At 39.4% G+C, this 72,089-nt stretch overlaps 1 protein-coding gene across 1 annotated transcript; it reads left to right on the forward strand.

Annotated features, from left to right (window-relative positions):
* Positions 1 to 34,245: 34,245 nt before the first annotated feature.
* LOC107805811 (ethylene-responsive transcription factor ERF098-like) lies at positions 34,246 to 34,971 on the forward strand. The gene has a single exon (XM_016629893.2). The coding sequence runs from the start codon at positions 34,344 to 34,346 to the stop codon at positions 34,839 to 34,841; it is 498 nt and encodes a 165-aa protein (XP_016485379.1). The 5' UTR covers positions 34,246 to 34,343; the 3' UTR covers positions 34,842 to 34,971.
* Positions 34,972 to 72,089: the final 37,118 nt, after the last annotated feature.

Consider the following 72,089-nt stretch of genomic DNA (forward strand, 5'->3'; position numbering starts at 1 on the left):
AACTTTGGTCCTGGTTAGCAGTTACTCCCTATTCAGCAGGTTTTGGTGAGCCCTACTCAATTCCGGGCCTAATATCATTTGATGTTGTACTTTGTGTTTTGAGATATAGCCGGGGCCTTATTGTCGGTATTTCCATATTACTCTTGTGTTGTACTTAGACTCTCCGTAGACAGGTTGTGGATGGTGTTTGATGTGGGGAATTGAACTAAAAATTTTTGTATTTGGCAAACATGTTTTTCAGTATATCTATAAACTTGTAATATTTTGAAAATTATGAATGAAGTTGCTAATGGAAATGATATGGGAGATGCTAATAAAATCTTTTCAATGTTTGATTAATGGAGTGCATCTCCTCTTTATTCATGGATAAGTTTGGGTAGAAAAAAATCTAACATGCTTGCTCGGCCGGGTTCACTCGATTGAGCGCCGGTCGCGCTCTCGATTTCATGGCGTGACAGATCAACATGCAGGATGTCGCCCCCTGCCAAGGGCATAAGCTCGATGGTCTTAGGAAAGCCTGCAAAAAAGAATAGAAGCAATGAGGACATAGTGTTGAAAAAGAAAGTCTAGTGCTACTTACTCGAAGAGAGGAATCTTACCATGAGAACGGGCCTCCCAGTGATCCTTCAAGAGCTCGCGCCACGAGTGTTTGACATAAGACATCTGCGAACAAATGCCTCTGATCCACTCTCTGGGTCGAGGAATGGTGTTTGGGACTCGAGCGAGGGCTGCACCACAGCAAACACCGATGAGAAAAGGAAAGATAAAACATAAAATCAACCTTTTAAAGGAGTTATACTTACGTGATATGATCCACTTCTCGAGGAACGGCCTCCACTCGGCAGGTATCAGGTCGGCGATCCTCACCCGGATAATGTGTCCTTGCCAAACTCGATCCCGGTCCTCGTTGATACTTGAAAATGGAGCTTTGTTGGCCCAGCGTAAAAGCTTTATCTATCCCTCTCGTAAGATTCGGGGACTGTACAAGCGGGGTAGATGATCGACGGTGAACGTACATGAATCTATTTTGTTCACAAAGAATAGGAGGAGGATCATATCCTCCATAACGATGGGTGGATTTGGCCGAGGCATACAACATACCTCCTGCAAAAGTCCAAGATGACCGGGTCGACCAGTCCCAATGTAAAGGGATAAGTGTAAACACTCAGATGTCCCTCAACATAGGTAGTGATGTCATCATCGGGTCCGGGAATCACTACATCTTTATCCGCCCAGCCGCAGTCTTTTCGAACTACAGGAAGAATGACCTCAGTGATAGAACAAATGTATCGTGAAACTGCCTCGTATCGGCCTTGAACCGAAGAGGGCTTTTCGACCATGAAGTCATCATTAACCTAACACCCCCCTCCCCCGAGGAGGAACATTTTCAAGGGTGCTCGGCTGTCGGTTTATTAGTGGTCATGCCCGGAGCAGACCTCTCGAGGACGACCACATCGGTGGCGGTCTTCTCAACGTTAGTGGTCGACTGCGTAGAAGAAGGAGCATCATTCTGGGGAACGGTCTTGGAAGTCTTTGTCATTTTTATCTAGATAAAAAGGTTTGAAGATATGAAGGATAATGAGGAAATAAAGGGTGAGAACTTATAAAGAAATCAAGAACACTAGCTTAAGTGAAGGATAAAAGAAAGGTTGCAATTTGAAGAACGAAGGTAAGAATATTGAAGAAAAAAGGAAGGCGGTGATATCTTGAATGATAGAAGGTAGAAGCTTGGTCAAAAGTAAAAAATGAATGAAAGAAAGGGTATTTATAGGGGCTTCGCGCTGTTTCGCATCCAGAAGCGGCCTGCCGACGGCTAACACGCGTTGGGGGTCATTATGATATGACTGACGGGACGTTTCGATTTTTTTGTCGTTTTGTGTCGCAACATGTTGAAGATGAGATCGAAGAACTCATGTCGTTCCTCGTCGTTTACGTAAAACTTATTCTCCGAGAAACGAGGGGACTATCTGTATACGGGTGAAATCGGACCCGTGAGAAGACCCAGTTTCCGATAAAATAAATCGAGTAAGGGACGTGATGACGAGGAGCCGGAATCGAGGTAAGAGACTCATTGAGATAGGTTCCGGGAGCACGATGCCAGCCCTCAAGAATATCGGGATTGTGACCCCGGTATCAGTCCAAATCTTAAAAAATTTCGGAGAGCATTATCGGGCAGCCGAACATGATTAATAAGAAGTTGTGATATCTGTGACCGGCCGCGTATCGCGGCGTGGATCTCGGCACGTACCGGCGGAAATCCGGCGATTAGTTAAACGGAAGATTTTTTTACCTTTTATGGAATTGTACCTAGAGTAGGACTCCCCTACTATATAAAAGAGAATTTGATTATTCATTGATGACATTGTAACACGCATACCAAGTCAATATACTATTATTTTTCTGTTATTCAATGCTCTTACGTTTGTTGATAAGTGTTTCATTATTATAAGCCCGGGATCGAAGACGGATACCTCATTAAGGCTACCCTCGAGTCTAGAATCACCCCCCTTATTTTCAAGCGGTTTGATAATTTATTACATCTTTTATCTGTCTTTTCTAGCAATCTTTACCGTTTGTATTGAATAAATCCACGTAATCTTAAAATCAGTTACAATATTAATTGTTATCCGTTTTTTTATAGTAAACAAGGCCAAAATTGGAACTGCAGTAATGTAAATTTGTTTTAGTTGATCAGGCATTATTGAGTCATCCCTCTCCCCTATGCATTTTATATACCACCAAAAATATTATGCGGGAACCTCTTGTTGCTCTTTCCAGCACGGAATTTTTTGCTGTTTTCTTTTAAATCAGAATTTGATTGCTCATTTTTTCTGAAAATACTAAATAAATCCTATCAATTTCAACTTGTATCTTTGGTAATTTTACTGTTCAACTAAACCAGAGGCGCATGTAATTTGATGGCCTAAACTCAAACCTAATAAGAAGTCTTAAAACTTATTTAATGACAGTCAAATATATTAGTTAGACAAAAGACTTACTTTCTAACCCATAGATTAATCAAACAAGAGTACAAGACAACGAGAAATAACTGATTTAGAGAAATTCAATTGAAATTAGAAAGCAAAATTATCATTGTTAGGAAAAAGGCAAATGCACGTAGAAAAGGAAAACTCAAAATCATGTACATGCTGATTAATAAGAGATAAATTTAAGGGTATTTTTTTTAAAAAAAGTTTTTACCTTAAAACAAGAATAGTTCACTCTTATGTTTGGTCCAAGGCGGCTGTTTTTTGTGGTCCAGTTAGAAAAAGCCAAAAGTCATTTCACGCAGAGGCGAAACTAGAATTTAAAGTGTATGGATTCGGACTCTAATCGTTTTAAATTAATGAGTTCTAAATTAATAATTTATACATATTTAATAGATTTGTTTAGACAGAAATAACATTCGAATCAAAGCTACTGAGTTCGGCAAAACCCGCTCCCGGTACTCTAGCTCCGCCCTTGACCCCACGAGCCTCAAATAATCAGCAGGGGATCATAGAAAGTTTACATTCTTGAAAACTCTTTACAACTTTCAAATTTGCTGCGCTTCCAGGCAACTAGTGTAATAGTTATCTCCTTTTTAGCTTTTTAATTTATCACAGTTTTAGGTTTGTGAATTGAGCACATGTACCAAATTTTGTGGTACACTCAATCACAATGCTGCCCTCTAATTTTGAACAAGGAATTCATAGTTGATTAGTCTAAAAGGAGAGGAATTCAGCTTGTTTTGCCTCTTTCAGCTTGTTTTGCCTCTTTGTTTACACTGTTTCTGAATTTTGGCTTAGTTTTAATATTATTATTATAAAGTATGTAATTTGGTGATAATAAACCACGACATTCTTATGGGAAGCTTGAGGTTGCATAATTAAGAAACAAGTGGAGCAATGTAAAATATAGTAGTAGTTAGTAACTGTTTCTAGTTTTAAAATTTTAGGGACCATTTTGATTCTATGGAGAACAAGAAATGACTAGATTCAGGCCTTCATTTCTGTGTGTGTTTGTTTGTGTATATGTCAAATCGAATTCCCATTAATAAAATGCTCTATCTAGGGATACAAGTAGGTCTTGAACACTGAATAAAGCATACACAAAGACAACAGGTCTATTTCAGCCAAATTTGTTCGCTTTTAAATTTAAAAGAAAAATAGAACCCCTTGAATTTTTATTTCTCGTTATAGTGCACCAATTCCTCAATCACACATTCCACTAAAGTTCCTAATAACTTGGTGAAGAATAATTCTTTCTATTTATTAATAAGCTGTAGTTATACCTCAATTCCAAACTAGTTAAAGTCAGTATTCAATTGTATGAATTTTCTCTAATATAAACGCTTAAGTGGAAAAGATAGAAGAATAGTAGAATAATTTTACCATCCCAGCTAGGGGTACTCTACATGAACCGGGTTGGTTCAGTTTTTATCAAACTAAAATCAAACTAACTATATTTGTTTGGATTTGTTCGGTTTTGTCGGGCTTTTCGAGTCTTTTTGTTACATGCATATTATTTCAATCTTACTTTGTTAAAGTTATAGATAAAGTTTTGGTAAGTGAATATATGTTCAGTAAAAATTAAAAAAATTGATAAACATATGATCTATTAAAATATTCTTATGGGAGAATTTTTTAGTAATACATAGTAATTTTCTTAGTCGTCTAACAATATTTTTTTCATTGATGTACGCTTTCAAGGTTAATCGAATTTAATAATTAAACATAAAAATTACTATGATACCTAAATAACGATATTTATATTTAATTTTAAATTATCAAAATATCATTTCAAATTCGAAAAAGATATAAAAAATTTTGACATATGAATATGGATGAATAAAGAGATGATTGACACATTTTAATAACACTTGATAAGAAAGTGATACAACACATTATTTAAGGTAAATAAAAATGAATGCATTTTATAGTCGCTTAAATATTACATCCCATGAGAGGATCCCAAATATTTCTAGACATTATTTTTTATAGAAAATTCTATTAAAAAAAATCTTAAAAGTATATATAAAAATTATATATTTAAATGTCGGTTTGGTTCGGGTTTTTTTGACTCAATACCAAACAAAATCAGATTTTCAATCGGTTTGGTTTGATCTTTCTGGTGGATATCCTTAATTCTCTTATCTCTTGAACCTAAGCCTTCGTAATTCGGAATTTTTTTCGAATTTAGGGTTTATTCATTTTTGGTTTGATGCGATTTTCCGGTTTGGTTTGAACACAACTAATCGCAGCTATACATGACTCTTTTAACCTCATTTGGTCTTAGTCACAAGTAGGGGTGTACAAAGGAAACCGACAAACTACTCCAAACCGATAATCCGAGTTAAACCGAGAAAAAAAACTCGACTATGATTTGGTGTTAGGAAAAAATTGACCATAATTGATTTGGTTTGATTTTAACTAAAAAAAGTCAAACTGAAACCCAACCAAACCCGACATTACATGTATACAAGTTTTAAAAATATTTTAGACATAAAAATAATAATTATGATATAATTATAAATATTTTTTAAACTTTTTCATAGTTTTCTCTTTTAATGTATTATTTCAAATTTGGACTTAGAACTTTTGAATGATCAAATACGTTTTATAGCCCATAAAAGTTAGTAACTCAAATAAAGCTCAAAGCAAAATTAAATCGATACTAATGCTAACAAAAAATATTCAATTCAATACTAGGAATGATAATAGTATTGGATATTTATTTTTTTAGTTTTGCATTAATTTAGATAGTGAAAACGCATAACTTACTTTTAATATTATTTAGTCATGTAATTAATACTTAGTAATTATTAGTCGTACTTATTTTAGCATGACTTAGTACTTTTATATTATGTTTATTTTTATTATGGCTTATTAATTAACAATATTTATTTTATGCGATTTGTTGAGTATTTTAGTATAATCATGACTCATCTCACATTATTTTGTATTATTTTATTGGGTAACATCTTATATAGTTTTATCCTACTAGGACCTAAGAAATATTAGAGCATAAATGATATATTTTATGCTATGAAGATTTTATCGGAAAAACCCTAAAAAAATCGAGATTGAAAAAGCCGACTTTTGTTGGTTTGGTTTGGTTTATAGATTTAAAAATTCGAAACAATTGATTTGGTTTGATAATTGAAAAACCCGAACCAACCCGGCCTATGTACACCCTACTCACAAGAAGTATGTCTTGGTCCTCCAAATTGACCTGTACCAAATTCAGTCTTAGAGATCAGAAAGTTCAAAGTTTAAGTCTATTAATTAGAGAACAGAAAATGAAACCATGGAATCTTCCATAGATATAACTTGGATAAATTCTAAGATGAGTAAATTAAATAGGCAGTTGCCTCGTGCGCAATATCCAAGTATGAATAGTTTATCAGTTAATTATCTGGAATGAGACAATGGCTAGCTAGTTCATTGACCTTACTATAGCCGTTAGTAGCCTTTGCATAAATCACAATCACTTAAAAGCTAAGTCATAAGGTTCATGGTATTTGGTCACACAATGTCATTACTTAGTTGCCTACTTCCTAATTAGATTAAACCCTACTTGCTTTTATTACAACGACTTTCTACAATCTAGTACGTACTTCACCTTAATTAATTAACTTCACTCTTAGTCCGTTCTCCGTTGGGCCAAATCCAAAGGATAAAAGTTTGCTCTTGCTCATATATATGTTTCCCCATTTGCCGCCGCCGGATTCGTAAAAATACCATAGGCTAGCCAATTTTCGGATCGGTAATTGAAAAATAGTCAGTGTTTGTAAAGTCGTTGAAAAATAGCCACTATTTTGTTGCAACACGAAAAGTTTCAGCATAATATACTGGAGATTGATGCACTTGTGTGTGAACTTCCAGCATATTATGCTGGAACTCCAGCACACGGAAAGTTCCAGGATAATATACTGGAGATTGGAGCACTTATGTATAAACTTCAGCATATTATGCTGGACCACTATATTATGCTGGAACTCCAGTATATTATGCTGGAAGTTCACATGTAAAAAATTCGAACTCCAGTATATTATTGTATACGGTCGAAATAGATTTCGGCCTTCGCTCATCCGATCGAGTTCGAACGATGATCATCGAAGTAAGATCCCGAAGGTGGAACAAACTAACCTCGAACCCGGGGGGCGATCCGTGTCGAGTTCGATATCATTATCAAGCTCAAATCCAAATCGAACCATGATGCAGAGTAGATCTATCATGCTTATAATCCAGAGACCAACCAACATTGACCTCGAATCAATTCGAGAGCTCGAGCCAGGATCGGGCTTGAACCAAGATCAAGAGCTCGAGTCGAGATCGAGCTCAAACCAAAATCGAGGGCTCTAAGCAAAATCGAGCTCGCAGACAAAAGCCGTTGCAATCCCACTAGAGAGAATCTTGGCAGAAATTGTGGAAAAGCTGACTTATCATGGGTCTCCTACTGAATGTTTATTTTATTATGCTTAGAGCCAAATCCCTCCACTATAAAAGGGCTTGGTTACCATTTCTGTAGGACAAGTTTTTCCTTAGGCTTACATTGGAATAAAAACGCTATATTCTTCTACACTAAAGAATCGTTCTTTCAGATTTCTTAAATTGATTCTATTTGTTGAGTCCTAAAATTTATTTTTCCTTACAACCTTATCTACTTCGCATTCTCTGCAATCCATATTTACATTTCTATTTATCCTTACAATTTGTATTAAGTTACGCCATATATCCTCGGAACTACGTATAAATTCAACTCTATCCATTTTTCGGGTAAACAATTATGCTGGAATATTTTCCGGATTTTGAACAGTGTTTTCGTTCAGATTTATCTTTACATGAAAAGTAGCTAAATTTCGATTACTTTTGAAACTGTGGCTATTTTTCAATTACCACTTATAAATCTGGCTATTTTTGAATTTCACCCGCCAGATTCTGCAGCTTAGCCCACTGGTGTATACTAAAAGGAAATACGGATTCACTGTTTAAATTAGTACTCCCCTCGCCCTTCATAATTTTTTATTTTTTAAAAAAAAAATTACTCATTTTAGATCAAATTTGAAAAGTTAGAAAATTAATTATTATAGATCGAAGGGAGTGAATGCGTAAGTATGATCACAGTTATAATTACTTTTTAACTATTGGTACAAACCTATTATAAATACGTTTGCCAAAGAATATTTGAAGGAAAGTGAAGGTCACGTTGGAGATAGAATGTGCTCAAAATTGATGATGTACAGAAAATGTGAATTGAGGGCCATAGATGGTGAAATTAAAGTGGAAATGGTGCATGAACCACTCGAGTTATTTTCGTTCAAATTCATATGCCAATTATTGTGATTATTTGTATGTAAAACATGTTAAATTGATCAGGAGTTCTAGAAGTTTCATTAATTTGTTAAAATACATTGTATATATTCTAACTTAATCAATTGAATTACCTCATCTAAAAATAGTGTTTTTTGTTTTTCATTTTAGAAAAATAATCCTAATAAATTTCTGAACTGTGTGAAATGGTTCATCCATGACATCTGTTAATTGTTCCGCTCAAATTAGTCCTTTCCATTACTCAACAGGTCTATATTCCACTTATTATTAACAAACAAAAAATTATTAGAGACTAATTCGACTAATTAGCACTACAATCACCCGTGTTAAAATGTTTATTCAATTTTTAGTGTTAAGCATTCCATTGTAGTCTCTAATCATAATATCTTACTAATTTCCGCAAAAAGTAAAAAAAAAAAGTGAAAAGAAAAAGGTAAATAAAAGTCAGTTTGGAACAATACATACTTGTTTGATGAATGAACCATTTAGTAAAGTGACAAACCTCTTTCCCCTTTATTTAGTGTTTGTAACATATTCTCCAATGTGTATTAGCCAGTATCTTTTTTCTTGGACCAATCAATCGCATGTAAATATTTTGACGATGAGTGATGGTAAACTTGAAACCAGACCATTACCAGCTCCAACACTGTATAAAATTATATGACTACCAATATATCAAGCTAATTACTTTATTTGATATTGTAAATACTTACTCTATAATACTATTATCAGTACAAGAACGTAAACTCATTTTTAATTTTGCTCCGCAGCTCCTATAAATGATGATAAAACGCTAAAGTATAAATTTCCTCTGTTTCAATTTAAGTGAATATATTTTTTTTTTAATCCGTGCCAAAAAGAATGATTCATTTCCCTATTTGGAAATAATTTACCTTTATGCAATGATTTATATCCACATAAAATATATGTGCCTCATTTTACACCACAAGTTCAAAGATCTTTTTTTTTTTAAACTCCGTGCTCAATCAAATGAGTTCACGTAAATAAAAACGAAGGGATTATAATTAAGCTGATGAAATTGGTACTGGTTTTCAAAGAGAATAAAGCAAAGCGTTTGAAAGTCTAGGGAGAATTCAGAGAAGTTTGGTCAAAAGTTTGATGAAGACTTTTCAAGCAGCATGAACTAATTAATTGAAGTGTCTATAAGTCTATTTTTGGAGTATATATTTTACTGCTACTTTCCAATATCCAGTACGGACATTTATACTATTTTTAGTTGGGTGGGGTTAAAATTTTGTTATTGGTCTGCACGGTTGTCTAGTGGATCACCAATTTTGGCTCACATGCATGCACACTCCCCAAAGGTTAATTATATAAACCTCCCCTTTAAATTTTTATTTTTGTCCGATTTCCTCTTTGGCTCTTTCCATGTAACATTTGGACTAGATTGACAAAAAGTTTTAAATCGCCTTTGATAGAGAGAAGAAACGCTGAAGTCATCCATTAGTAAATTGCACGAAGTTATGAATCTTATGAGTTCGAAATTATAATTTTTTTAAATTATTGAATTTTAAATTAATAATTTTTATATATTTAATAAATTTTTTTAATACAAATACAAATTTTGAATAGAAGCTCCAACCTGATAAAATGAAAAGGGGTCCTCTATTATATACTTAACCTATATAATTGTACGTAGCAGGCCAGATTATCGGAGTGGGTCAATAAAATTGTTATAATGAGCGGACTTCTATTTTTAACGGAAAAGGGCCAAAAAATATCCTTGAACTATTTGAAATACCTCAAAAATATCCTCCACTTATTTTGGTACCAAAAATATTTCTGTCGTCTATATGTTGGACCACAAATACCCTTAATCCGTTATTCTTGACATTGAAGGTGACATGGAAGTCTAACTAGGTTAGATTTGCTTACATGGCCATCCACCTAATTAATCCAGCATGGCAAAATTATTTTTTCGAAATTTTTAAAAAAATACAAAATCAACACTTATTCCGAAAAAAGTAAAAAATTTCCAGAAATATTATTTATTTCAAAATTTTTTATTAAAATACAAAATCAACACTTATTCCGAAAAAAGTAAAATATTTCCGGAAAAATTATTTTTTTCGAAAATTTTAATTAAAATACAAAATCAACACTTATTCCGAAAAAAATAAAAAAATTCCGAAAAAAATATTTATTTTAAATTTTTTTATTAAAATACAAAATCAAAACACTTATTCCGAAAAAAGTAAAAAATTTCCGGAAAAATTATTTATTTCGGAAATTTTTATTAAAATACAAAATCAACACTTATTCCGAAAAAAGTAAAATATTTTCGGAAAAATTATTTATTTCGGAAATTTTTATTAAAATACAAAATCAACACTTATTCCGAAAAAAGTAAAAAATTTCCAGAAAAAATATATTTTTCGGAAAATTATTTTACTTTTTTCGGAATAAGTGTTGATTTTGTATTTTTTTTAAAAACCGAAAAAATAAGTTTTCCGAAAAAATGATTTTGTCATGATGGATTGCTTATATGGATAGTCATGTAAGCAAATCTAACCCAGTTGGACTGCCATGTCACATTCAATGGCAAGACTAACGAATTAAGGGCATTTGTGATCCAAAATATAGACGGCAGAGGTATTTTTGGTACCAAAAATAAACGGAGGACATTTTTGAGCTATTTCAAATAGTTCAAGGTCATTTTTGGCCCTTTTCCGATTTTTTAAACATTGGCTTCAAAGAATTATCACATTAGATAAAGTGTAGAGTGTGTAGAGTGACTTTTTTTGTTACAAGATTAAAAAAAAGGGTGACTTTCTTGTTTAATTTCAATTAGTTGAGTGACATATCCGTAAAATAAGGAAAAGTAACTTTCTTACACATTTTTTCACTAGCTGAGCAACCGTATGAGAAATTAACTCCAATTAAATAAGAAAAATAAATTGGATAGGTTGGTCTATAATTCGTTATTGGCTCAACCATTTTAAGATGTTCTAAGTTAACAAAATTATTCGACCATTTAACATTCTAGTTTATCTTTAAATTGTTCATCTTGCAAATAAAACATCGTGTAGGTGCTAACGCGATAAATAGTATTTTCGTCGAATAGAGGAGTATATGCAATTAGCTTTATTACTCGGTGTTTTAGATATTCCTTTATCCAGGTCAATGTTGATATACATGTATACACGGGTAAACCGAACTCGATATTTGATGGAGCTTCCGAACCCCCTGATTAGGCCAGGGTAAAAATATCTATGATCGGGTGAAGTCGAGCTCGAAGATCGATCTAACGCCCCACACGATCAGCTAAAGATCGAAACATGATAATTAAGATCGAACCCAAAGCATTGTCAAAATTAGCCATCGAAACCATCACAATAGCCCTCGAGTTTACCGAAGGCGTAACTGGTCCTGTTTTCAACGACCTCGAAGAAAGCTTTGCCAACTCATCCGACAGGGGTCCGTAATTCTCGCCATTAACCAGTCATTATAGCAGAAATCACAGAATGACTCAAAAAGGGAACCAATGGTCACCAAATCAAGGACTTTTTCCTTTTACAGAACAATAAAATAATACCTTAAAAGGTAGATCTCCCATAATATATAAAGAGGACTTGACAATTCATTAGACACATTGTAACATACACTCATAAGCAATACATTACCGTTATTCTTATTTCTTTGCTATCTTGGTGTCAATCAAAGTGAACTCAATTCAAGGGTGGCTTGCATTCTTAAGTTGAAATCATCCTACAGATCGGCAGCTCGAAACACACAAAACAATGAAGAAGACAGGATCAGCCTACAGATAATCTTCGAAATGCTACAAGCTCAACAGGTGGCGATAGCTCAGTTACAGAGCCAAAGTCAGGCGCCGAGCAGGGTTGAACCCGATCCGCACCGTGAAGTCACCCGTAGAAATGAACCGGTCGTAGTAAGGTCAAATGAACACGAATCGGGTACTAACCCCGAGATTATAAAGATGCTCGAGGAGCTAACAAAGCAGATAGAATCAGGGAAAAAGAAAATCGAAGCGAACAATAAAAAGGTTGAAACCTACAGTTCCAGGGTAGATCAAATCCCAGGAGCACCTCCGATCTTGAAAGGACTAGATTCCAGGAAGTTCGTGCAAAAACCTTTTCCTCCGAGCGCGGCTCCGAAGCCGATCACCAAGAAATTCCGTATGCCCAAAATACCTAAGTATAACAGAACGACCGATCCAAACGAGCATGTAACCTCTTACACATGTGCCATAAAAGGGAACGACTTGGAAGACGACGAGATCGAGTCTGTTCTACTGAAATAATTTGGGAAGACCTTGTCAAAAGGAGCTATGATATGGTATCACAACTTACCTCCTAATTCTATTAACTCATTTGCTATGCTTGCAGATTCTTTCGTAAAGGCACATGTTGGTGCCATTAAGGTCGAAACCAGGAAATCAGACCTTTTCAAAGTCAAACAAAAGGATAACGAGATGCTCAGGAAATTCGTGTCCCGTTTTCAAATATAACTAATAGATCTGCCTCTAGTCGCTGATGATTGGGCTATTCAAGCTTTCACTCAGGGACTCAATATTCGATGCACGGTGGCTTCACAGCAACTGAAGCAGAATCTGATAGAATACCCTGCCGTTACCAGGGCCGATGTACATAATCAGTATCAATCGAAAATCAGAGTTGAAGATGCCAACTCGGGGCCCCTTCGAAGTCTGTTTATCCTGTCAGAACCCTTGATAGAGTCAAGAGAGACATCGATCGTGAACTAAGATCAAACAGGGATTGATATCTGCCGTATAATGAAGATCGGGGGAGCAGTGGGTCCGGGCGGAACCCCATAAGAAACGAAAGGAGAAATGACCAAGGTCGAAGCAACCGGGGGATCATGACTAAAAACAACTTCGACAGGTCCATCGGGCCTAAGGAAGCGTCGAGGCTATCGAAATAAAACTTTAATGTCGATTATGCCACCATCATATCAGCTATCGGGCGCATCAAGGATACCAAATGGCCTCGACCTCTACAATCCGATCCAGCTTAAAGGGATCCTAACCTGATGTGCAAATATCATGGAACTCACGGTCATAGAGCGGGAGATTGTCGATAATTGAGAGAATAAGTAGCCCGACTATTCAACAATGGGCACCTTCCAGAATTTATGAGCGACCGGGCCAAAAATCATTTCAAGAATAGGGATTCTAACAAACAGACAGAACAACACGTCATTAATATGATCATCGGTGGAGTCGATATCCCACAAGGGCCAATGTTGAAACACACCAAACTATCCATCATTAGGGAGAAACGAACTCGAGACTACATACTGGAAGGAATTTTATCTTTCAGCGATGAGGATTCGGAAGGGATCGTACAGCCTCACAATGATGCACTGGTAATATCTGTACTCGTAAAAATAACTCGAATTAAACACGTGTTGATTGATCCAGGTAGCTCGGCCAACATCATTCTGTCGACGGTCATGGAACAACTAGGTTTACAAGACAAAATCGTGCTTGCAGTCCGAGTTCTAAACGGGTTAAACATGGCATGTGAAACCACCAGGGGGAGATAACGTTACCGGTCAACACCACCGGAACCATACGAGAGGCTAAGTTTTATGTGATCGAAGGAGACATGAGGTACAATGCCCTTCTCGGAAGGCCATGGATCAACAACATGAGGGAAATGCCCTCAACTCTTCACCAAGTGTTAAAATTCCCGACTCTAGAAGGAACCAAAATAGTGTACGGGGAACAACCAACCACAAGGGAAATGTTCGCAATCGATGAGGTGATCTTAACGTCCATACCTAAGGGTATTGATCTGATGATCAAATACGAGGCCAAATAGCAATCACCAATACTAACCTCGACAGAATCGGAAGGATGTGGGATATACGAGGGTGACAACTACGGAGTCTCCAGGTCATTCATAACCCCCGATGATTACGACGCTATAAAGTCAACGGTTGAGAAACTGGAGCAAGTCATAATAAGCGAACACTTGCCCGATTAAAAGGTATACCTAGGCATGGGGTTAAATCCCGAGCTCAGGAAAAAACTTATTCAGTTTCTTATAGCTGACAAAGATTGTTTTGCTTGGTCCCACCTCGATATGACAGGGATACCATCGGAAATAACCACTCACAAGCTAAGCTTGGATCCAAAGTTTCATCCGGTCAAGCAGAAGAGGAGACCCCAGTCCGAGGTCAAACATGCTTTCATCAAGGACGGGGTATCTAAACTACTTAAAATAGGGTCCATTTGGGAGGTTAAATATCCGGATTGGTTAGCAAACGCAGTGGTAGTCCCTAAAAAGGGGGACAAATTAAGAATGTGCGTAGATTATAAGGATTTGAACAAAGCGTGTCCCAAGGACTCTTTCCATTTTCCCAACATTGATCGTATGATCGATGCCACAGCCGGCCACGAGACCCTCAGTTTTCTCGATGCCTATTTTGGGTACAACCAGATACGGATGGACTCGAATGATCAGGAAAATACTTCCTTTATCACTAAGTACGACACATACTGCTATAATGTAATGCCATTTGGGTTAAAACAATGCCGGTGCCACTTATCAATGCCTACTAAACCGGATGTTTAAGGAAAAATGGGAAAATCGATGGAGGTTTACACTGATGATATTTTGGTTAAGTCCCTGCGAGCAGAGGACCATTTAAAATATTTGCAGGAAATTTTCAGCATATTGAAGAAGTACAATATGAAGTTGAACCCGGAAAAATGTACGTTCGAAGTCGGATCAGGTAAATTCCTCAGGTTCTTGGTATCCAACCGAGGAATCGAGACCAACCCCGACAAAATTAAATCCATCAAAGATATCACGGTTGTGGATAACATAAGGGTCGTGCAAAGGCTAACCGGGCGCATAGCCGCCCTCGGGCGATTTTTTTCGAGGTCGTTCGATAAAAGCCACCGATTATTCGCACTATTAAAAAAGAAGAATAACTTTTCATGGACTTCGGAATGCCAACGAGCTTTGGAGGAGCTAAAGAGGTACTTACCGAGTCCGCCGCTGCTTCACACACCAAAGACAGACGAACAACTATACTTGTACTTAGCGATCTCGGAAATAGCGGTAAGTGGAGTCCTAGTTCGGGAAGAACAATGTATGCAATTTCTGATTTATTATGTTAGTAGGACCTTAGGTGAAGCTGAAACTAGGTACCCTCACCTAGAAAAACTGGCGCTCGCCTTGCTAAGCGCCTCCAGGAAACTAAAACCATACTTCCAATGTCATCCAATATGTGTCGTAACAACTTACCCATTAAGGAACATTATGCATAAGCCGGAACTCTCGGGCCGATTGGCCAAATGGGCCGTGGAAGTAAGTGGTTACGATATTGAGTACCGACCCCGGACATCCATTAAATCCCAAATTTTGGCAGACTTCGTGGCCGACTTTACGCCGACATTAATACCCCAGGTCGAAAGAGAGCTATTGATTAACTCAGGAACTTCCTTGGGAATTTGGACCCTCTTTACGGATGACGCCTCAAATGCAAAAGGGTCCGAACTTGGCATCGTACTAAAGCCACCAACAATATAATTAGGTAATCTTTTAAGACTGTGAAATTGACTAACAACGAGGCCGAATATGAGGCCATGATTGCAGGCCTTGAATTAGCCAAAAGCTTGGGGGCAGAGGTGATCAAAGTGAAGTGCGACTCGCTCCCTGTGGTAAACCAAGCTAATGGGACATATGAGGTCAGGGAAGAACGAATGCAGAAATACTTGGACAAGTTATAGGTGACATTACATCGGTTCAAAGAATGAACTTTGTAACATGTTCGATGCCCTCGCTAACTTGGGATCGTCGGTCGAAGACAACGAGATAAACTCGGGAGAAGTTGTACAGCTTATGAGATCGGTGGTGGAAGAAGGCCACGTCGAGATCAACTCAACGAGCATAACTTGGGACTGGAGGAATAAGTGCGTGGAATATCTTAGGACCGGAAAACTGCCCTCGGACCCAAAAGAATCGAGGGCCCTACGTACGAAGGCAGCTCGATTTAGTTTGTCAGAGGATGGAACCTTAGTCAGAAGAACGTTTGATGGCCCGATCGCGATATGTTTGGGACCGGGTGATACTGAATATGTTTTGAGGGAAATCCATGAATGTACCTGTGGAAATCATTCGAGGGCCGAATCACTGGTTCAAAAAATAATAAGAGCCGGTTACTACTTGATCGACATGGAAAAAGATGCAAAGGAGTTCGTTCGAAAATGTGATGGATTCCAAAGTCATGCTCCGATGATTCATCGAGCAGGAGAGCCGCTACATTCTGTCTTGTCACCATGGTCGTTCATTAAATGGGGGATGGACATCGTTAGTCCCCTTCCACGGGCACCCGGTAAGGCTCAATTTATTTTATTTATGAGTGACTATTTTTCTAAATAGGTGGAAGCACAGGCATATGAAAAGGTTAGAGAAAAAGAAGTCATTAATTTTATCTGGGACCACATCATATGTCGATTCGGAATACCGGCCGAGATTGTGTGCGACAACGGGAAATAGTTTATTGGCAGCAAAGTAAGCAAGTTTCTCGAAGACCATAAGATCAAAATGATCTTATCCACTCCTTACCACCTTAGTGGGAACGGACAAGCAGAATCCACCAATAAAATCATAATCCAAAACCTCAGAAAGAGGTTGATCGACGCCAAATGAAAATGGAAGAAAATTCTACCTGAGGTCCTATGGGCGTACCTTACAACCTCGAAGTCCAGGGGCCACCCTGTTTTCTTTGGTTTATGGCACCAAAGCTTTAATATCAGTCGAGATCGGAGAACCAAGCATCAGATTCTGATATGCAACAAAGGAATCGAATGATGAGGCTGAGTACGGGCCTGGAGCTATTAGATGAAAGGCGTGAAGCCGTCCTTGTCTGGCTGGCCGCCCAAAAATAGCCGATCGAAAGATATTACAATCGAAGGGCCAATATTCGACACTTCAATACAGGGGACTTGGCACTAAGAAAAGTTGCACTGAGCACCCGAAACCCGAACAAAGGGAAATTAGGGCCAAATTAGGAAGGACCGTGCCAAATTATCGAGATCACCGAAAAAGGGTCCTACAAGCTCAGAACAATGAACGGCGAGCAATTACCGAACAACTGGAATATAACTCATTTAAAGAGATATTATTGCTAAGGTATGGCCCCGATTATTTCTTTTTGACATTTCAAACTAACACTAGCAGGTAACCAACAAGGGATGATACGAGATCCTAGGTCTGAAAGCTTGCGTTGCACTCTTTTTTCCTTGAACCGACTTTGTCCCAATTGGGTTTTACGACAAGGTTTTTAACGAGGCAACAAGTAAATCATGCTAACATAGAATTGAAGGCCGGCTACGAACCGGTGACAATAATCACAACAACATTCGAGGCCACTCTTCATTAAGCCCCGAACACTAGGGTGCAATACTCTCGGATATCGACTTTAACAAGGAAAGAAAATTTGTGATTGGAAGGTCTCGATAAATAGGATTTATTATAAGGGCCAAACGGTCAAATGAATTGTGCCCACACAGACCGCTCGAGCCCTGACACAAAACATATATACATATACAACTATTGTGCACAAGAATATAAAAGAAGATTCTTCCTTACACATAAACATCTTGTCCTTTAAAATATTTCTTGCATCCTTCAAGGAATTTCCTAAAGCTATCAAGCCCAAGGGCCACCTTAATCTGAGTTCGAACATTCACTCTCACTCGGGGACTGCCATTTTGGCATTGGGCGAATTAAAAGGCTAAGTCCATTTTGAGTTAATAATATTCGAGGGCACAAAGCTTATTTGGCGTTGCCCGAATTAAAAGGCCAATGCCATTCTGGGTTAACGAAACCTTAGGGCACAAAGCTTATTTGGCATTGTTCGAATTAAGAGGCTAAGGCCATTCCGGGTTAACGAAACCCCAGGGCACAAAGCTTATTTGACGTTGCCCGAATTAAAAGGCTAAGGTCATTCCGAGTTAATAACACTCAAGGGCACAAAGCTTATTTGGCGTTGCCCAAATTTAAAGGATAAGTCCATTCCGAGTTAACGAAACCCGAGGGCACAAAGCTTATTTCGCATTGCCCGAATTAAAAGGCTAAGGCCATTCCGAGTTAGCGAAACCCGAGGGCACAAAGCTTATTTGGCATTGCCCGAATTAAAAGGCTAAGGCCATTCCGAGTTAACAAAACCCGAGGGAACAAAGCTTATTTGGCATTGCCTGAATTAAAAGGCTAAGGCCATTCCGGGTTAACGAAACCCGAGGGCACAAAGCTTATTTGGCATTACCCGAATTAAAAGGCTAAGGCCATTCCGGATTAACGAAACCCGAGGGCATAAAGCTTATTTGGCATTGTCCGAATTAAAAAGCTAAGGCCGTTCCGGGTTAATAAAGACCGAGGGAATGAAGCTTATTTGGCATTGCACGAACTAAAGGTTAAGGCCATTTATGGGCTAACAAAACCCGAGGTTACAAAAGCTTACAAGAACCTGAGAAAAACTCACTCTCAGCGAGTCATATTATAAAAAATATGAGTATCCGGGAAGAGTTCCCGGACATACAAGATCCTACGATGCCCTAGAGATAATGAAATCAAAGGCAAAACGTGTTCGAATGTTACTATTTAATGCTAAGGTATTTCAATCCTTGCAAAAACATAAAAAGAAAAGCAAATAAAGAACTCGAGAAATATCAAAAAACAGAGAACTTGTATTCACAAAGTGTTATTTTTACAAAGGACGAATGGCCTCAACAAAATAATAGTACAAAAACACCTAAAAAGATCCTAAACGACCTAATCTTCATCGGGGGCCACGTCATTACCTACGAGGCCTTCGCCACCATCAGACTCATCCGACTTTTTAGACCCATCAAAATCTTCCTCGGGATAAGCCAGCTTCCTGGCCTTGGCTTGGTATATCTTGGCGTTTTCGATTTGAACCTATACATCAAAATTTTGAGCATGGACTCCCTCGAGGGTCTCCCTTCGGGATTGCCACCTCGCATAATTCATCATGTTTCTTTCTTGGTCCTGAATAGCCTCAGCGTCAGCTTTATGTTGGGCCACCTTATCATCGGCCTCGGCCCTGACCACAACGACCTCTGACTGGGCCGCCTCAAGCTCCTTGGCCAGATTCTCTTGAACAGAGATAGCCGAGTTCAGCTGAGACTGAAGCCCCTCGATCTTTTTGGCCTGCACCGAATTTTTCTTCTTTGCAGCCTGAAGCTGAACCTCAGCCGAAGCCAACTGAGCCCAAACAGTCTCCTTCTCCGAGCCCAGGCGATCCATGTTCTTCTTCCATTATTCGGCCTCGGCTTTGACCGTATCCACCTCCCCCCGGAGCTGCTTGATCTGATCAAGATTATTTTGAACATGCGGGTTCAGATCGTTAGCCATTGTGCCAGAATTTTCATGACTAACTTCTAAAACTCTTCTTACCTGCTCTACCAAGTCGGCATGCTCCTTCGGAGCCATTTCTAGCTCAGCCTGGGATTTATCACTAAGAAGCTTGTAAGCTTCCTTCTTCACAGTAAGCTCCCGAGTCTCGACCTCGTGACGCATGAGCTCTTCCCGTGTCACGACCCAACTTAACCCTCCGTACGGTGTCGTGATGGCACCTAGTCTTTACGACTAGGTAAGCCTAATATTACGAAAAATATAAAGAAAATACAACATCTTAAAGATAAACAACATATTATGAATAGCCAAGAGAAGTACCACTCGGCATATATAAAAGAATTTTTCCAAGACCCGGAATATCACTAAGTCACAAGCTGCTAAAATCTATGTAGCTCTATACAAAAGTCTGAAGATAATAAAGAAAGTCTATAGGTGAGGGAGTAGAAGGGGACTCCGAAGATCTGTGGACGCAAGCAGAAGTACCTTGAAGTTTCATAGAATCAGCAGCACGCACTAACCCCAAGGCTGATAGCTCGTACCTGGATCTTCACACGAAAACATGTGCAGGAAAGAGCATAAGTACACCACAATGGTACCCGGTAAGTGCCAAGCCTAACCTCGGTCGAGTAGTGACGAGGTTAGGTCAAGGCCCTACCGGAGTAAATATAATAAATTAAACAGTAAAAGATATAAGCAAAATTTACGGTAACACAATTAAAAAAATTCTCAAAAATTTACCAGTTAAGGGAGCCCTTGGCGCAGAACAAAGTAAACACAATGGGGAATCTCCCGGGATACCGTTCCGTAGTTCCGAATGAATATGCAGTACATGGGGATCTCCTAAAATACGTCTGTAGTCCCAAAGTATATATACAGTGCTGGGGGATCTCCCGGAATACGTCCGTGGTCCCAAAGTAAATATGCAGTGCTGGGGGATCTCCCGGAATACGTCCGTAGTCCCAAAGTAAATATACAGGACAGGGGGATCTCCCGAAATATGTCTATAGTCCCAAAGTAAATATGCAAGATAGGGGGATCTCCCGGAATACGTCCGTAGTCCCAATTTAAATATACAACGCAAGATGAAATGGCAAGTATGGCATCGAGTTATACAGTTTATACTGAACACACACAAGGAAAATAGGGATTTAACTAAGCATGGCGCACAGAATGTCAAATAGGCAGTTAAAATACGTAAGCATGATTTTCTAGCCTAAACTAAACAATTAAGCATATTAGTGCAATTTAATAAGAGGAACAATATATGATTAAAAAAAGGATAAACGGGATTTTTGCAATAGCAGCCCGTATACGTACTCGTCACCTCACGTACACGGCGCTCACACACCAAGTAATATCGAAATATCATAAGGGGAAAGCCCCCAACACAAGGTTAGGCAAGCCACTTACCTCGAACCGCTCAAATATCCTCGATAATACGTTCTTGCCACGAGTATCCGACTCCAAATGGCCCGAATCTATTCAAATAAATTGCATAATGTAAATATAATTATAAGTAACTAATTTAGCTAATTAATTCGAAGCTAAAGCGTGAAATTAGAAAAAATACCCAACAGGTCACCCCGGGCCCCCGTCTCGGTATCGGGTAAAAATTATAAATTATGAACACCCATTCACTCACGAGTTCACTCGAACAAAAATCATCTAAAACCGACGTCAAATTCCCATTCAAATCTCAGATTTTCAATTGGGGAACCTTTTTCCCCCATTTCTAAACTTTTACCCTCAAATTCCTTAATTAGACTAGGAAAACAGCAATAGATTATTGTGTTATGATCAAAATAGAGTTAGAATTCGTTGCCCCAATAGTTCTCCTTCAAAATCCCTCGAAAAATCGTCTCCCACTGAGCTCCAAATCAAATTTTGTGTTATGAAATTTCAAACCCTTGAAATCCCCTTTTCTGCCCAGCGATTTCCGCATCTGCGCTCATGGGGCCGCATCTGCGGTATCGCACCTGCGGAAATATCAACGCAGGTGCAGAAGTCACTTATTGGGCAGGGTCCACATCTACGACCCCTGGGCCGCATCTGCGGTTCCGCTTCTGCGGACGACCAGCCGCACCTGCGAGCCCAGCATGCCCTGTCCAATTCCGCATCTGCAAACTCCCAAGCGCACCTGCAAGTCCGCACCTGCGGACTCTCATCCGCAGGTGCGAAACACCAGAACCAGCAATGCACCAGATTTTCCTAAGTCCAAATTTCTTCCCGTTAAGCATCCGAAACACACCCGAGGCCCTCGGGACCTCAACCAAACATACCAACCACTCCTAAAACACTATAAGAACTTAATCGAGCCTTCAAACCACATCGAACAACACCAAAACCCTGAAATTAAGCACAGATTCAAGCCTAAGAAATTAAAATTTTTCAAATTCTACAAACGACGCCGAACCACATCAAATCTAGTCTGAATGACCTCAAATTTTACACACAGGTCACAAATGACATTACGAACCTACAACCACTTTTGGAATTCCATTCCGAGCTCGATATCAAAATTTCCACTATCGGCCGAAATTGCCGAAAAACTAACTTTCGCCAATTCAAGTCTAAATCTACTACAGACCTCCAAAACACATTCCGCACGTGCTCCTAACCCCAAAATTACTCAACGGAGCTAACAGAGTCGACAGAATTCCATTCCGAATCCGTCTTCACCCAGTTCCGACTACGCTCCAAACTTTAAGGCTTAAACTCACAACTAGGGACTAAATGTCCCAAAACTCTCTGAATTCCATAACCAATTACTCCGTCAAGTCCCAAAAGCAGAAACAAATATGGGGAAAGCAGATAATAGGGGATCAGGGCTCAAATTCTCAAAACGACCGGCCGGGTCGTTACATCTTCCCCCTCTTAAAATAATCGTTCGTCCTCGAATGAGTATAAAGACATACCTGAAACTGTGAAAAGATGAGGGTAGTGGCTGCGCATATCCTGCTCGGTCTCCCAAGTCGCTTCCTCGACCGGCTGACCCCTCCACTGGACCTTTACTAAAGCAATATTCTTTGACCTCAGCTTTTTGACCTGCCTGTCCAAAATGGCTATTGGCTCCTCAACATAAGATAGATCTTTGTCCAACTGGACTAAGCTGAAATCCAATACATGATTCGGATCAAAGTGATACTTCCGGAGCATAGAAACGTGAAATACCGGATGAACTCCTGCTAGGCTGGGAGGCAAGGCAAGCTCATAAGCAACCTCCCCAACGCGCAGCAATATCTCAAAAGGACCAATGAACCTCGGGCTCAGCTTGCCCTTATTTCCGAACCTCATGACGCCCTTCATAGGCGATACCCGAAGCAAGACCCGCTCACCAACCATAAATGCCAAATCACGAACCTTACGGTCTGTATAACTCTTCTGCCTGGACTGGGCTGTGCAAAGTCTCTCCTGAATCACCTTCACCTTATCCAGGGCATCCTGGACCAAATTTGTACCCAACAATCGGGCCTCGCCCGGCTCAAACCATCCTACTGGAGACCGACACCGCCTACCATACAAAACCTCATACGGTGCCATCTGAATGCTGGACTGGTAACTGTTGTTGTAGGCAAACTCTGCAAGTGGCAAGTATTGGTCCCATGACCCTCCGAACTCCATCACACAGGCACAGAGCATATCCTCAAGAATCTAAACCGTGCGCTCGGACTGCCCGTTCGTCTGAGGGTGAAAGGTTGTGCTCAACTCCACCCTAGTACCCAATTCCTGCTGTACGGCTCTCCAAAATCGTGATGTGAACTGTGTACCTCTGTCTGAAATGATGGATACTGGAATATCATGAAGGCGGACAATCTCTCTGATATAAATCTCAGCCAATCTCTCAAAAGAGTAAGTGGTCAACACTGGAATAAAATGAGCTGACTTGGTCAGCTGATCCACGATCACCCAACTAGCATCAAATTTTCTCAAAGTCTAAGGAAGTCCAACAACAAAGTCCATGGTGATCCGCTCCCACTTCCACTATGGGATCTCTAACTTCTGAAGTAATCCACCCGGTCTCTGATGCTCATATTTAACCTGCTGACAGTTGAGACACTTGGCCACAAACCCAACTATATCCTTCTTCATCCTCCTCCACCAGTAGTGCTGTCTCAAATCCTGATACATCTTCGCGGCACTGGGAGGAATGGAGTATCGCGAGCTGTGGGCCTCCTCGAGAATCAACTCCCGAAGCCCATCTACATTGGGCACACAGATCCGGCCCTGCATCCTCATCACACCATCATCACCAATAGTCACATCTCTGGCATCACCTCGCCGAACCCTGTCTTGAAGGACTAGAAGATGAGGATCATCATACTGGCACTCCCTAATACGATCATAAAGAGAAGACCGAGCAACCACACAAGCTAATACCCAGCTAGGCTATGAAATATCCAATCTCACGAACTGTTGGCTAAGGCCTGAACATCCAAGGCTAAGGGCCTCTCAGCTGCCGGAAGATATGCCAAACTCCCCAAACTCTCTGCCCGGCGACTCAAGGCGTCGGCCACTACATTGGCCTTCCCCGGGTGGTATAATATAGTGATATCATAGTCTTTAAGTAGCTCCAACCACCTCCGCTGACGCAAATTAAGATCCTTCTGCCTGGACAAGTACTGCAAACTCCGGTGGTCAGTGTAAATCTCACAGGGAACACCATACAAATAATGATGCCAGATCTTCAGGGCGTGAACAATAGCTGCTAACTCGAGATCATGAACTGGATAATTCTTCTCAAGCACCTTCAACTGTCTAGATGCATAGGCAATCACCCTACCATCCTGCATCAATACCGCTCCAAGGCATATCCTCGAGGCATCACAATAGACAGTGTAGGACCCCGAACTTGTAGGCAATACTAATACTGGGGCTATAGTCAAAGCTGTATTGAGCTTCTGAAAGCTCTCCTCACACTCCTCGGTCCACCTGAATGGAGCACCCTTCTGGGTCAGCCTGGTATAGGTGCTGCAATGGATGAAAATCCCCCCACAAAGCGATGGTAATACCCTGCCAAACCAAAGAAACTGTGGATCTCCGTAGCTGATGACCGCTTGGGCCAACTCTGCACTGCCTCCACCTTCTTAGGATCTACCTTGATCCCATCACAAGACACTATGTGGCCCAAGAATGCCACTGAATCAAGCCAGAATTCACACTTAGAAAATTGTGCATACAATTTCTACTCCCTCAAAGTATGAAGCACGATCTTCAGGTGCTGCTCATGATCTTTCCGAGACCGGAAATATACCAGGATGTTGTCAATAAACACAATGATGAAGGAATCAAGATAAGGCCGGAACACACCGTGCATCAAATGCATAAAGGCTGCTGGGGCATTGGTCAGCCCAAATGACATGACAAGAAACTCATAGTGACCATATCTGGTCCTGAAAGCAGTCTTCGGGATGTCTGTTTCTCGAATCTTCAGCTGATGATAGCCAGAACGCAAGTCAATCTTGGAAAACACCCTGGCACCCTGTAGCTGATCAAATAAATCATCGATGCAAGGCAAAGGATACCTGTTCTTCACTGTAACTTTGTTCAACTTCCGATAATCAATACACATACGCATAGAACCATCCTTCTTCTTCACAAATAAGACCGGAGCACCCCAAGGTGATACACTGGGCCTGATGAAACCTTTATCAAGCAACTCCTGCAACTGCTCCTTCAACTCCTTCAACTCAGGAGGAGCCATACGGTAAGGAGGAATAGATATGGGCTGAGTGCCCGGCAACAAATCAGTGCCGAAATCAATATCTCTGTCGGGCGGCATGCCCGAAAGATCAGCGGGAAACACATCTGGAAAGTCCCTTACTACTGTAACTAACTCAACTATAGGGGTATCACTACTGACATCTCTCACATAGGCCGAATACACATCATAACCCTTCTCAACCATTCGCTGAGCCTTAAGAAATGAAATGACCCTGCGGGGAGGATACTCTAAGGTACCTCTCCACTCTAATCTCGGCAAGCCTGGCATAGCCAGCGTCACGGCCTTAGCGTGACAATCAAGAATAGCATAATGAGGCGACAACCAGTCCATGCCCAAGATAACATCAAAATCTACCATACTGAGTAATAACAAGTAGTCTCTGGTATCAAAACCACTAAGAGCAATCAAACACGACCGATATACGTGGTCCACAATGAGAGAATCTCCCACATGAGTAGATACATAAACAGGAGAAATCAAAGAATCCCGAGATATCCCCAAATATGGAGCAAAATAAGAAGACACATATGAGTACGTAGAGCCTAGGTCAAATAATACCGATGCATCCCTATGACAGACAGGGACGATACCTGTGATGACTGAATCTGAAGCAACGGCCTCTGAACGGGCTGGAAGGGCATAGTACCTGGCCTGGCCTCCCCCTCTAGGGTGACCTCGACCTCCCCGACCTCCACCTCGAGCTGGCTGAGGAGGTGGGGTGGCAGCTGGTGCTGGAAGAATGGCCGGAGGACCCGGTGGAGCACGTGGAGGCTGATAAGTCTGTGGAGGTGTACCCCTCCTGGCTCTGGGGCAATCTCTAACCAGGTGACGAGTGTCACCACACTCAAAACAACCTCTCAGAGGACGCAGCGGCTGAGACTGACTCGGACCTAGCATGCTGGACTGGCCGGTAATAGCACCTCGAGTAGAAGGCATACTGGATACTGGCGGTGCATAATAGGGCTCCTGAGGTCTAGGAGGGGCTGGAACACCGCTGGCTGCTGGAAGAGCTGAATGAACAGGGCGACTCACAAAAACTCTACCATAGCATGCTGCTGGTGCACGAGCTCCTGAATAATGACCAGTCTCTCGAGACCTCTTGGCCTCTCTCTCCTCTCTGTCCAGAGCAAACATGCCCTCCACCCTCCTGGCAATGCTCACTGCCTGCTGATAAGTGATGTCCATCTCCAACTCCCTGGCCATACTGGTCCGAATACTGGGGTGGAGTCCCTCAATGAAGCGACGAACCCTCTCTATGACTGTAGCAACTAGAGCCGGTGCATGGCGAGCTAACTCACTGAAACGGACTGCATACTCCGACACAGTCATGGCACCCTGACGAAACTGCTCAAACTCTGCGCGCCAAGCATCCCTGAGGCTCCGAGGAACATATTCACGCAAGAACATCTCTGAAAACTGAGTCCAAGTGAGTGAGGCTGCCTCGTCCGGACTACTCAGCTCATAGGTACGCCACCACTGATATGCCGCTCCCCTTAGCTGGAAAGCGGTGTAAGAAACCCCACTCGTCTCCACAATGCCCATAGTGTGGAGAATACAATAACACTCCTCAAGAAAACCCAGAGCATCATCTGAAGCTAGTCCGCTGAAAATAGGTGGGTGGTACTTCTTGTACCTCTCAAGTCTGAGTTGCTCTGCCTCAGAAGCAGCTACCCTGATCTCATGCTGAACAGGATCCACTGGGGGCATAGGAATATACTCTGGGGCCTGATCAACCTGGACTCTCTGCTCAGGAGTCCGCGCTGCGGGAGTCTGTGCCCCTTCCCCGGCATGAGATGTAGCAGGAGCTATCGGAAATAGTCCAGCCTGAGCCAGAGTGCTGAACATGCTCAAGAACTGAGCTAAAGTCTCCTAGAGGGCTGGAGTAGCAATAGGGTTCTCCGGTGCTGGCCTTCCAGCTGGAGCTGCTGGGGGATCCTCTGACGCAGCTCTCGCAGGTGCTCGGACTGCACTGCGTGGTCGTCCTCTACCCCGACCCAGGCCTCTGGCGGCTCTGACAGGGGGCTCGGGTGCCTGATTGTCGGTCCTCCCAGTATGGGTCCTCACCATCTGTGAGAAAGAATAAAATAGAATCTTAGAATTTCTGGTGTCAATAACTCGCATGACAAGGAAATCAAAGAAATATGATTGTCCTTAACAGTTACATAGCCTCCCGAAGATAAGTACGGACGTCTCCGCACCGATCTGCAATACTCTAATAAATCGGCTTGTGACTCACGACTCCTATTAACCTAGTGCTCTGATACTAACTTGTCACGACCCAACTTAACCTTCCGTACGGTGTCGTGATGGCACCTAGTCTTTACGACTAGGTAAGCCTAATATTACGAAAAATATAAAGAAAACAAAGCATCTTAAAGATAAACAACATATTATGAATAGCCAAGAGTAGTACTACTCGGCATATACAAAATAATTTTTTCAAGACCCGGAATATCACTAAGTCACAAGCTGCTATAATCTATGTAGCTCTATACAAAAGTCTGAAGATAATAAATAAAGTCTATAGGCGAGGGAGTAGAAGGGGACTCCGAAGATCTGCGAACGCAAGCAGAAGAACCTTGAAGTCTCCTAGAATCAGCAGCACGCACTAACCCCAAGGCTGATAGCTCGTACCTGGATCTGCACACGAAAACATGTGCAGGGAAGGGCATGAGTACACTACAATGGTACCCAGTAACTGCCAAGCCTAACCTCGGGCGATTAGTGACGAGGTCAGGTCAAGGCCCTACCGGAGTAAATATAATAAATTAAACAGTAAAAGATATAAGCAAAATTTACGGTAACGCAGTTAAAGAAATTCTCGAAAATTTAACAATTAAGGGAGCCATCGGCTTAGAACAAAGTAAACACAATGGGGAATCTCCCGAGATATCGTTGCGTAGTTCTGAATGAATATGCAGTACAGGGGGATCTCTCGGAATACGTCCGTAGTCCCAAAGTAAATATGCAGTGCCGGGGAATCTCCCGAAATACGTCCGTAGTCCCAAAGTAAATATGCAGTGCTGGGGGATCTCCCGGAATACGTCCGTAGTCCCAAAGTAAATATGCAGTGCTAAGGGTTCTCCCGGAATACGTCCGTAGTCCCAAAGTAAATATGCAGTGCTGGGGGATCTCCCAGAATACGTCCGTAGTCCCAAAGTAAATATGCAAGACAAGGGGATCTCCCGGAATACGTCTGAAGTCCCAATTTAAATATGAAACACAAGATGAAATGGAAAGTATGGCATCGAGTTATATAGTTTATACTGAACACAGATAAGGAAAATAGGAATTTAACTAAGCATGGCGCACAAAATGTCAAATAAGCAGTTAAAACACGTAAGCATGCTTTTCTAGTCTAAACTAAATAATTAAGCATATTAGTGCAATTTAATAAGAGGAATAATTTATGATTAAAAAAAGGATAAACGGGATTTTTGCAATAACAGACCGTGTACGTACTCGTCACCTCACGTACAAGGCACTCACACACCAAGTAATATCGAAATATCCTAAGGGGAAAGTCCCCAACACAAGGTTAGGCAAGCCACTTACCTCGAACCGCTCAAATCACCTTGATAACACGTTCTTGCCACGAGTATCCGACTCCAAATGGCCCGAATCTATTCAAATAAATTGCATAATGTAAATATAACTACAAGTAACTAATTTAGCTAATTAATTAGAAGCTAAAGCGTGAATTTAGGAAAAACGGCCAAAAATTCACCCCGGGCCCACATCTCGGTATCGATTTAAAATTATAAATTATGAACACCCATTCACTCACGAGTTCACTCAAACAAAAATCATCTAAAACCGACGTCAAATTCCCATTCAAATCTCAGATTTTCAATTGAGGAACCTTTTTCCCCCATTTCCAAACTTTTACCCTCAAATTCCTTATTTAGACTAGGAAAACATCAATATATTATTGTTTTATGATCAAAATAGAGTTAGAATTCGTTACCCAATAGTTCTCCTTCAAAATCCCTCGAGAAATCGTCTCCCACCGAGCTTCAAATCAAATTTTGTGTTATGAAATATCAAACCCTCGAAATCCCCTTTTCTGCCCAGCGATTTACGCATCTGTGCTCATGGGGCCGCATCTGCAGTCTCGCACCTGCGAAAAAATCAACGCAGGTGCGGAAGTGACTTATTGGGCTGGGTCCGCATCTGCGACCCCTGGGCCGCATCTGTGGCTCTGCTTCTGCGGACGACCAGCCGCACCTGCGAGCCCAGCATGCCTTGTCCAATTTCGCATCTGCGAACTCCCAAGCGCACCTGCGAGTCCGCACCTGCGGACTCCCATCTGCAGGTAGGAAACACCAGAACCAGCAATGCACCAGATTTTCCTAAGTCCAAATTTCTTCCCGTTAAGCATACGAAACACACCCGAGGCCCCCGGGACCTCAACCAAACATACCAACCACTCCTAAAATACCATACGAACTTAGTCGAGCCTTCAAACTACATCGAACAACACCAAAACCCTGAATTAAGCACGGATTCAAGCCTAAGAATTTAAAATTTTCTAAATTCTACAAACGACGCCGAACCACATCAAATCTAGTCCGAATGACCTCAAATTTTACACACAGGTCACAAATGACATTACGAACCTATAACCACTTTCGGAATTCCATTTTGAGCTCGATATCAAAATTTCCACTATCGTTCAAAATCGCCGAAAAACTAACTTTCGCCAATTCAAGCCTAAATCTACTACAGACCTCCAAAACACATTCCGGACGTGCTCCTAATTCCAAAATAACTCAACGGATCTAACATAGTCGACGGAATTTCATTCTAGATCCATTTTTACACAGTTCCGACTACAGTCCAAACTCTAAGGCTTAAACTCACAACTAGGGACTAAGTGTCCCAAAACTCTCTGAATTCCATAACCAATCACTCTGGCAAGTCCCAAAAGCAGAAACGAATATGGGGAAAGCAGATATTAGAGGATCAGGGCTCAAATTTTCAAAACGACCGACCGGGTCGTTACATCCCGGTATCGGAGAAAAACCTCGTGATGAAGTACCGAGGCCTGCAAGCACAGAGGAAAATGTTACGATTATTTAATAAAGGGAAAATATTACCGAGGCTTACAAGTACATAATAAAGGGATATTCGAAGTTACCCGATTCAACGCCTGTTGGGCTTCGTTGAACATGTAGGGTGCATCCACCTCGTTCATCATATCATCCCCGGTCACCAGGCACCAAAGATAGCTGGCCACCCCTAAGGGACGGAAAGGACCCGTGCATCCTCAAGAAGTGAAAAAATAACGTTGCGTATCCGATCAGGATATGCACTAGGGGCAGGGAATCAATCGACAAATTTTGGTCTCGAGGAAGGCCCGCTTGCTTCAGAGGGTGAGCTCTTCCTCGGTATCTCTAAATCACCAAAACCAATGGCATCCTCCGTGGCCTTTGAATCCACACCATCAAAAAAACCACGAAAAAGGGTCATTCTATCTATGGGCTCCCTCGACGGGGCATTCTTTTTCTACTTGGGCCTCGTTGAACATCGACTATATGAACGAGGGCGACTCGGCGATCTCTATCGGACCAAGTGCTTCCTACGGCACTTTTCCCGTATTTTGTGAAGCCTCAACTTCTACCTCTACCTCGGCCTCATAATGAAATTCGGCCTCGCCTCACCCTGGTTCGGAGGCCCTTTGCCCTTCGGGTTGTGATGACATACTGGTCACGAAATCAAAGGCTTCTCCTTTCCCTTCGGACTCGTCCCTCAGTTGATAGAGTGAGTCCGGGGATGGTGCTCGACCCCTGGTACTTCCCTTGGGTTTACGAGCCAATCTTTTCTTTGTCCTCTTCTTCTCAGGGCCCGGAGAACTCAGAACCTTTTTTCTTTTCTTTTCTTTATCCTGCCCCGAGGCAGGGGGCTCGGTGAAGATATCATCATTACCGGACAGAGGCCACATCTCAGCATCTTTTGGTAAACCTGCAAAAAAGAAGTAAAAGTAATTAGAAGTTGATAACGCGAAAGGGAAATCAAAGTCACTTGAGAAAACTCTTACCATGGTAATGGGCCTCCATCGGCCCTTCGAGAGCCCGCGCCATGAACGCTCGGAATAAGGTCTTTGTCTCACGATGCCCTCAACCTATTCCTTGAGTCGAGGAACCGCATCCGGCATCCGAGCAACAGCTTTACCACCGCAAAATATAGATGAGAGGGGAGGAAAAAGAACATAGAGCGAAATCGTAAAAGCAAAATTAAACTTACGCTTCATATTTAACTTCTTAGGAAATGGCAGATGCTTGGCTGGGATAAAATCCGAGGTCTTCACTCGGACAAAACGAGCCAACCAGCCTCGGTCCCGATCCTCGTCGATACTCAAAAAAGGGGCCTTAATGGCCCAACGTGCAAACTTGATTAACCCCCCTCGGTAGAGCCAGTGGCTATACAGGCGCATAAGGTGGTCGATGGTGAAGGGACATCCCTCAACCTTGATCACAAAGAAGCGGAGAAGAATTACTATCCTCCAGAACGAAGGATGAATTTGACCGAGGGTTACCTCGTACCTCTTACAGAAGGCTATGATGACCAGATCTTAAGGACCCAACGTGAAAGGGTAAGTGTAAACACTTAAAAAACCCTACACGTAGGTGGTGATCGACTCATCGGGGGTAGGGACCACTACAAGCTTAACGACCCAGTTGTAGTCCTCCTTGACCTTCTTGAGGACACTGTTGGTGACCGAACATATGTACCTCGAGACCGGCTCGCACCGACCCAGTACCAAGAAGGTTTTCTTAACCTTGAAACAGCTCTGGTTGGACACTCCGCGGGGCCGAACATCTTTAGAGGGGGTTCTGGTGTCGGTTCTTTAGTGACAGCAGGCGAAATGTTCTCAGACGGTCTCGAGGAAGAGGGGTTTTCCTTTTGAGGAACGAATTTTAAATCTTTGCCATTACTTCTAAATAGCGGAGAAAAGAAGGTATTGGTAAAAAAGGAGGTGTAATTAGCAGATAACTTATGAAAGCTTTCAGAAAACCAGAAGGGAATAAGTTTTAAAACTTAAGTTTTCAGAAAACCAGAAGATGAGAGTGATGAAGCTTTCTTAAAACACAAGAGCAAATGAGTGAATGTAAAAATTCTAATGAATGGATAAAAGGGGATATTTATAGTTTTCTCCAACGGCGGTTCGCATACTGTAGCGGCCGACCGTTAACTGACACACATTTAATGCTTTGAAAACTGGACCGACGGGACGTTTCAACTATTCTTATCACTTACGTCACGAATTCGTCGTCATGATTTATCGGAGTAAGAATCGGAAGCTCGTATCGTTTCTCGTCATCTACTCTCCGAAAAACAAGGGGATTTGACGTCATGTTTTTGTCACTTATGTCATGATATATCAAAATGAGAATTTGAGGCTCATATCGTTTCTCGTCATCTACTCGCTGAAAAGCAAGGGGCTATCTGTATACGGGTAAAACCGAGCTCGATATTTGATCGAGCTTCCGAACCCCCTTGATTAGGCCAGGGTCAAAATATCTATGATCGGGTGAAGTCTAGCTTAAAGATCGATCTAACGCCCCACACGATCGGCCAAAGATCGAAACATGGTAATTAAGATCGAACCCAAAGCATTGTCAAAATTAGCCATCGAAACCATCACATTTGCCCTCGAGTTTACCGAAGGCGTAACCGGTCCTGTTTTCAACGGCCTCGAAGAAAGTTTTGCCAACTCATCCGACAGGAGTCCGTAATTCTCGCCATTAACCAATCATTATGGCAGAAATCATGGAACGACTCAAAAAGGAAACTAACGGTCCGCAAATCAATGACTTTTGCTTTTTACAGAATAATAAAATAATATCTTAAAAGGTAGATCTCCCATAATATAAAGGGGACTTGACAATTCATTAGACACATTGTAACATACACTCATAAGCAGTACATTACCGTTATTCTTATTTCTTTGCTATCTTGGTGTCAATCAAAGTGCACTCAATTCAAGGGTGGCTTGCATTCTTAAGCTGAAATCATCCAATTCCTATGATTTGCAGTTATTTATCGCTATTTATTTCAATTGTAATCTAATTTATCGTTTTATATCAAGTTAATCCACATGTCCTTATAACCACTTACAAATTCAATTGTTATCCGATTTTGAGGGTAAACAATACGAATATTAGCTCTATGATAATTATTTCTTCAATTCATTAAAGATCCTTTTCAAGTAAGAATTTTTTATAGATATCCAATTAAAGCAGGTTTATTTTGCTGCTTCTTCGAAGCTGCATGTATACTCCAAGTTGCTTTGCGCGAAAATGTTTTCTTTTTCAAATACTAATTCGCTTCAATCTCTGCAAAAACACTGGGCCGTCGCAGTATCGTTTCTCGCACTGGGCGGACTACCAAATTGGACCATAACTTCTCATTTATTCGCAAGAAGTAATAGTATATCCAAATAATGAGAATTTAATCTTTCGTTTGTGAACCAAAAATTAGATTTCCAATTTTTTTAAACGGAATATTATTTTTTCTAAATAGTTTCATAATGACCGAATATTTTTACATCTTATATTCCCTCTTCCATTTTCTTGAATGTGTTAAATTCCTAGTACAATTTGTAAACATTTTTCCTTGAACTTTAATGCTTATCGGGTAAGGCCCAAATATATTTTTATGCCTAGTCAATTCTTTCATGCCACCATCACCAACGTTGCCACCCATGACCCTAAACCCGAACCCTTTGTGGAAGAAGTCAAGATAGAATCCACTTTGGTCAACGGTCAAATATGACTACGACATTGCTATTTATAGCAGTTGCTATGCATATACCTAAACTTCCACATTTTAGCACATTCATTATCCTTAGAAACTAAAGCCATAAAATCGAGAAACAAACACTAGATCAAGATAACCAAGGTGATGGACTCCAACGAAGATCAGAGAGGAAGAAGAGAGAACAAATACCGAGGCATACGACGAAGGCCATGGGGAAAATATGCAGCGGAGATACGTGACCCTACCCGGAACGGGTCACGCCTGTGGCTAGGCACCTTTGAAACAGCTGAAGAGGCAGCCCGAGCATATGATCGGGCTGCCTTTTCTCTAAGGGGCCACCAAGCCATCCTCAACTTCCCAAACGATGGACATTACCATCACAATAATAATACTAAAGTACCTCTAGGTCCTGGACCAAGCTACGCGTCATCCATGGGAAACGCGCACATGTCGGCCTCTTCTTCTTTACCATCTTCTTCTTCAGCTACTGCTTCTTCTGATCAACAAGAGAATGTGAGATTGGAGGGACATGATCATGAAGAGAAGGTTATTGAATTTGAGTATTTTGATAACAACCTTCTGGATGAGCTTCTCGGCTCACAAGTTCATCGCCAGGCTAATAAACGGCCCAAGTTTTTCTAGGTTGTTTTGAAGAAAAGCTTGAAATGTTTAGGTCCAATATGGACTTGTTAATCTGTTATTATCATGCTATTTCTGATTCCTTTAATTTTTTCCCCGAATTATATGCCAACTTTCTTTGTTGTTTTTTCTTCATCCTGATTTATGTTCTTTCTATGTACTCACAAGTTAAGACGATAATTAATTTATTATGTCTGGTACCTAGTACAGTACGCAGTACAAATCCAAATGTTTTGGTCATATATAACCCCTAATTAATAACTCCTCATATTATTATCCTGAGCTTTTCCCTCGTTAAGGAGGTACCGTTCTCTGTGTCCAAATCTAATATCGTATTGGCAACACAACAATAAAATGATAGATTATAAATTTAATGTATTATATATATACTAGTTATGTTGCCCATATTTCTTTGTAATTTTTGTTGATATAGAAAGATAAAAAACTTGTAGCAAAATTCTATAAAACAAATATACTTATAATAGAAGACATACATATGTAATATTAAAAAAGCCCAATATGTAAGAAAAAATTACATAGAAAAGAATAAACACAAAAAATCCAACTGAAAGTATCACATAGAAATAAGTATTCGGCTTCTTCTTTTTCTGAGTGTTCTGGTACCAATACATTAGTGTTACATATAAAAATAAAAATTAATAACCATGCCAGATCACTTTTACATCAAGTGCATAATAGAATAATATGAGAGTAATTCTTTTTCCTGTATAATATCTGCAAAAGAGAACCCAAGAACATTGTGCCTCTAGGCTATTTAGTACAATCATAACCAACTATTATTAGATATAATACCCAAAAGATATGAAACATGTGTATTTTCAAGCACAACACAATTACATTGTCTATTATTTGACCAGTTTAGTAGCTAGTGAGCCTTTGTCATTCCAAATCAACAGCATAGACGAAGTTTATATTCCCTTCACTTCCAATATATTGCATTGTGTAACATGGTTCACATGATCCATATTTTGAAATATGCTGAAATCAAAAAAGGAAACTATAGTTAAAGCTTCTGCACACAAATGTCATATATCATTGATAGACATAAACCATGGATCCTTCACACTACTCAGATTTAACCATAGAAGCATTTTTAGTGTCGTTGTACCTCTCTATGCAAATCTTCCCTTGTTCGCTTTGGAGTTGTTAACTTGCATACACCGTTCCCTCTGATATCTTCAAAACTATGACATTTATAACGCTGTGAGAGCTTTAATACTTGAGTACGGGTACTCCTATCCGCTCTTAACGTTTATGTTTTCAAGGCAAAAGCACAACTCGTCAGCTGCTGCCTGGGTTGACTGGGGACTTGTAACTCAATTTTCTGAAAAAGTAAGAGAAGATGTGTTATACGGGGGACTTTAAAAAATAGAGTACTAAGAACATTTTTAGAATGAAAAGAAGTTGTTACTCATCACCATTATGTTCATAGGTTCTAATAAGATCATAACCGGTTTATTTGCTTTGCAAAACATCTTGATCAGAACTTAAACGATATTCAATAGGAAATAGATGTAAAGTATTTTGATATCGACATTCAGTAATAGACAGGGTACTGATTCATTAACTTCTTCAAGGTTTCAAAATTTATGTGCTCCATTGAATCATGGTGTGGGGAGCGCGTCAGTTGCACCAGATGATTGCAAGTTCAAATATTTAAATGAAATGAGGTAAGAATAAACATTTAATAAGATTTAATTTACTTTGCCGATCCACATTAAGGATGAATCATGAATGTAAGATCAAACTGTATTTTGTTACTTCATGCAAGAACACTGGAATTCTGCTTGATAACAGGTTTAATGAAATGATATAGGCATACGGGACATCATCTGAAACTACGAGATAGGGTGACCTTATTTCATCCTGCTTCTTAATTATGTTTTCGTCATAAAAGTTGCTCAAAACAATGAATTAATTTTGACATGCTCACATGATGCATTTCCGCAATCCCTTATGGCGATCAAGCAATTTTAGTACATCTTATAAATTTTATTATCATACATTCAAAGGAAAATAATTGTCTTGAGATTTTCAGGGAAAGATGTTAAGCCCATAGCAGAAACTTGTTTTTCTCTTTTGATTAAACCCGTGATAGTAAATTAAGACAAAATGGTCTTCAAAACAATCCCATACTATAAATATCAAATGACCCCTTTGGAAAATATATATTGGTGATGTAAAGAAATACAGTGATAACTCTCAAGGATCTGATCTAGGCTAAAATGTTAGACTATCATTTTAACCTTGAAAGTCTTAGATGGTGACCGGAGCCTCCGTGAAAGACTCAATACGAGCAATACTTTAGCAACCAAACCAAGTAAATACATCAGTTTATAAAGGAATTTAGTTGTTAGAACTTATGCTTCTTAAAATCATGTCTAAAGTTTTCTGTTTCAAATGTAGGTTTTTTCCTCTATCTAAAATAAATTGTGCCAAACTTGTGTTTGTTTTTTTAGTTTCTAAAGTTAGGGGAACTTTGTACTATGGTTATTCACAATACACTAACAGAGAAGCATGGTCCCTGATCACACAAAAACCTAGGAACTTCCAATTTGCTAAACCATAACATGATTTCCATAAAAACTGGAAGAACAAAGACTGTTAGTTCATAGACATTAAAAAAATATCATCAAGGTTATTTCATACTGGAAACTAATGATTGTTAAGAGAAGATCATAGTTTTAACTATATTTATTCAGAGAATGTCAATACCTGATGCAGAGGTAGCAAACATCTTATGTCTATAAGGTTCTTTAAAGGTAAGAAAAATATGGACTGTTAACAACAATATTGATCATAGAATAATGAAGGAAAAGAATTAAACTTAGTTTATTGCTTACGTGATTGAGTGTCCTGAAGCACTTTCCCCTTGTTTTTGTACTACCCACTTCGTTCCAATTAAACCTATTTGTTTCAACAGCACAAATCGAATCAACATTTATTTAAGTATGTCTACAGAAGACTGGAATATAATCCTAATAAAATGATATACAAAAAGACAGTCAGATGGAGCAAATGTAAAGGCCTTAAGATAGTTCAAAGAGGAAAACCTAAGGTTCAGGAAGAAAAGCTTCAGAGAACAGAAGAAGAGAAGTTCCATCTTCTGTATACTTCAAATATTCGTTGTTTAGTTACAACAAGTTGTCAGTTCCCTTTACTGTATCCCTCTGATCATTCTCCTTCGATTTGTCATCATTATGTGCAGCATTCCATCGTTTATTATCACATGAATAGGGAATCCTCTTACAAGGAAAATTGATCTTTCGCATAGATTTGGAGTTGGTTTTCCACGCAGGGACTTTAGGGCTTTTGATAGCGACTTTTCGATTGCTAAACGTAGGGGTGTTCAAAATCGAATCGAAACCGAAAACCGAACCGAAATCGAAACTTAATGGCTTATTAGTATCGGGTTAACGGTTTAACGGACGGGGAACAGATTGAATTTTTTTTATTAACGGCTTATCGGTTTGGGGGCGGATTATTCAATTTTCTTAACGGATAATCCGTTAACCCGTTAAGAATATATATATATATATATATATATATATATATATATATATATATATATATATATATATATATATTAAATATCAAAAACCCTTCCACTTCTTCCAGTACTCCATCTCTAAGTTCTAACGCCTAATTCCTAAATAATCAGAACCCTTACGTACTATGCATCAGAAGATCCCAGGCTTGGCTTAGCTTAGCTTATTCTCCCACCCTACAACAAGATTGTTTAAGCTGCTGTCTATGGTTCACCTCTGCTTTTGTTTTTTTAAACTAATGCATGTTGTCTATGTTTAATAGAAGAACAGCAGTGTTGTGCCACAACTTTTTTCACTCTACAACACATGACACACTACATCATTCTTATGTAGGCGTTAACAGACATGTATGTCTGGACTCAATGTGTAATTTTCTATTCTGAATTTGTATGCTAGGCGGTCAGCAAACAATTAATGCACGCAATATAGATTGAATTATGCCGATAAACCGCCCGATAAGAGCTAAACCAATACCAATCCGCCCGACATCTTATCGGATGGCTAGCGGATTAATACATTTAAAAGCCGATAACCGTTAAGAGTAATTAACCGTCCAATCAGCCCGATAAACCGCCCTAGCTAAACGGTTGTGAATTACTCAAATACATAATGGGTTTTGTAAACGGTGAAACTTTTCAGCAGGAGAAGATATATGTTTTTAAAAATTTTAATGCAAAAAAAGGAGGAATTAGATAAATTATCATTCTAATTGAAGAGATGTGCCACGTCCCTAGTCAATGGCATTCCAACTTCTCCTCTTACACCATCTTCTTAGTTTTCTCCATCTCTCGCTTTCCCTCTTTTACTCATCAACACCGAAGCATATATATTACAAACATGTTATTGCACCTATACAAAAGTGTTTACAAACTTATATATTTATACATTCTTATATATTATTATACAGTATTTACAAACTTATATTAATAATGCATTTACCTTATACAAAAGTGTATAATAATTAAACATGTATTAATCTGGTATAAAAGTATATAACAATGTATAAAAACCATCTCTAGCTGTAGTGACGAACTTCTTTTACGATTTCAGTTGCAATTCTTGTTCAAAATCAATCCAAATCTCCGTCAAATGACTATAAATTTTACAGACAACCTCCTCAAACTATTTCCAACGAGTCTAAACAACAATACCCACTCCAAATTTCTCAAAAAAATGATGGGTTACCATTCTAATCTAATTTTCTATACCCAAATCCTACTTCTTCATGATGGGTCCATCCCATGTCATGTGACAAGAAGACAACTTCCTTTGCTTTGAATTGTCAAGCCAACTAAGCGCACAGTAAGGAAGATTTTTACAGTAGACCGTTGTTTAGTTTCACAATATTATATTTGACTGTTGCTATTAACATGACATCACTAATGCACCTATGAAGTAATCCTAAGCACTATAAATAGGTGCCTTTACTCTTAGTTGTAAGGCATACCAAACAGAGAAAATAAGAGAGCGATTCAAAGCGCGAGAAGAAAAATACTTTGTGAGAGAAATAGAGAGTTTGAGTGGTATTATAGTGAGGTGAAAAATCATAAGAGAATTATTTCTTTTGACTGTATAGTGATTTTGGAGTATTTTACTCGGTATCATAAATTATAAAACCTTGCTAGTAAAATCAGAGTTCCGTCCCCTTCTCCCATGCTGAGTCACAGGCAGCGCCTCGAAAAGCACGGACGAGCCACATGCAAGGAAACTTGCACGTGTGGTTCTGGCCGGAGGCTAGGCTAAACCTCCCTCAAAGCCATGGCCATTGTGATCCTACTTCAACAACCTTCTCGTAATACGTAAAAAAAGTATCCCGATCCTGTAGGAGTGAGGTTTTTCCTTTATTAGAAAAGTTTTTCATGTAAAAATCTTGATATCCTTGTTTCTCTTATTATTGCTGTTAGTTACTGTATTTTAGTAATTCGCATTTAGTATAATTGTATACGTGAATATTATTTCTGTGTGGGTTATTTTCCAACAGTTAGTATCAAAGTACATGTTCTACTCATTCACAGAAATATTATTTATGGTCGATTTAACTCTATGACAAAAAAATATCCGAGTAAAAGTGATAAGATTCAATGGTAATGATGGTTTCTCCATATCGCATAGAAGGATGAAAGATCTGCTCATCAAACGAGGGTTAGACAATGCATTAGATGACAAAGAGACAAAGCTTGAAACCATGAAAACTGAGGATTGGACAGCCATGGATAAGAAGGTGGCTAGTTCAATCAGATTGTACTTGTCAGATGAAGTGCTCAATAATGACGACGAAAATAATGTATATGGTATTTGGAAAAGACTAAAAAGTTTATACATGCTCAAATACTTAACAAACAAGTTATTTTTGAGAAAGAAAATATATGCTATTCATATGAGTGAAGGTACATATTTCTTGCCCCATTTAAATATGTTTAGTGGATTAGTCACGCAGTTGAAAAATCTTGAAGAAACAATCACTGAAGTAGATAAGGCTATCTTGCTTCTAAACTTTTTTTTCATTTACCTATGATAACTTGGTAATAATGATCCTGCATGGTAGAGATACCACCAAGTTAAAGGAGGTCACATCAAATATCCTACTCAATGATAGATGAGGAAGAAGCCTGAAAATTATCAGGGACATGCTCTTATCATGAAAAACAGAGGAAGAAGTCTTTATAGAGCTTTGAGTAGCGGTGATACATCCAAAGGTCGTGGAAACTCCAGGAACTGATCAAAAGGTAAAAATTGCTACAGTTACGGTCAATCCGGTCACTTTAAAAGAGATTTTTCAAAGAAAGGTCGTGGCGAGAGCAGTACCCAAAAGAATGATGTGCACAACGATTGAGAAGAAGGAACGCATGCACTTAGCAAGCTAAGAGTCAAAATAGGTGGTTGGCATGTCAGCATCCTACCATGCCACATCGGTAAGAGAATTCTTCTGTAGGTACAAAGCAGGAGACGTTAGGACGGTCAAGATGAAAAATACCAGTCACTCAAAGATTGTGGGGATTGGTGACATTTGTATCAAGATAAATGTCGTATGCACATAGTTCTAAAATATGTGTGGCTCGTACCAGATCTACAGATGAATTTGATTACAAGGATCGCTCTAGATCGAGGTGGGTACAAGATTCACTTCATCAATGGAAAATGGCGGCTCACCAAAGGATCATTGGTAATTGCTAAAGGAGTAGCTCCACACATGTTGTACAAGATAACCGCTAAGATATGTGAAGGTGGATTACATGCGGCTGTAGCTGATACACCTGCTGATCACCGGAGATTAGACCATGTGAGTGAGAAGGGATTGCAGATCCTAGCCAAGAAGTCACTTATCTTCTTTGCAAAAGGTACAACTGTGAATCCCTGTGATTATTATTTTTTGGAAATAACATAGGGTATCGTTTCAATCAACTCAGGGAAGAAAATCGAATATATTTAGTTTAGTATATTCTGCTGTTTGTGGTCCAATGAATTAGAATCAATGAGAGATAACAAATAATTTTTTATATTTATTGATGATGCTTCACAAAAATTATGGATTTATTTCTTGAGAACAAAAGACCAGGTATTTCAAGTTTTTCAGAAATTCCATGCTCTGCTGGAAAGGGAGACACGTCAAAAATTAAAGCGTCTCAGGATGGATAACGGAGAAGAGTATACTTCAAAGGAGTTTGACGACAACTTCTGAACACATAGAATTAGAAATAAGAAGACAATTCTTGAAAACCCACAATACAATGGTTTAGTTTGTCACGACTCAAAACCTATAATAGGTCGCGATGGCTCCCAATGCCGCTGTTAGGCAAGCCAATACGTGAACTTCCAATTTAGTTATTCCTTTTTAACTTTTAAAAACAGAAATTTCCTTAAATACACCGAATAAAAGTAAAATCTCATGGAACCGTACTTCTTTCCCAAAAATACAAAGGGTGAATAATACATAAACCACAGTGATAGTAATAATAAGTACAACGGTGCATAACAACTAATAGCCTCCAAAACTCGGTGCCACAAGTGCATAAGAAATCTAGAGAATATACAAAACTACTATAGCTACTATCTGAAGTAAAATAGACAGAAACAATAAATAAGTTAGAGTGAGACTACGGTGCTGCAGATCGAAGCACGGCAAGCATCTCACCACTAAGTCTCCGTGAAAGTGTGTTTACGCGCCCGTATAACCACTTGAAGTACCTATCTCAGTACATGCACAATCAGTACAGAAGTGTAGAATGAGTACGTAAAATAACACGTACCCAATAAGTATCCAGTCTAACCTCGAAGAAGTAGTGATGAGGGGTCAATTTGGCATTTACTAGTGGTCAAATAGTAATAAAATACATAAAGTAGACACTAAAGTCACTAAAATGTCATAACCGGCCTCAAAGGCATGAACGCAACTGATACCAAAATCAAATCAAATCTCAAGTATTAAGCACGAGTCTGCCGAGGCGAACGACCCGATCCCATAGGAAGAATGGTACTCAGTACTGCCGAGGCGAACAACCGGATCTCATAAGAATAGTGATACACAGTATCGCTGAGGCAAATGACCTGATCCCATAAGAATAGTGATACACAGTATCGCCGAGGAAAATGGCCTAATCCCATAAGAATAGTATTACTATACTGCTGAGGCGAACGATCCGATCCGATAAGAGTAATTTACAACACTGCCGAGACGAACATCCTGATCCGATTAGAGTAGAAAACTACCTCACTTGCGAAAGTACATGTGAGTCGAGAAGACACAGATCTATTGTTCGTCAAATATTCTAAAATTTTCAAAGTGAGAGGCTTAATCAATATTTTGTTCTAACCTCAATCTCAGTCATAAATTAAGAAAATCAAATACACAGGGTAAATACAAATAGAACAATTAAGACATGATGTGAATCTAAGTCTACCCGGACATAACATAAAAATAGCTAAGTACGGACTCTCGTCACCTCGTGCATACGCAGCTCCCACAACGATTAGCACACAACAATTAATACACCAGAGGAGATAATTCCCTCTTACAAGTTTAGGTATGAGACTTACCTTCCAAGTTCACTATTCAACTCTTAATCTCACTAGAAATCTCCAAACGTCTCCGAGTGATCTGAAACTAGTTAAAAGTCATATAAAATAATCAATATATGCTCAAAAGTTCATAATTTAACTATTAAACTAATTTTCAACCAAATTCGGAAAGTCCATAAAAGTCACCCCGGCCCCACGTACCCGAATTTCAAAAAATTTCGAAGATAAATACTACCCATGACATTACGAACCAAATATATAATTTATTCCCAATTACATAATGAATTTCGTGGTAAAATCCCATTTTTACCAAACCTTAAGTTTCCAACCAAATCCCATAATGTTTACTTATTTATATGTTAAAATCTACTTATAATCTATGTATTTAACTCAAACATGGGTATAATTCACTTACCTTGTGATGCTTGATCAAATTCCTCTCAAAAGAGCTCTCAAAACCGGACAAACCAAGTGAAAATGAGCCAAGTCCCGTATTAAAAATCAAGTATGCCCAGGCCCGTTCTTCTTGCGATTGCGGAAAATGCCTCGCGATCGCGAAGGCCAATTTCTCCCAGCTGCCCATGTACTCTTCACATTCGCGACCTCATGGTCGCGTTCGCTATGATCAACTGACTCTGCTCTTCGCATTCCACCAGTCGTGTTCGCGAAGGCTAACAACCTACCAACCTCGTGCCTCTCCTGCCTTCTTTAAGTTCGCGATTGGGCCTTCGCGTTCGTGAAGAGTAGCCATGTCCTCCTTCGCATTCACGGACCATTCTTTGCATTCACGTAAGGAAATCAGCTGCCCCTCCAAAATTTCTTCTTTGCAATCGCGGGATACCCTTCGCAATCGCAAACCACACTAACATACCAGCACACAATCAATTTTCAGCTAACTTTAACTTACTCTGGGTGGTCCGAAACACACCCGAGCCACTCGGGACCCCGTCCAAATTTACCAACAGGTCCGTAAACATACTACAGACTTACTCGAAGTCTCAAAACACATAAAATTATACCAGAACTATGAATCACACCTCAAAACCCAATTAATCAACTTTTAAGCTTCAAACTCATTTTAACGAACTCCGAACACAACGAAACATACTTAGACAACTCGAAATGACGCTAAATTTTACGCACAAGTCATAAATGACAATACAAACCTATTATGAGGCTAAGAATTCCAAACAGATATCGATAACACCAAAATCCACTTCAAGACAAACTTAAAAAATTCTAAAGCCTTCAAAATGCCAACTTTCAACAATAAGCGCTGAAATGCTCCGGTCTGCCCGAATCTCGATCCAAGCATATACCCAAGTCCAAAATAATTATACGAACCTATTAAAACCTTTAAATCTCGATTCAGAGGTCATTTACTCAAAAGCGTTGATTCAAGTCAAACTTGGCCACCTTAGGCCACTATTATGGAACTAAGTGTTTCGAATTAAACCCAAACCCTTCCAAAACCAAACCAACAATCACCGTAAGTCATAAAATAGTAAAAGCACATATGAAAAGTCTTAAATAGGGTAACGAGGATCTATAAAGTAAAACAACCGATCGGGTCGTTACATAGCTGAAAGGATGAATCACACCATTATTAAAAAAATGAGAATTATGTTCTGGAAATCAAAATGACCTATGTCATTTTAGGTTGAAGCAGATTGCATAGCATGTTACCTGATTAACCGAAGTCCATCAGTTCTATTAGAGTTTGACATTTCGGAGAAAGTTTGGACCAACAAAAAGGTGTCCCACTCCCATTTGAAAGTGTTTGGATATAAAGTTTTTGAGCATGTGCCGAAGGAGCAGAGAAGGAAGCTGGATATCAAAGTTATTCCCTGCATCTTTATCGGTTATAGAGATGAAGAGTTTGGTTATAGATTGTGGGGCCCATAAAGGAAGGAGATCATCATAAGCAGAGATGTGATCTTTAGAGAAGATGTGGTCGGGATTGATGGTGATCAATTAACAAAGACAAAAAATGATAATGGTACATTTATTAACTATGTTAAAACTCCTAATGTATTTGTGTAACGACCCGGCCGGTCGTTTTGAGAATTTAAATCTCGTCCGACGGTATAAAGCCCTGAGCAACTTCGTATTATGTGCCTTGACTTGCATGCGTGGGTGAATTCAATTATCGGGTGATTCGAAGTTATTTGGGACACTTAGTCCCTAAATGAGAGCTTAAGTCTTAGAATTTGGACCGTAGTCTGAACTGTGTGAAGACGGACATGGAATGGAATTCTGCCGACTCCATTAGCTCCATTGAGTGATTTTGAGCTTAGGAGCGCATCCGCAATGTATTTTAGAGGTCTGTAGTAGATTTAGGATTGAATTGACGAAAGTTAGATTTTCGGTGATTTCGGCCGATAGTGAAAATTTTGATGTCGAGCTCGGAATGGATTTACGAGAGTAGCTGTAGGTTCGTAGTGTCATTTGTGACATGTGTGCAAAATTTGAGGTCATTCGGACGTGGTTTGATAGGTTTCGACATCGGTTGTAGGAATTTGAAGTTTCAAGTTCTTTAAGTTTGAATTGGAGGACGATTCATGATTTTTAGCGTTAGCTGATGTGATTTGAGGGCTCGACTAAGTTCGTATGGTGTTTTAGGATTGGTTGGTATGTTTGGTTGAGGTCCCGGGGGGCTCGGGTGAGTTTCAGGTGCTTAACAGATCAAAAGTTGGATTTGTGTTGCGGCTGAAGTCTTCATGCATCTGTCATTTTTGCACCTGCGGTAGAGAGACCGCAGGTGCGTGATCGCACGTGCGGAGAGGCAAGCGCAGAAGTGGATCTAGGATGTGTGGTCAGGGGTCAAAGGTGCGAAGGGAAATGCCGCATCTGCGATGCCCATAGATGCGCTAAAGGACACGCATGCGCGGAGGAGATCGCAGAAGCGGACAATAGTCCGCAAGCGCGCACTCGCAGGTGCGGCCCTTTTTTGCAGAAGCGGACCCAGCCCTCTTAAGTCATTTCCGCACCTGCGAAGGAAATTCCGCAGGTGCGGCATCGCAGGTGCGACCCAAGGTCCGCAGATGCGGAATAACTGGGCAGAAAAGGGGCAGATTCCAGGGTTTGAAGTTCACTTCACAAATTTGATTGAGAGCTCGATAGAAGGCGGAATTTGGAGAGATTTTCGGAGGAAGATTTTGGGTAATGATTCTTAACTCCCTTATGGTTATATTCCAATAATCTATGCTCGAATTCATCGTTTAAATTCGGATTTGGGGTGAAATATTGAGAGAAGTTCTTAGGCCAAAATTTGGGGTTTTGATCGAGATTTTGGTGTCGGATTTTAGTAAATTTGATATGGCTAGACTCGTGAGTGAATGAGCTTTCGTATTTTATGACTTTGACCCGATTCCGAGAAGTGGACCCCACAGACGATTTTGAGTTAATTTCGGAATATTCGTTAAAATGTTGATTTCTATAATTAGATGAGTCTATTATTGTTGTAATTATGATATGTAATTGCTTTTGGCTAGTTTTGGGTCATTCAGATCCAGATATTCGTGAAAAGGGCATTCTTACAGATTGATTGAGCTTAACTCGAGGTAAGTATCTTTCCTAACCTTGTGTGGGGGAACTACCCCTTAAGATTTGAGTCATCTATGTTGATTGTAATCTGTGTACGCGAGGTGACGAGTGCGTGCTCGGATTTATTTGTGGAAAGTTGGCCTTTTAGGGTTCTTATGTCCTTATATTCACCATATATGATGTTATTTTTGATTCGTTTGAATTCCCATTGGCTAGTTTCACCTCTACATGATTTGATTAGAGATAATTGCTTTAGGATTCACTCTTATTGTCTATTTGACCCTTATTTGACTTAACCAAAGATTATACCTCTTCTATCGTCGTGCTATATTTTACATAACTGCTTATCTTTAACTGAAATCATTATTTTCTCGTCCTATAATTGTTTAGTTTTAATTGGAGTTATGATTATCTTATGCTGCTTATCCTTACTTGAATTGTTCAATATTTCTCGTAATGGCTCAACCTCAAAAGGAGTTTAGATAACCTATATCTTAGTTGACTTGCCATTATTTGGAACTATTTGACTCGTGTTGGCTTCTTATTGTTGACTTGAATATTGTGGAATTGTTGCTACATTTTTATTTTGTTTTCCCTTGTTAAGCTGTTCTCCTTGTGCCTAGCATTCTTTACTGTGGTTATTCCTTGTGAATGAGTTCTACTGTTCTTGTGATTTAAATTCTTGAGTTGACTTGCTCGTCGTACTTTGCATTTCTATCATTGTTGCTTTTGCACTCGTTGTGGTGATGTACGAGGTTTCTATCGTGTTATAGTTGTTATCTCTGTTGTTTGCGCTGCATATTTAAATTGGGACTACGGACGTATTCCGGGAGATACCCTAGCACTGCATATTTAAATTGGGACTACGGACGTATTCCGGGAGATCCCCTTGCCTTGCATATTTACTTTGGGACTCCGAATGTATTCCGGGAGATCCCCAAGCACTGCATATTTACTTTGGGACTACGGACGTCTTTCGGGAGATCCCCCAGCACTGTATATTTATTTTGGGACTACGGACGTATTCCGGGAGATCCCCCCGTACTGCATAATTAATTCGGGACTACGAGATGGTATCCCGGTAGATTTCCCCTGTGGTTTTATCTGTGTTCGAAGATTCTAATCTTCCATGCTTAGGTGTCACAGGGTGACTTATACTCGAAGGATATTACTTGAAAAGTTTATATTTGAAAAGTATCTATCTTGAAGGAACTATGTTTGAAGATATTTATTTGAAAGGGGTATACTTGAAAAGTATTTATCTTGCAAGAACTATGTTTGAAGGCTAATTATTTGAAAAGTTTATATTAGAAAGGTTTTATCTTGAAAGAACTATGTTTGAAAGATATTTATTTGAATGAAGTATATTTCAAAAATAATTTCTTATTGGAAAGGATTATATTCTAAAGACCTCAATTTAAAAACTTACGGGTGAAAGTTTACACTTGAAGGATTTGACTAACTTATTGGGGTTGTTAGCTGAGGCCTGATGTGAAAATTATTGCAGCTGCTGAGTTACTACTTGCCTTTACTGTATTGTGATTTTTTTGAATTTGGGTTATGTTTTCGTTCATTCTTCTGTGTCTTATTCTGGCGTTCCGCTGTTACTTCCTATTTGTTTTCTTCCTTATTGCAGTTGTTATGTCGTTAGACATATCGCAGGGTCCTTAGATAGATGTCATGTTCTGTCATCCCTATACTTATGCTTGTTTAGTTTATTAGACCAGTGGGTATCTTGACTAGTCCTCGTCACTACTTTACCGAGGTTAGTCTTGATACTTATTGGGCACCGCTGTGGTGTGCTCATACTACTCTTCTGCACAATTTTTGTTTTTGTGCAGACCTAGGTATTTGTTCGTTAGCTAGTTATATGGACTGTCGCTGCGAAAACTCAAGGTAAACCTGCCGCTGCATTCGCAGGTTTCGGAGTCACCTTCAAGTTTTCGTTTTGCACTGTTTATTCTTATTTCTGGACAGTTGTATTTAGAAGTTTTCTAGCAAACACTCTGTAGAGCTTATGACTTGTACTACCGGTTTTGGTAATTGTAAGAGATTTCTATTTATTTTGTTAGATGTTAATTAAATAATGTTGTTTCAATTAATGTTAGGGTTACCTAGTCCCTAAGACTAGGTGCCATCAAGATACCAAACGGAGGGAAAAATTGAGTCGTGACAGTTGGTATCAGAGCTCTAGGTTCATAGGTGCTACGAATCATAAGCGAGTTTAGTAGAGTCTTGCGGATCGGTACGGAGACGTCTGTACTTATCTTCGAGAGGCTACATAACTATTAGGAAAATCTCACTTCTTTCATTCCTATCGTGCGAGCTTATTAATCTCGAATTTGAACTTTTATCATTCCATTCTCTCACAGATGATGAGGACACGAGCTACAGTTATAGACGATGCTGCTCTTGGAGCAAGTATCATTAGAGGCAGAGGCAAAGGCCGACGAGGAGTAAGTGTCGCAGCCAGAGCACCTACCATAGCAGCAGTTAAGGAGCCGCCAATAGTTTCAGTTAGGGAGCAGGTACCAGAGGCGCCTGCTATTACCCCCGGACTTCAGGAGACTTTAGCACAGTTCCTAAGCATGTTTGGTATATTGACTTAGGCGGGGATATTCCGGTTGTACCAGTTACGTCACAAACCGGGGGAGGAGCCCAGACTCCCACCGCCCACACTCCAGAGCAGCGAGTTCACGTTGGTTAGGTTCCAGGTGTCATGGTAACACAGGCCGTGGTTCTAGTTTAGCTTATGGTCAGAGCAGCAACATCCGAGGAAGGGAAGCTTAGATTTGCACGGTTCAAGAGATATAACCCTCCTACATTCAGTGGTTTGGCTTCAGAGAGTGCATAGGATTTTTTGGAGGAGTGCCATAACATCCTCCGTACTATAGATATTATTGAGACGAGTGGGGTTGCTTTCACTACGTTCCATCTTAAGGGAGCCACTTATCAGTGGTGGCGGGCATATGAGATGGGTAGCCCTGCTAAGTTAGCTTCACTTACATGGGTTCAGTTTTCAGAGATGTTCCTGAGAGAGTTTGTACCTCAGTCCCGTCGAGATGCATGGCGCACAGAGTTTGAGCAGCTGCGCTAGGGCACTATGTCAGTGTCAGAGTATGCCGTGAGATTCAGTGATTTGGCCAGGCATGCACCTGCTTTGGTCGCCACAGTTAGAGAGTGTGTCCGTAGATTCATTGAGGGACTCAGGCATGATATTCGGTTCAGTATGGCTCAGGAGTTAGAGTCAGATATTTTGTTTCAGCAGGTGGTAGTGATTGCTTGCCGTATAGAGGACATGCGGGGCCATGAGAGAGAGTACATGCGAGATCAGGAGAGAGAGGACGGGGAGGTGAGGATGACAGGGAGGTGAGGAGGCCTCGTAGACCGGAGAGATCTACTGGTCCTTATTTTGGAGGCAGGGTACGGCATGGTAGAGGTTTTGTGGGTTAGCCAGTTTGGTTTGCACTTCAGGCTTTGCACAGTATGTCAGGTGCTCATGGGTCTCAGAGTACCCGTACCGCACAGTTCGCACAGCCACGTCAGCAGAGAGGTTGCTTCGAGTGTGGACATACCAGCCACAGGGTGAGAGATTGTCCTAGACTCCGGACAGGTGTGTCACAGCGGAGTATTCAGGCAAGTAGAGGGCGCCTAAGAGGGGAAGGCCCGGCCCGTTGATGTGTTTCGTATAATAGGCTTGAGGCCACTGCGCCAGATGATGTCATACAAGTATGCTTTTGATTTGTTACAGAGGGGCACCATTCGTATTTTTGATTCGGTTTTGCTTATCGGGGCGAGTTCCACTATTTGTTGTCCCACCTATAGGTGAGTTCATGACTTAGTATTATGTTTATGTGTTTACCCCTGTTGGAAGACTCTATGAGTGGTAGCCCGTGTCTATCATTTGTTTCTATTCATTATCGAAATTTTCGAGACTAGAAGTGAATTCATGTTGTCCATTATGGCAGGCTTGATGTGATTCCTGAGTAAATTGGTTACGATTTGTGATTTGATACTCTACTGGGGTGAAGGCTTAGTAAGTGTTGTGATTTTATTGGCAGAATTGAATTAGTGGAAGATTTCCATTGGTATGATGTGTATTCGACTTGTGATTCAGAGTTGAGGGTGAGACCCTCGCGATTCCATGTGATTTGATATGTTTGGATCGGGCTGAGTACCGCGGTAGAAGTTATATCAGGATGGGACCCTTGTGTTTGTTTATATGCTTTAATTCTTTCCTTGTTATATTGTTTTGTAGGTTAGTATTGATAGAGAGTTGTGCATGTCGGGCTTGTTTTGTAGTTTCCTTATGTGTTTCTCTTTTCATATTCAGTCAATTTCATTCGGTGCTTCTTGAGTTTTAGCTTGCGGTGTGTGTGCCCGGGGGTGTTAGTTATGACTTGTTGATTCAGGTGTATAATTAAGAGGTCTTCATGTTTCTTGCATCGTTGTCAGTGTTGTGGAGGTTTGAACAGGGTTCTAACGGATATGAGGCTAATTGCCGGTGATGGTTTTGATTACGGGCAACTATTATGATCAGAAATGTTATTATGGGCCTATGTGTGGTGTGTCTTGTTGTGTGGTCGTACCTTGTGGATGTAGGCATGAGTTGTTACAGCTGGTTAAGACTGCTATCGGTTATAGATTTAGAATCGGGTCATTTGAAGACAAATGGAAGTTGATAATTTTGACTCTAAGGCTTATTGGTGTTGATAGAAAGGATAAATTACAGATGGAATGGTGTCGTTAGGCTTATGTGGATTGGGGTGATGTGGGTTCCCCAGCGGGTGTATGTTGAATATGTGCTTTCAGTGATTGAAGACTTCGAGGTGATTCTTAGCACGTTCGAGGACGAACGTTTGTTTGAGAGGGGAAGGATGTAACGACATAGCCGGTCGTTTTGAGAATTTAAATCCCGTCTGGCGGCATAAGGCCCTGAGCAAATTCGTATTATGTGCCTTGACTTGCATGCATGGGTGAATTCAATTATCGGGTGATTTGAAGTGATTTCAGACACTTAGTCCCTAAATGAGAGCTTAAGTCTTAGAATTTGGACCGTAGTCGGAACTGTGTGAAGATGGATCCGAAATGGAATTCTGTCGACTCCTTTAGCTCCGTTGAGTGATTTTGAGCTTAGGAGCGCGTCCAGAATGTATTTTGGAGGTCTGTAGTAGATTTAGGCTTGAATTGGCGAAAGTTAGATTTTCGGCGATTTCGACCGATAGTGAAAAATTTGATATCGAGCTCGGAATGGATTTCCGAAAGTGGCTGTAGGTTCGTAGTGTCATTTGCGACCTGTGTGCAAAATTTGAGGCCATTCAGATGTGGTTTGATAGGTTTCCACATCGGTTATAGGAATTTGAAGTTTCAAGTTCTTTAAGTTTGAATTGGAGGGTGATTCATGATTTTTAGCATTAGTTGATGTGATTTGAGGGCTCGACTAAGTTCGTATGATGTTTTAGGATTGGTTGGTATGTTTGGTTGAGGTCCAGGGGGCTTGGGTGAGTTTCGGGTGCTTAACAGATCAAAGGTTGGATTTGTGTTGTTGCTGAAGTCTTTAGGCATCTGTCATTTTCGCACTTGCGGAGAGGCAAGTGCAGAAGAAGATCTGGGATGTGTGGTCAGGGGTTGCAGGGGCGAAGGGAAATGCCACATCTGCGATGCCCGTAGATGCGCTAAAGGACACGCAGGCACGGAGGAGATCACAGATGCGGACAATAATCCACAGGTGTGGCCCTTTTTTCGCAGAAGCGGACCCAGCCCTCTTAAGTCGTTTCCGCACTTGCGAAGGAAATTCCACAGGTGCGACCCAAGGTCCGCAGATGCGGAATAACTGGGCAGAAAAGGGGCAGATTCGAGGGTTTGAAGTTCACTTCACAAATTTGATTGAGAGCTCGATAGAAGGCGGAATTTGGAGAGATTTTCGGAGGAAGTTTTTGGGTAATGATTCTTAACTCCCTTATGGTTATATTCCACTAATCTATGCTCGAATTCATCGTTTAAATTCGGATTTGGGGTGAAAAATTGAGAAATGTTCTTAGGCCGAATTTTGGGGTTTTGATTGAGATTTTGGTGTCGGATTTTAGTAAATTTGATATGGTTAGACTCGTGAGTGAATGAGCTTTCGTATTTTACGAATTTGACCCGATTCCGAGAAGTGGACCCCACGAGCAATTTTGAGTTAATTTCGGAATTTTCGTTAAAATGTTGATTTCGTTAATTAGATGAGTCTATTATTGTTGTAATTATGATATGAAATTGCTTTTGGCTAGATTTGGGCCATTCAGACCCGGATATTCGTGTAAAGGACATTCTTACGGATTGATTGAGCTTGACTCGAGGTAAGTATCTTGCCTAACCTTGTGGGGGGGGGAACTACCCCTTAGGATTTGAGTCATCTATGTTGATTGTAGTCTGTGTACGCGAGGTGACGAGTGTGTGGTCAGACTTATTTGTGGAAAGTTGGCCTTTTAGGGTTTTTATGTTCTTATATTCACTGTATATGATGTTATTTTTGATATGTTTGAATTCCTATTTGCTATTTTCACCTCTAGATGATTTGATTAGAGATAATTGCTTTAGGATTCACTTTTATTGTCTATTTGACCCTTATTCAACTTAACCAAAGATTATACCTCTTCTATCGTCATGCTATATTTTACATAACTGCGTATCTTTAATTGAAATCATTATTTTCTCATCCTATAATTGTTTAGTCTTAATTGGAGTTATGATTATCTTCCGCTGCTTATCCTTACTTGAATTGTTGAATATTCCTCGTAATGGCTCAACCTCAAAAGGAGTTTAGATAACCTATATCTTAGTTGACTTGCCATTATTTGGAACTATTTGACTCATGTTGGCTTTTTATTGTTGACTTGAATATTGTGGAATCGTTGCTACATTTTTATTTTGTTTTCCCTTGTTAAGTTGTTCTCCTTGTGCCTAGCATTCTTTATTGTGGTTATCCCTTGTGAATGAGTTCTACCGTTCTTGTGATTTAAATTCTTGAGTTGAATTGCTCGTCGTACTTTGCATTTCTGTCATTGTTGCTTTTGTACTCGTTGCGGTGATGTACGAGGTTTCTGTCGTGTTATAGTTGTTATCTCTGTTGTTTGCGCTGAATATTTAAATTGGGACTACTAACATATTTCGGGAGATCCCCCAGCACTGTATATTTAAATTGAGACTACGGATGTATTCCGGGAGATCCCCCTGTCTTGCATATTTACTTTGGGAATACGGACGTATTCCAGGAGATCCCCCAGCACTGCCTATTTACTTTGGGACTACGGACTTATTCCGGGAGATCCCCCAGTACTGCATATTTATTTTGGGACTACAGATGTATTCCGGGAGATCCCCTCCTTACTGCATAATTAATTCGGGACTACGGGACGGTATCACGGTAGATTTCCCCCGTGGTTATATCTGTGTTCGGAGATGCTAATCGTCCATGCTTAGGTTTCACAGGGTGACTTATACTCGAAGAATATTACTTGAAAAGTTTATATTTGAAAAGTATTTATCTTGTAGGGACTATGTTTGAAGATATTTTTTTGAAAGGGGTATACTTGAAAAGTATTTATCTTGCAAGAACTATGTTTGAAGGCTAATTATTTGAAAAGTTTATATTAGAAAGATTTTATCTTGAAAGAACTATGTTTGAAAGATATTTTATTTGAAGGAAGTATATTTCAAAAATAATTTCTTATTGGAAAGGATTATATTCTAATGACCTCAATTTAAAAACTTACGGGTAAAAGCTTACACTTGAAGGATTTGACTAATTTATTGGGGTTGTTGGCTGAGACCTGATGTGAAAACTATTGCAGATGCTGAGTTACTACTTGCCTTTACTGTATTGTGATTTTTTTGAATTTGGGTTGTGTTTTCGTTCATTCTTCTGTGTCTTATTCTGGCATTCCGCTGTTACTTCCTATTTTTTTCCCTTCCTTATTGCAGTTGTTATGTCGTTAGCCATATCACGGGGTCCTTAGATAGATGTCATGTTCTATCATCCCTATACTTATGCTTGTTCAGTTTATTAGACCAGTGAGTGTCTTGACTAGTCCTCGTCACTACTTCACCGAGGTTAGTCTTGGTACTTACTGGGCACCGCTGTGGTGTACTCATGCTACTCTTTTGCACAATTTTTGTTTTTGTGCAAACCCAGGTATTTGTTCGTTAGCTAGCTGTGTGGACTGTCCCTGTGGAGACTCAAGGTAAACCTGCCTCTGCGATCGCAGGTTTCGGAGTCACCTTCAAGTTTTTGTTTTGCACTGTTTATTCTTATTTCTGGACAGTTGTATTTAGAAGTTTTCTAGCAAACACTCTGTAGAGCTTATGACTTGTACTACCGATTTTGGGAATTGTAAGAGATTTTTATTTATTTTGTTAGATGTTAATTAAATAAAGTTAGGTTTACCCCTTTCCTAAGTCTAGGTGCCATCACGATACCAAACAGAGGAAAAAATTCGGTCGTGACAACCTGTATGTAATCTTTCCACAGGTCATGAAGAATGGCACATGAAAAGTGTAGATGAAGAGGTTGTTGAGTAGGGGGAGCACCTGAGTCCATAAGAGGAAGAAGAAGAGGAGCAACAATAACAAGAATAAGGACAACAACCTTTGAGAAGATATAAAAAGTAAAGGTAGAGTCCATGAGGTATCCTTATTCAGAGTATTATATCCTCGTCACTGATAAGGGGGAGCAAAGAATTTCAAGGAGGTGTTGTCTCTTCCAGAACAAATCCAGTGAATAAAAGTAATGCAAGAAGAGATAAAGTTTTTACATAAGAATGGCACGTATGAACTGGTTGAACTTCCAAAAGTCAAAAACGCACTCAAGTATAAGTGGGTCTTTAAGCTCAAGAAAGGCGAAAATGGCAAGCTAGTCAGATCAAAGCTCGATCAGTGATAAGAGGTTTCAAACGAAAGAAAGGTATTGATTTTGATGAAAATTTCTCACATGTTATCAAAATGGCTTCTATTCGAATAATTTTGAGCTTGGTAGCTAGTTTAGATCTTGAAGTGGAGCAGTTGGACATGAAAACTGCATTTTCTATATGGAGATTTGGAAGAAGTGACTTATATGGAGCAGCCAGAAGGATTTGAAGTAGCTGAAAGGAAACCCATGGTGTGCAAACTGAATAAGAGTCTTATGGGTTGAAGCAGGCACCAAGGCAGTGGTACAAGAAGTTTGACTCATTAATGAAAAGTCAAACTTACACAAAGACATATTCTGATCTATGTGTATACTTCAAAAGGTTTTCTGACAACAACTTTATTATTTTGTTATTGTATATAGATGACATGTTGATTGTAGGATAAAACGAGAAGTTGATTTCCAATTTGAAGGAATATTTATCCAAGTCATTTGACATGAAAGACTTGGGTCCGGTACGATAAATTCTAGGAATGGATATTTTCCGAGATAAGACAAATAGAATGTTGTTTGTTGTCACAATAGAAGTACATTGAATGTGTACTTAAACACTTCAACATGATGTGTGCTAAATCAGTTAGCACCCCTGTTGCTGGTCATATGAAGTTGAGTAAGAGAATGTATCATACAGCAAAGGAAGATAAAGAAAGCATGGCTAAAGTTCCACCTCCTCTACTGTAGGGAGTTTGATGTAAGCAATGGTATATACCAAACCTAATATTCCTCATGTTGTCGATGTTGTTAGCAGGTTTCTTGATAGTTACGGGAAAGAACATTGGGAACAGTGAAGTGGATACTCAGGTTTCTAAAAGAAGCCTCAGATGAATGCTTGTTTTTTGGCAGATCAAATGTAGTACCCCGGAAAATTTCGAAGTACTTAAGCGCTATTAAGAAAGTTGACGTGTGCTAATTATATTATTTTATGTGCAGACGAGGACTATTAATATGATGGATATCAATTGGATATGATAATAAGTATATGAGGCATATTATAAGTGATGTGGGGTCTAAGAATAGCCCTAAGTCCAAGTCAAGTTGAAAATTACATGATAGACTAAAGTTTCAAATGAATACGCACATGACCTAATTTTGGATGAGCATATCTAGATATATATCAGGAGTTATGTCGATTAAAACCTATCAAATGAAAGGTATTCGAGTCTAGTTTCTAACGCTTAAAACCGTGCGTCATTTAGACATTCCTACAAGAGGTTATGATAAAATTACCAAAGGTTAGCAGTAAAGTACTGCCACAACGTTCGAGTCCGCATCCGAGCTTCGAAGAGGGGTGAAGTGGGGATGCGAAGCATACAGGGTTGCATCCGAAACCTAAAAATCTGGGCCTATAAATATAAAATTGGGGGAAGAGAGTATTTTGTGTATTGGGAGTTAGGGTTCTTGAGGTAAAGAGACGATTTTGAGCTCAAATTATGTCGAATCAACTAAGGTAAGTTGTTAATGATGTTTTGGGTTGATTCTTACTTAATATACATGAGTTCTAATATCATTATTACATCCAAATACTAGATTTCATCATCAAATCCTCAAGAACACAAAATCACCAAAGTTGTGGTTTTTCAAGATTGATCTACTAGAGGTAATTCCAATGCTTCAAACTTGTTTATTATGAGTAGTTACAAGTATTTGAAGCATTTGTTAAAAGTTTTAATGGTTGAAAGATTGGATTATAAAATTCTAGTTCATGGCATAAATAGTACTTTTGAGAAAATAAGAGAGAAGATGAATGGTAATCTTGGCGATGAAATTTATGAATACAATGAGCCTATGGAATTATTTGTTAGCAAAAGATGGAGGTTATCAACTAAGTAATCACCCGAATTGTATATTTTGCAAGTGTTGATTATGGAAGATGATGAATAGTAACTTGGTGGCAATGGACAATTGATAAAGTATCATTAATGACTTCGAATGGGTATTAAAACATAAGAATGAAGTTGAATGGTCTAGCATGTAAAACTATTTGGCGATTTGAGTTGTTGGAGGCTTGTAGCCAACTTATGAACCATATATGGATATTGATCAATATCTTAGGTCATATTTTGATGTAATTAGGATATCTAATTATAGATATCGAATTGTTGGTGATGTTGAGCATTTTAATCAACATTGGAATGATGGAGGAGGATTGAAAGCTTGTGAATGTTAATAAAGCGAAAGCGAGGTAAGTTGATTAAACCTTACTCTTCTTGAGGGACTTTCTCTAAAAATATGTTTCGAGTTAATACTTAAGTTGTTTGCAAATGTGCTTTCGTGCTTGTGGGGACAAACAAGTACGAATGTCTCCATGTATTAAAATATTATGTTGCATATGTAGTGTTATGTTGTTTAATAAAATTTTATTTTAAATCTTGTTGGAAAAATGACACTCAAAGTAAATGTTATAAGTTTTTATCAAAACTTACATATTGACAAAAGTATACATATTTGAGTGCTAAAGATAAATTTTCAGGAAAAGTATTTCTTTTGGAAATTGATGAGCAGAATAACACTTGTGGTATCTTTTAAATATTGATGTCAAATTGCTAAAAGCTTTAGCATGTAAAAGGTTATTTATTTAAATTTTGTTCAAATGATTTAGATTTTCTATAAATGCTATGATTTGATAAAAATAGATCCTTTGAGGCTACTATGCTATGAATCTATTTTTGAAGTATCAAATATTTTGGGAGTTACTTGTGTTCACCAAGATTGACTTCGGATATATCGTATTCATTGTCATGAAACTACGCGTGCCAGTGTAAGTGTAGATGGCCACTTTATGGTATAGACTACGATAGAGTGCTCTCCCTCGAGAGGGTACTATTTTGTGCTATTATTAGCATGGCTGAGTCGATTCACACGGCACTACAATGAGACGACCTGAGCAAGTAGAGTATATGATACTTGCCGCTAAGTACATAACCTAGTTGACCTTCTTATGTCGGTGATGGTATAGTACTCTCAGTGAATGGTAATGATGATTTTCTTATGTTTAGGCCTAAGGAGCCGGAAGTGATTTCAATGACTTAAAGCAAACAAAATGATTTTGTATGATTTTATCCAAAATCTTGGATTGATGTAAATGTTTTAAAAGCTTATAATGTGGGTTATAATTCACTTTGTTGTTATTTAAAATGACAAGGGTCATGACTTGATAAAATTTCTTATTATTTTATATCAAATATTGGTGCATTATTTTTATAAAGTTTGTCCCAAAAACTTAAGTTAGAGAGAGTCTATGACACTTATTGAGTACTGATGTGGTGTACTCAGCCCTTAGGAGCCCCCCTCCAGGGTACCGCTTACTTTACATGTTTCAGGATAAGGTATGATACGTGTCATGTGATCAGGGTTGGGATGACTCTCTTCCTGAGGTGTATGGTGAGGCACCACTCCTATTTCATGATATCTATCATGTTGGTTTCTTAATTTATGCTAGTCGGGTATTAACCCAAGTGTTTAATTCTAATTTTTGGTATAGAGGCTCCATAGATAGTTGTGAAAGATTTAGTAACGGGGTTGTACACGACATACATAAAAGTATATTTATTTTACTTAGTCTCATTGTTATTATCATGAAAGACATCATGTGTGATTTTGAATTGGAAAATAATTTATCATTTAACTTGAAAATGTATATGATTTTCAAGGAGCTTCCGCAGTTAAATTGGTTTTCATACATATGATTTGGGTGCATCACATGGTTTGGTTCGCTCGGGTCGGGTAGTGCGCCAGGTGCCAGTCACGTGGTTTTGGGTAGAGCTCTAATACCAACTTGTCACGACCCAAAATCCCACCACAGGAGTCATGATGGCACCTAGTCTCTAAGACTAGGTAAGCCGATTTCTATTACATTTTTGAAGCCATTTTTGTTTTAAACTAACAACGGAAATAATTACAATATACAACCTCCCACAACTAGTAGTACTGAGTCACGAACTCTAACTGAATACATACAATGATCACGAAGACCGAATATACAATACTGTTTGATTACAAGTTAACAATACAATGAAATGGAAAGACTCCAAGGGACTGCGACGACCAAGCAGCTCTACCTTGAATCCTTACGATCCCGCTTTAACTCTGCTCAAGTCCGTTATCTTCAATATCTGGCTCTGCACAAAAATGTGCAGAAGTGTAGTATGAGTACGCCACGGTCGGTACCCAATAAGTATCAAGACTAACCTCAATGGAGTAGAGACGAGGTACATTCAAGACACTCACTAGTTTAATAACCTGTGCAATATAATATACAAAATACTAGGAAACAGATAGCAATAAGGGCAGGATAAAACAACCAGTGGTATGCGCAGCAAGACAACAAGAATACCATAAACATCACTCAACAATTAATAATACATGTATGCCCAATTAATTCAAGTTTTTTAAATAAATATCCTTCACATAAAATTCTTCCAAATAACTCTCTTTCAAATGTAGTTTTCTCAAATAATTATTTTTCAAATATAATTCTTTCAATAAATCTTTGCAAATATAATTTCCTCAAATAATTATCTTTCAAATACAATTCTTTTATATAATTCTTTTTGAATAAAAACTCTTCCAAATAAATATTTTGAATATAATTCTTTCAATTAAAAAGTCACCATGTGACACCTCATTTCATAATCATAAAAAATACGGGTCTCAACCCATTTTCATATTTTTCGTAAACACGGGTCTCAGCCAATTTTCATATTTCTACGGCACCTCGCGCCCATACTTAAATCATATCACAACTGCACGGACAATTCACGTGCCAATTATCATCATCATTTCATCGCAGCACCTCGTGCCCACATTTCATATCACAACTGCACGGACAATTCATGTGCCAAATATCCTCATTATTTACTCACGGCACCTCGTGCCTACATTTCAATTTATAATCTGCCTGGTAATAGCCACAGGCTCTCAATTTCAACATAAATCAGATTGTTATCAATTTACCAATAACAAGATAAATTGCACAAGGTATAAAAGTAAACACAAGAAAATCACAATATCACATGAAAATTATCAATACCACAACCCCACATCATCACATATCGTCCCTGCCAATAGTCACGCTTATCGCTCTGCCCAGACAATATTCTAACAATCACAACAACAGTGAAATGCCACCCTCATACTCACATAATATCAACGGTGAAATGTCACCCTTATCTCCCCAAAATAACAACTCACACAATACAACAATTTACACAGAAAATTAATATGACAACATAATAAAATTAATTCATATTACAATTTGCCCAATGGCCACAACCATATTCCAAAGATAGAACAAAAATTAATTAATTTCACAACAAATAGTCCAAGGCTTCACACAATGTATATAACACCCAAAAATAATCAATAGAGATAGAAATTACTCAGCATAAAGCAAAACCTTCATTAATGCAAATTTAGATAATTATATTAACACTTATTCTTAAGCTCGCTTAAATTAATTATTTGCATAAGAAAATTCATATTGGAATTAATTTCCAAGAAATATTAAACCAACAATACTCACGAAATTTCATAAATATTTCAAGTAACAATCACATCAAATTATCATATAAAAACAAATTCAACAATAAGGATTTAGGCGTGGCAAACAGATGATTTAATAGTTTTTTATAATTTTTCAATTTACTACACAATAATGCCTAAGACTTTAATTCAATGAACTTTGCACGTATAAGCCCGAGTACGTACTCGTCATCTCGCGTACACGACTTTTTACATTTCACAAATGGCACATAAGATTCAATGCCTAAGGAAAAATTCCCCCACTCGAGGTTAAGCAAGACACTTACCTTTTTGAAGTTAGGCCGATATTCCAAAATAGCCTTCTTTCTTGAATTGGCCTCCGGACAACTCAAATCTATCCAAATTAATTGTAAAACTTTATTAAAATTCATCTGAAACAATTCCGGATAATAATACGTCGACTTAAAATTTTATTCCAAAAAGTCAACAAAAGCCAACGCGGGACCCGCCCCTCGGAATCCGACATAATTTTTATGAAATCTGAACACTTATTCCGATACGAGTTCAACCATACCAATTTTATCAAATTCAATAATAACTCGACCTCTAAATCTTAAATTTTCATTTTTTGGAAGATTTTGTAAAAATCTTGATTTCTTCCATTTAAATCCGAACTAAATGATAAATATAATCATAGATTTATAAAATATAATCACTTTAGGATATAGAACACTTACCCCAACCAAGCTTGTGAAACATCCCTCCAGAATCGCCCAAGTCCGAGCTCCAAAAATTCCAAAACGAAATGCCAAAAATGACCAAGTTCAATCCTTATGTTTCTGCCCAGTTTCGCACCTGCGGACCATTTTATCGCACTTTCGAGCTCGCTTTTGCGAGAAAATTCTCGCTTCTGTGAATGTCCACTGACCACTACCCTCTCGCACCTGCAGAAAAGTTCCGCTTCTGCGTCCTCGCAGGTGCGGAAAAATGTTCGCACCTGCGACCACTACCCATGCCTGCTCATTTCGCTTCTGCGACCTCAACCTCGCATCTGCGATTGCACAGGTGCGGAAGGCTGTCCACATCTGTGACCTTTGCCCAGTCCTGCCCAGGCTTCATCTGCGACGAAATCCTCGCTTCTGCGAGGTCGCACTTGCACCCAAATTTCCGCAGGTGCGAATCCAACAACTGCTGCCATTTTCCAACAGCTTCTTCCAAGTCCGAATAGCTCCGTTAACCTTCCGAAATCCACCCGAGACCCCCGGGACCTCAACCAATTATACCAACATGTCCCAAAATACAATACGAACTTAATCGAGGCTTCAAACCACATCAAACAATGCCGGAATTACGAATCGCGCATCAAATCGAATTATAAGTTTTTAAATCTTCCAACTTCTATATTTTGCGCCGAAACGTATCAAATCAATCTGGAATGACTTCAAATTTTTCACACAAGTCATAATTGATGTAAGGGAGCTATTCCCATTTCCAAAATCAAAATCCGACCTCGTTATCAAAAATTACCCTTCGGTCGGACTTTTCCAAAATCTTATATTTTTCAACTTTCGCCAAAATATGTCGAATTGTCCTACGGACTTCCAAATCCAAATCCGAACATACACCTAAGTCCGAAATCATCATACAAAGCTATTGCCATCATCGAACTTCCATTCCGGGGTCGTTTGCTCAAAAGTCAACTCCCTGGTCAACTCTTTCCATTTAAGCTTCAAAATGAGAATTTTTCTTTAAATTAAATTCTGAATCTTCCGAAAATCAAACTCGACCACACACGCGGGTCATAATACATATTGCAAAGCTTCTCGAGATCTTAAGTCACTAAACGAGGCGTAAATTCTTAAAATGACAAGTCGGGTCGTTACAGAAGAGTTATATAGATGCTGATATGGCAGGCGATACTAATAATAGAAAATCCACTATTGGATATCTATTTAATTTTTCAGGAGGAGCCATATCATGGCAGTCTAAATTACAGAAGTGCGTTACACTTTCAACAACTAAAGCAGAGTACATTGCCACTACAGAGGCTGGCAAGGAGATTGTATGGCTTAAACGTTTTCTCAAGAGCTTGAATTGCATCAAAAAGAATATATTTTTTATTGTGACAGTCAAAGTGCAATAGACTTGAGCAATAACTCTTTATACTATGTAAGAACAAAGAATATCAAGGTGAGATATCATTGGATTCATGAGCAAGTGAAGAACGAATTTTTTGCAGGTCAAGAATATTCATACAAGTGAAAATCTAGCGGATATGTTGACCAAGAGACAAGTTCGAGTTATGCACAGAAATTGTCGGCATGAACTAAATATGAAAAACTGGAGATGCCCCCTTCAAGTGCATGGGATTGGAGTGAGAGATTTGATGGGACCATCCCATGCCCATGTGAAAAGAAGACAACTTCCTTTGTCTTTGAAAGGTCAAGCCAATTAAGCGCACAGTAAGGAAGATTCTTACGGCAGATCATTCTTTGGTTTCACAATGTGGTATTTGACTTTTTCCATTAACATGACATCACTAATGACATCAATAAAACTATAAATAAGTGTCTTTGCTCTCAGTTTAAGAGACACCAAAAAGAGAAAGTAAGTGCGCAATTCATAGAGTAAGAAGAAAAATACTCTGTGAGGAAAAATAAATAATTTTAGCAATATTGTAGTGACGTGAAAAAATCGAAAGAGGGTTGTTTCTTTTGAGTGTGTAGTGATTTTGTAACGACCCGACCGGCTGTTTTGAGGGAATTAGCCCCAAACCCCTATTTATTGCTCCCTCCACTTCAGTTAGTGGTTATATAACTTGCCGAGAATATTTGTTTTTGGTTTCGGAGTGAAATGGGACACATAGTCCCTGAAATAGAAGTTTACATCGTAGGAATTGACCATAGTTTAAAATGTGTGAAGACGACTCCAGAATGGAGATTCGATAGTTTCAATAGCTCCGTAGGGTGATTTTGGTCTTAGGAGTGCGTTCGATGTTGCATCAGAGGTCCGTAGGTTATTTTAGCGTCAATTGGCGAAAGTTGGAAATTTGATAAATTTTGGAAAGTTGAACCGGAAGTGGACTTTTTGATATCGGGTTGGATTCTGATTCCGAAAGTTGGAATAGGTCCATAATGTCAATTATGACTTGTGTGCAAAATTTGAGGTCAATCGGACTTGATTTGGTTGGTTTCGGCGTCAGATGTAGAAGTTTGAAACTTTGAAGTTCATTAGGCTTGAAGCGATGTGTAATTCGTGTTTTTAGCTTTGTTTGATGTGATTTAAAGGCTCGACTAAGTTCGTGTGATGTTTTAGGACTAGTTGGTATATTTGGTTGAGGTCCCGGGGGCCTCGGGTGAATTTCGAATGGTTAATAGATCATTTTTGGACTTAGAAGATTTTCTGGTACTTGGCTGGTTCTAGTGTAATCGCACCTATGCAAGGCTGACCGCAGGTGCGAGCAATGGGACGCATGTGCAAGGCTAAAGGAATTGTCCAGTGGTCGCATGTGCGGTGTGTACGCCGCAGAAGTGGAGTCGCTTCTGCGGGGGATCGATCGCAGAAGCGGACAAGTGTTTGGGGAGGCTTCCGCAGAAGCGGACGAGGGACCGCAGAAGCGCATCCACATATGCGGACATTTACGCACAGGTGCAGAATCGGGAAGCTTAAGTGAACTCCGCAGATGCGGAGACTTCACCGCAGAAGCGGAAGTTGATCCGCAAAAGCGAAAAGCCTGTGTAGTATTTAAAATCATAGGGCTTCATGATTTTTGTCATTTTGAACTTTGCAAACTTGGTCTAGGGCGACTTTTGAGAGCACTTTTGAGGGATTTCTTGAGGTAAGTCTCGTGTGCTTATTTTTGATCAATAATCTTGTTTCCCCGTTGTTTTCCCCACCTAGATTGTGTGTGTTTAAGGTGGAATGTGGGAGTTGAGGCTAGGGATTTGGAAAGTGTAATTTGGGAATTTGAGTGGCGACTTGGTGTCGGATTTTGGTAGTTTTGGTATGGGCGAACTCGATATCGAATGGGTGTTCGTATTTTGTGACTTTTACCCGATTTTGAGACATGGGCCTGCGTCGACATTTTGGGACGATTTTTTGATTCTATGCTAAATTCGTAGATTTATGATTTAAATTAGTTTCTTGTAGTTGTATTCATGTTATGTACTTGCTTTTGTCTAGATTTGGTCCATTCGGAGTCGAAAAGTCAAGGGAAAGGCATTCTTACCGATTAATTGAGTGAGATTGGAGGTAAGTGGCTTGTCTAACCTTGTGTGGGGAAAATCCCCTTAGGATTTGATACTATTGTAACAATTTGTGATATATGAGCGACATGGACGCGAGGTGACGAGTGCGTACACGGGCAGATTATGGAAAATTTGGTTCTTGCTGATTTGTCATCTTTTAAAATACATTAACGGAGTTGTCATCTTTTAAAATACATTAACTGAGTTGCCTTAGCATATGTAGTGATCATGTTTAGCCTAGCATCACATGTCTACGTGCCTTAACTCTTACTTGCAATTTGTACAACATGTTTAGTTGAATTACCTATTTTTCCTTGAATTGAATTAAATCTTTAACTGTAAGATTCTTGCTGAAAATTTGTGTTTTCCTTCGATTACCTACTGCATATCTACTTTGGGACTATGAGGAGTTTACTTGAGAGATCCCAATGTACTGCATATTCACTTTGGGACTATGAGGCAGTTCCTCGGGAGATCCCCCTGTACTGCATATTTACTTTGGGACTACGAGGCGTTTACTCGGGAGATCCCCCTATACTGCATATTTACTTTCGGGCTACGATGCGTTTACTCATGAGATCCCCTTGTACTGCATATTTACTTTGGGACTATGAGGCGGTTCCTCGAAAGATCCCCCTGTACTGCATATTTACTTTGGGACTACGAGGCAGTTCGTCGGGAGATCCCCCTGTACTGCATCTTTACATTTGGGACTACGAGGTTGTACCTCGGGAGTGCCCCTGTTGTGTACCTATATTTATTGTGCTGATATTTTCTGAAACTTCTTATTGTTAAATTCTCAGTCATTTCAAAATATTATTATATCTTCTACCTTGTTTTTCTTTTAAACCAGTAGGGCCCTGACCTGACCTTGTCACTACTCTACCGAGGTTAGGCTTGTCACTTATTAGGTACCGTTGTGGCGTACTCATACTACACTCTACATATCTTTTGTGCAGATCCAGGTTCTTCCCACCAGACCAGATACCAGTGAGTTAGACCATACGTGGAAACTTCAAGGTATATCTGCTAGTGCCCGCAGACCTTGGAGTCCCCCTCTATCCTTACTATGTTGTTTTCCTTATTTTTCTTTAGACTCTGATGTATAGAGACACTTAGTAATTTCTCTTAAAAGCTTGTGACTTATTTCTATCGGATTTTGGGAGATGTATTGATTTTGACTCGCAGTTTAAATTGTATTACATGTTTAGATTTGAGCTTCAGTTTTATTATTTATTTATTCCGTAAATTGTTAGGCTTACCTAATCTTAGAAACTAGGTGCCATCACGACATCCTACAGAGGGGAAAATGGGGTCGTGATAGATTTTGGAATATTTTACTCGATACCATAAGTTATAAAATCTTTGTTATAGTTAAATCAGTTGCTTCTCTCGAGTTGTAGTTTTTCCCTTATTCAGAAAGGTTTTCCACGTAAAACTCTCGGTGTCCTTGTTTTTCTTATTATTTTTATTTGTTACCGCATTTTAATAATTTACATTTATTATAGACGTATACCATAAATATTATTCCGTGGGGGTTATTTTCCCAACACTTCCCAATTTCTATGCCTCTCCCAGTCCAGAAATTGTCCCTTAAAGTTTTAAGGAAACCCAAGTTGAAACTTTGCAGTTTTGAAGAAGTCACCAAAGTTTCATTAAATCATTTTTGTCACCTAAACCAAACATCAAACTAGTTTTGTCCACTCGTGGATCTTTAAAATTACATAGCCCAATTGCTTCCATTGTTTGCTTTTTTCTCGAGAGATTTGGAGGAAATCTACTCCGGAGATATGTTTTACAATAATTGTATGATAAAGCACTAGAGGGCTTATTAACCCCTTAATATATTGAAAATCTGAGTTTTGCTTCTCTCTGTTTTCACCAATGAGTTTTTGTAATGACTCGGATGGTCGTTTTGAGTATTGTAGTCGGGTTACCCTATTAATTTCCTCTTTTATGTTTATTTATATTTATGTGACTTTCCCGAGTGGTTGGTTTGATTACGGGTGAGTTTCGAAGTGAATTGGGACACTTAGTCCCAAGGTTGGAAGCTTAAGTTAAAGGAGTTGACCGGAGTTTGACTTTTGTTTAGATAACTCCGGAATAGAGTTTTGATGGTTCCGATAGCTTTGTATGTTGATTTTGGACTTGGGCGTATGTCCGGATGTTGATTCGGAGGTCTGTAGGTTGATTTGGTGCTTTTTAGCAAAAGTTGAAAAGTTGAAGGTTTGGAAGGTTGATAGTTTGACCGAGGGTTGACTTTATTGATATCGAGCTCGGATTGTGATTCCAAGATTTGGTATGGGTCTTTTGTGTCATTTGGGACTTGTATGTAAATTTGAGCTCATTCGAAGTTGGTTTGATATGATTCACATTAGTTTTAGAAGTTCAAAGGTCATTGGTTTAATAGGCTTGAATTGGGGGTGGGATTCATAGAGTTGATGTTGGTGGATGTTATTTAAGGCCTTGAGTAGGTTCGTGTTGTGTTTTGATACTTTGTGGTATGTTCGGACGGGGTCCTGGGAGCCCCGGGGGTGTTTCAGCTTGAGTTTGGATCGATTGGAGACTTAAAAGTATCCCTCAGTTCCACAATAAGTGATCATTTTACCTTTGGCATACCCATTAAGGAAATACGAACTCCTAGAGAAAAAAAAGATGTATTCACTAAATTAACCTTAATTAATTGTTACCTTGATACATTGAAATTTGTAAATAAGGGCAATATTTTGGAAAAATAAAATTAATTCTTTCTTGATTATGTAGATTGACACTTATTTTGGACCAAAATAAAAAGGTAAAATGGTCACTTATTGTGGACCGGATGGAGTAATTGCTAAACTGCTTAAGTCTGGTGCTTTCGTACCTGTGCTATTTGGGCCGCATGTGTGGCGCCGTAGAAGCGGCTGCATGGCAGCAGGTGCAAGTCTGGGCTTGGGAAGTTGGGTCCGCAGGTGCGAGCAATAGTGCGCAAGTGCACAACTGCAGAAACAAATTTCTTCCGCAAAATTGGATATTGGTCTGTTGGCGAGGGACTGCAGGTGCGGTCATTTTTCTCAGAAGCGGACATGCAGATACGCATATGGGTTCGTAGATGCAGAAGTCCTGGTCTTAAGTGGAAGATGCATCTGCAATGAATTCTCCACAGATGTGGAGTGTCACGACCCAAAATCCCTCCTTAGGAGTCGTGATGGCACCTAGTCCCTAGGACCAGGCAAGCCTAACACAAAGTGAATTATGAACAGATTTAAATCAATTAACCATTTAACATGAACCAGTAATTTCCATACATAACCAACAACCATCCAAAGATATACAACATCCCAAAACCAGTAGTATGAAGTCATAAGCCTTTCTAAGAGTAACTAATAATATCAAATATATCACTTTTTGGAATAGAAGTAAACAGTAACAATTGTAAAACTTCGGAAGGTGACTCCGAGGCCTGCGAACGCAATGGAATGTATACTATGAAGTCTCTGCAGCAATACACGATCAACTATCTAATGACCAGCACGCTCTGAGGTACCTGGATTTATACAAAAATGTGCAGCAAGCGTAGCATTAATACACCATAGCGGTACCCAGTAAGTATCAAGACTAACCTCGGTGGAGTAGTGACGAGGTACAATCAAGACACCAACTAGTCATAAGAACCTGTGCAAGTATAAATATAAGTCTAACAGAGGAACAATATCAATATAAGGTTAAACATAGAAGAAATAACAATACAACACTAGCAAATTGGAAAGTAGAAGCGTCAATTAGCAATAAGGAGTAAATAGGTGATAACGCCACAAAGTAATCAAAACACAAGTAAAGTACTAGTAAATTTAAGTAAGGAAAACTAGTAACAACCAATAATCAACGGTTCTTACACACGGTTTATACAAGAATCACCCCGAGGTACTGATAAGTGGGGATTTTGACTACTTATTAGCGCCTTTTAGCTTTTGGTTTAGTCTAAAAGCATTGACTTTTGTTCTCAAAACTAATGAAATGTGTAAAATTGCTGGAATGCTGGATGTTGGACTCCCGAGATAAAAACTAAAAAAGTAGTAGTCTAAACACAAGGCACTAAAGGAATGAAAGCTTACAATGTGCGGTCCGCAGAATTCCATCTGCGGCCGCAATCAAAGAAGGAAAACTCAGCAGACGTTTGAGCAAATTGCGGATCACACATGAATTGTGTGGCCGTAAAATCTGGGCTAGGATCCAAGATCAGAGAGATGACAAAAAGCCAAGTACAGAGCTTCCTCGAACTGTAGTCCGCACATGATTTGTATGGCCGCAGAAGATTATCTTGCGGCCACAATCAGACTATTATGGACCACAAAAGAGTGCCTTGCGGCCGCAGTGCTAAATCTGCAAACCGTAGAAATATTGCCTCGCGGCCGCAGTTCAGAATTGTGCGGCCATAGAATCACAGCTCTAGCCAGATGAAGAATTATGCGGACCGCACATGGAATTGTGCGGCCGCAGAACCTCCCGAATGGCATTTTTGTCTGAAATTTCGAGCCTTGTATAAATAGACGAGTTTAACAAAATTAGGTCAAATTTTGACATCAGCAAGTACTGTAGCCGGTTTTCTTTGCCTCTTTTCGAAGTTTACTATATTTTGGTGTATTTTACAATAAATTTTATTATTTTAAGCTTATATTATGACTTTAATTAGCATTTCTTCTTCTTTTTCTTCAAACCCAAGCATGAGTAGCTAGATCTTTACTAGGGTTGTGACCCTACCCTAGTGTGTAAACCTTATGGGTATCTAATTTAGTGCTTGTTTATGATTGAGTGTTTATTATTTAGCCTAGTTCATGTTTTAATTTGTGGAATTAATGATTGCAAATATTATTTCATGCCTATTTGACATAGTCTCTTCTTGAGAAAGAGAGATTTAGTCTAGGAAAACTTGGCTAACAAGGAATTGGGTCAATCGAGAGATTGATTAACCCAATTAAAGGGTTAACCTAGAGATAGCAATAACCTGACTTGAGCTTTTATCAACTATTTTGTGTGATACCCATTTGGCCTTGAGAAACCAAATTGGGCAAAACCACTCTCTGACCGAGATGTATTCCGTGGGTAATTGAGAGTTGATAGCTATAATACACCCCAATCAACAAAACAAGCATTAAGTTCTTTATCCCATTAGGCAAACACCTAGGTAATGGTCACAGCCCTAGGCTTTTTACCAATTTTAAAAAAACATCAAAAAACAACTATCCTAGTCTTATTTCTTTATTCTGCAAACTTTAGTGTAAAATTAGAAACAGAAACAAAACCCTTTTGTGGAAGTGAAAATTAAGACAATTCAATTTCACGCATTAGAATACATACCCCTAACTCCCATCTAGCTCCCTGTGGATTCGACCCCGACTCTTCGTTGGGTTACTATAAATGCACACGACCGTTTCACACCTTTTTAGAGGTGTGCATTTGGACGCGATCAATTTTTGGCATCGTTGTCGGGGAGTCAAAAACGGTGTTAGCAATATATTTGGGTGTGTTTTTGGAGTATCTTCTTTTCCTTTCGTTATACTAACTTGATTGAGAAATTGTAGGTGTAACCATGGCAAACAACGAGCTCAGAAATCTGTTGTGGGGGATCTGGACATTGAGGATGACCAGGTGGATGAGGTTCCTCTTGAACCTCAAGCCAATAGAAGAGGTTGAGTGCCTCATCACAATGTGCATGTCCCACCCCCACTTCCACCACGAGCGGATCCACACCGGGTGTTACCCAATAAAGGATATGAAAGTGCAATAGTGTTCATTACAGGTGCTCCAGGTCAAAATGCGTACAAACATTTGAAGGGGTTTGTGGATACGTGTTGGGGGAGTAAATAAACAAATGTCTCTGATGATGCTTTGAGGCTAAAACTTTTTCCCTTCTCTCTACGGGGGAAAGCTTTAGATTCATTGGAACGTTTGCCAAACCACTCCATTCACACTTGGGGTGAATTGGCGAAAAAGTTCATTTCTAAGTACTTCTCTCCGGGGCACATGGATACACTTAGGGATGAGATTCTAGCATTCAAGAAAGAGCCCAATGAACCACTACACGAGATATGAGATCAATATAGAATAATGGTTAAAGAATGTCCCAATAACGATAGGACGGAGAATATGATTCAACAAACTTTCTATCGTGGGATCAATACAATCAACCAATGTGTAGTGAATCAACTTGACGGTGGGAACTTCATGACTATGCCTTATGCGGAGGCGTGTGAGATTTTAGATGAAATGTTGGACACATCATCAGCATGGCAATCCCTGGATAATGTTCCATAAGGTGATCCCAACATGATTCATCTCTACAAAGAGTTGCATGACCATGGGCAAGCCAAAGCCGAATTGACTACCACCATGAATCAACTAGCAAAGGCTCAACTTTAACAAGTGTAAAATCCTAGGCAAGTCAATGCCATGGAGAGAGTAAATA

The sequence above is a fragment of the Nicotiana tabacum genome, chromosome 19 (assembly GCF_000715075.1).
Source record: "Nicotiana tabacum cultivar K326 chromosome 19, ASM71507v2, whole genome shotgun sequence".
NCBI lineage: Eukaryota > Viridiplantae > Streptophyta > Magnoliopsida > Solanales > Solanaceae > Nicotiana > Nicotiana tabacum.

Excerpts from the sequence above, each read along its gene's own strand:
- LOC107805811 (XM_016629893.2), top strand. The coding sequence starts at position 34,344 with ATGGACTCCAACGAAGATCAGAGAGGAAGAAGAGAGAACAAATACCGA.